Here is a 72,089-nt window from a genome sequence, read left to right as displayed (position 1 = left end):
GCCAAATGTTACTATCGGACAAATAATTAAGATGGAAATTCCACAAAAAATTATGGGCGTAATTAAATAAGTTGGCACCAAGTCTTAATTTTTATTCAACAAAAATTCTAATTTGAAAATGCTTCAACATTTTGTATTACCGTAGAATAAATTCGATGGTAATACCAATGATAATGACTTTATTTAAATCGAATTTGTCATCCTCTCTCCTTCAATTCTGAAAATAACCCTTCTCCCAAACTGTAACACCCTAACTACCAAAGTTCACGCTTCCGGCTGCGCTACTCTGATAGCTCGGACATTACGACGACACTTATACTATTTAATATTAAAATATGAGCCTGTTTAAAACTTTAAACTGTGAAACTGCTCCCAAAATACTTTCATCCGATAACATACATCCATAGATACCATACAACTTACAAAACTCATAAAGAGTACATCCATATATATACATATATAATATTACAATCATTATCCAATGCAATTCCTATCCCTCTTACAGCAGTATAAAGACAAAGGCGAGGGAACAAAAATATACTAAAGCAATACAGAGCATCTCAACAACAACTAAATAAACTCTTCGTAACTTCTGCGTCCATATCCTGAAAGGGGAAAAATGTAGGGGGGTGAGAACATCATCCTCGAAAGGGTTCTCAGTAGAGGGTTTTTGGGAATTACTGTAATAGGATACGTGAAGATAACCGCACCAGTGATTAATAACCGTCTTATGCCTCTTTTCAAAAACAATGGTTTACAATAAAAGTAAAGTAGGAAATCTTTTCTGAAAGAGGAACCATTCAATTCTCAAAAACTCAAAAGCCTTTCAAAACGATTTATCTATGCTGAGACAAAACAGCCTTTTATATTTTATTCCAAACCAAAAACACAAAACCGAAATCAACCATCGGTTCATCTCATTCCATCCACGGCCCTAGGCCCAAACAATCCAACCATCAACCAATCACCACAGTCCAACAGAGTCCCAGTAGCAAACACAAATAGGAAGATACAAGCACAAACAAACAGTTATTGCAAGTAGAACAATTAGCAATTAATCACATAGGCAAACCAAGTATAATATGCACACCCAAACAATGTCACATAGATGTGTATGATGCATGCCTATCCCTAATGGCTGATGATATCATCTGTCGGTTATATAGCCAACCCGACACGTCCTGGTAGCTAACCATGGATAGAAACACTCATCGCGGAGCAAATAGGTTTGAGCTACAACCCCATTGCTACTACCCGCTCAACCCAGAGCCAGTGGAATAACCACTACTGCGGCTACTACCCAGGCGGGTGTTTAAAAGCTCAACCTGGAGCGAGTGGAATCACCACTACTACCGCTACTACCCAGGCGTCACAGTCTCTAACCTGGAGCAAGTGGGACGAACCACAACCCTTGCTACTACCCAGGTATCAAGAATATATTCATTCAGTCCCAGCCATGGATCAACATCTATTTCAGCCATCCGGCTTAAATTCATAATTCATAGTCAGCTATACAGCCCATAACTCATTCGGCAATCAGCCATAAATCAATATCATACACAGCCATTCCGGCTCACGGTTCAATCTAGAACCAACCAATATTCATAATCATACACAACTATTCTGGCCCATAACAAAACAGCACTTCCACCATCCAACATCATCAAATTCATAAAATCGGCATTTAAGCCATAAATCACTTTTTCTCAAATCGCTTCACTTTGAAATCAAGTTTCAACTCTTTTCAGCCTTGGCTTTAGAAATCTCGTTTCTCAAATCATCTCAGGCTCATAAGCCAAATTTACTCAAAGTGAGTTTCCTTTTTAAAACAAAGCCACTCTCGACATTCTCTTTCCAAAACTTCCAAAACCATGGCAAGTTAAGGATTTATTTCAAAGTATTCAAAATCACCCATACAACAATGAGATTTTATAACAAAAGTTTCTCGGTAGAGTCCCAAGTCTTTAGGGAAGGTCAACCTATATCAATTCCTTAAAATTCATTGAAACTCTTAAAATCATGGATTCTCGGTTCAAGTAAATAAAACTGAATTTATTATGAAACCGACCATACAAAATCACAAGTTCCAACCCGGTCCAAAAATCAACTCATTTGAAAAGGAACCGGTTCATTTAAATCAAACCACTTTCAGGTTTCTTTTTAGAACCCATTTTTCTAACTCTTCCAAAATGCCTCAAACTTAATTACTCAATCAAATGTCTAGATTCTTTTGAAATCACTAAAAGCTCCTTTTTATATTGAAATCAATATTAGAGCATCATTCTTTCCTTCAGTGATTCAAACGGTAAAAATAGTTCATTTCTAAATAAGTCAAACTCAAGGCATAAAGTTCACTAAATAAATTAAGCTTGAAAATATAAATATTCTCTTAATAAATCAAATAATACAACTTCTCAAATCCAATCCTTTTTAAATAACTTTTTAAACAAGACTAGGATTTTGTAGAAATTTCGGCAGCACCTCCCCTAAAACTTGGACTTTTGCCACCCGGTTCGGGTCCCAACTAAACCGTTTCTCATTCCTTTTCAACAGCTCAAAACCAGAAATCAATTCAAAGCAAGTTAAATCCAACAGTCACCTCAGTGGCATATCTCAAGAAAAGCATTTCAAAGTCAACTCAATATCAACCGATTTAACTCATTTCCAAAGCTTTAAAGAAACGGTTCAGTAACAAATCATTTGTCCAAGATCAAGTCAATTAAAGTAAACCAGGCTGAATTCAAAAGTGCATTCGACTTTTCACATCATCAAATAATTGACTCAAATCAAATCAATCCTCAATGGATTAAACTCAAATTTCAAATCTTTAAAGGATCACTTCAAAACATTACATTTCACAAAGCCGCGCAACAATTCAGCCAAACAAACATCCATAATCATTCGACTCAATCAAATAATACATAAGGTAGATACAATCACTAAATACACCATATCTCACATTAGTATCCATATGTAATAATTCCAATAATAAACTATAGTTTTCGGAAAGCGCCCCTACCTCAAAACGCAAATTCCATAATCCAAACGTCTCACAGAGTCCTTTCCGCCTCAACCCGAACTGACGGCAACCAAAACCTCAGCTCCCAACCACTTTTGCAATAACCAAAGCAACACTAATCGCAGCATACAATAATCAGGACTCGACCCCACGTTATCAAAACTCATATTCATTAACCGAACACAACAAAATACTAACGCGAGATTATTCGAAACATAAATAATTACTGAACTAGCGAAACGAAGCTGCGATTTCGAACAGGCCCGGCAACAGCTCCGGCGGCGGCCAGAAGCTCCGGTGGATCAACTATAAAAAACCGCGCAGCATCGAAATCTTTTCGAAACCCAAAATGACAGAAACCACAAATTTAACACCCTTACCGCAAACTCGAAACTCGCAGAAATCACTAAACATAGTAGCTCCATCAACGGCAGCTCGTACCGCAGCGACCCAGACAGCGGCATCAGCTAAACAGCAGCTCCGATGATGCTATTCCAGTGAGTTTCCTTACTTTGGCAGTAACACGGCGACTCAGAATCAGCATAGCCGCATGCAATCATCAACGGCGACTTGATTAGCAACCACCATAGCACCCTGGCCTCAGCAGCGGCTTCCAAAGGCAACGGCGGCGGAAGGGGAATTCCGGTGGCATGAACCCCTTTTCTGACGCGGCGGCTCAATGGCAGACCAGTTTCTCCCTCGCATTCTGTTCTTCCCACACTGCTCTCTCCTTGCCGGCGACAGTGACGGAGGCAATCCCCAACAGCGGAGGCAGCAAGGCCGACTCAACTGCAGCAGAGTGCGACACACCTCTCCCCTGATCTCTCGCTCCCTCTTCTAGCCACGGTTCACGGCGGCGATAGCAGCGCCGTTGGAAGACATGGAAGCAACGGCGATAGTAGCGCCGTCCTCCACTCCCGCGCGTGCGCTCTTGGCTCGTGGGTCACCAAGGACAGCGACGACGGTGCAACCTCAGGGAGCGGCGGCGCTCCCTCCGTGGACCCTCTCTCTCTCTCCGTCGCATCTCTCTTCAGCTGGCGTCGATGAAGACAACGACACGGTGACGGGCTCGGCGGCGACGCTCCTCGCGGTTCTGGCGGCGAGGATGACGGCGTCTCTCTCTCTCTCTCCACACGCGGGGAACTCCTTTCCTTCTCCCTCAAATTTGTTTCTTCCTTCCTTCATCTTGCAGCTGCTGCTGCGGTAGTATTGGTTTGAGGAAAGGGGGAAAGCAATTGCGTTGCTGCTGCTAGGTTGGGTGAGGAGGAAACCGGGTCATGGGTTGGGGTTTTTGAGAAAATTAGGGCTAGGGGCATTTTAGTAATTTCCAATAAAATTATGGATAATATAGTAATTGAACCCCAATTTAAATCCAACACTAATTGCATATAGAAAATACTATTTGCTCATCAATCTTACAAATTATTTTCCATAAAATGCCCAAATCAAAATAATTAGAAATAATATAATTAAACCCTTTATTTTCCAAAGTAACAGTATTAATATTTAGAATATTAATTATCTAACCCAAATCATATAAAAATCCTTATTATTTCATAACTACCAACTTTATAATATAATTATAGAAAATAATCCAATAATTGTAAAATTGGATAATAATCTCAATTTATTTCAAATTCAATAAATCAAAACTTGCTTTAATTTTCTTTAATAGAGAAGTTTCTGAAATTAAAGCTACAGAAACACTGAATTTGAAATTAGCTAATGATAGCCCTCTTTCAAAGGTTTTGGGTCTTACACAAACCCCTCTATCCTCCCCACCTAACTACCACCTCCATCAACAACTTTAATCCAGCCACCACCGCAGAGCCCTCGGTACTCATCATTTCAATGTCCTAATCGCATCCTAACATGTCACATTGTGCCTGCTTACACCATATACCGCACCATAATCTCCATTTTTTCGACGCTTTCTCTGTCCTTAAAGTGACTGCCACTGCCGCATTGAAGCTATTGTCATCACTGGCGCTCTCTCTCACTGATAAAGTTTTTACTAAGTCCTTAATTAGTTGTGCTATTTCTATTTCTATATATATTAGTTATAGTTTTTCCTCGCCTTATCATTATGTTCTTATAAGAGGGATAGGAGTCGTGATTGTAATGATATGTATGTATATCATATTTATAAGTTTCTTGTGTTAGAAGTTTTGTTTATGTATGTATGTTTGTAAAAGGTGAAAAAGATCTTACGATTTTTCAAAGAAAACAGCGATACGATTTTGAAAGTTAAAGACTCCTATTTTATTATTAAGTATATAGAAGTCATCATAATATTCTTCGTTATCAAAATGGTGTAGCCAGGAGCGTGATATTCTAATTAATAGTAAGGATGTTACAGAATACTAACAATTCTACTTAGACTAGAATTGTAAAAAATAATGAAAATTGAATAAATAATTTACGATAAGTTGTTCTGAGATTAAATTATAATAGTGTTATATAAATATTCTTATTTATTGTATCAATTTTAGATATATTTTATTTCAATTTTTTTATTATCTATTATAAAATAGAATATGCACGTGTTCTAATAATTCAATCAATAGTTAATAATAAATGAGTTTTATATAAATTATGATGTTCAATTTAAATTGAATACACCTAATACTTAACATAATCCTAATAATATAATATGTTAATAATTTTTCTAAGTCAGGGTGAAAAGATTAAAATGATATATCCTCTATTCAATTTTTATAAGTAAAAATAAAATAAAAAAATTAGTAATATTTTTCAATTCTTATACAATAAATTTAATCAAAGTATATGAAAAATAAAAAAAAATTAAATAATCACTGATAATTATTCTAAAAGACAATAAGATCCAAAAAAAATCTATTAATCCAAGCTGATACTCAATAGATAGATCAGTAGTTTATCATGTCACATGGACATGCTCTGTTAAGTCCAGAGAGAGGTCATTTATGGAAGGACTAAACAGTCTCACGGAATTAAAGATAAAAAATCGAAAATAACTTTTTTTTGTTGAAAGTCTAATTGTCTTTTAGAATAATCGTGAGGCGCTGTTTAGAATTTTCTTTATAATTTATTATAATTATTTTAGATAACATAACCTTCGTAATTTTATAAAAATTATTCTCTAATTACATATTTATTATATCTAAAATTACACAATTATTCTAGTAATAATTAATAAAATATTAAATAAGATAATTTTAGACCGTTTAAACTGATTTTTTATTGTTTTACAAGTAATTTCTATTTCATTGATAATACGTAAAATGAGGTCAATATTTATGGTCAAAGATTTAATGCGCTTCCAAATTAGTAATCTTCTCAATAATTATGAGAATATGTATAATATTAGAAGTCTCTAATTTTATTAATTTAATATGTGAATGCATTAATATTTAAATCTTACCATCAATATACATTCATGCATCTCTACACAATTGTTTTAGATGAAAACACAATATGTTTGATATGAAATGCATATATAAATACAAATCGTTCCAGGGGGATCATCAAGGGTTCATATGAAAAAATATTGATCATCATGTTAGATATTTATTTCGTATTATTTGATTCTTCCATTTTTATATGGCACTTTCATTTTCCATCAAAAAATTTTTCTTCCTATCCTCATTCACATATACCTGTCTAAATATATAGAACCTTCAACTATAATGATATTTAAATCGATCATCATATCAAGTCGATAAAGTACCAAAGGATTATATTATTTTTGCTATTATTGCTGTTGTATGGTTTTAAACATAATCGATTTTGGAAATTTATGGTGGCAATAATGAAAACAAACTTTTGTATTGTTGGTGGTGATACTGCAGAAGATTATTTTTCCTTGCAAGCTTCATCATAGCTTTTAGGATTTTATGTTGTTCTTAAATATTATGGTGAACTCAGGTGAAAATAAACGAGATCTAATTTTGGTACATCTTATTGATTCGACCTGGAGCTCTTTGATTACGAAAACCTTCTAGATTCAATCCGCCAGTTGAACATTGTCAAATAAGATTTAATTGATGTATGTACAATGATATTTCATATTTTTTTTTATTATAATCAGGTGAAAAGTGAGATCTAACGTATGTTATAATGATGTATGAAATTTAAAACTTTTATATTTTTTATTTGTACTTTTTATACGTAATGGATGTCTCTTTTGAATTTAGTGTTGTCATAAAATCACATTTATTTTAAAAGTTTAAATTGATAGAAGAATATATATACTTAATTATATTTTTAACAAATTTTTGTTTCAAAGGTTAGCATTTTTGCATTTTTTTCAATTCTTTTTATTTTCAATATTAGCATATATTTTTTATCATCAAACGAGAAGTGTCCGAGAATATGTGAGAATATTATTTCTTTTCTAACTATTAAAAAAAATAGATGGAAGCACACAGACCAATTTACATTTTATTGCATTTTTTTTTGCATTGATGACTAAATTAAATAAAAGACATAACAAAATTATTTTTTCTTTAAATTGGTTGAACTTAACTTATAATCATATACTATTGGATGGATCTTGCTAAAATTTAGGATAAATTATCAAAAATATTCTTAAAAGATTTTTCTTGTTAAAATTACATCTGAAAGGTCAAACTAACAAAAATTTTCTCAATAATTTAAAGTAAGAACAAATTAAAGATAATCAACAAATATTATTTAACTTTTTATAGAATTATTCTTCACATCCAAACAATTTTAGCATTCAAGTTTATTCAAGTAATTTAGAGGCACGTGCTTTTTCTACTTCTACTTCTCCTTCTCCTTCTCCTTGTTTCAAATTTACGTACACGTGGTGCAACTTCTTCTTCTCACGCTCGTTTACGCACGGAGTGTCTTCTTCTTCTTCTTCGCCTTCTTCTTCGTGTAACAGCCCATACCACCTGTTAGCACGATATTGTCTGCTTTGGCACACAAGGCCTCACGATTTTGCCTTTGATGATAGAGATGATAGCCGAAGCCCCCACACTCACTCGTCAAAATGCGTCATGCTAAGGAAAGGTATCCACACCCTTATAAGGCATGCTTCGTTCCCCTCCCTAACCAATGTGGGACCTTACACTTCGCGTTCCTCCTCCTCCTCCTCATTCTCCTCCATTTTTTGCGTTCCTTCTTCTTCACATGTTTTGTCCTTATCGTCATTCTTTTGTTGTTGTTGCTGCTGTATTTTTTTTTCCTCCTTCTCTCCCTGGTAAAGAAGCAGTAGAAGGTGAGGAGGAAGAGTTTTGAATTGTGCAGAATAGAAATGGACCGAAATTATATTTAGAAATGAACTGAAATCATTAAGTAATTTGAGTTCATTCTAAATATAATTTCAGTTTATTTCTAAATATAATTTCGGTTCATTTTTGAGTGAATTATTTTGTTATGATTCTTCTTGTTTCACTATCTTGAGAGGAAGAAAACCAAGAAAAAGAGAAGAAAAATAAAAAAAGAAATAAAAAGAAAAAATTCCTCAAAACTTCTCATCATGTTCTTCTTTTCTTGTCTTGTTCATCTAATCAAATAAAGAAAAAGAAAAATATAATGCTGTAAAATCACTTGATGGATTTGGGTGTGCTTTTGTTCATGATTCAATTTTGTTGTGTTTGTTTTTGAATTAAGTTTGTGTGTCACAATCATTAAGTAATTTCGATTTATTTTGGATTTAAATAAGGTACATTTAGTCTGTGCTTGTTTTGAAACGAGTTTATATTCTGAATTTAATTTTTAGTTCATTCTAGATATAATTTTAGTTCATTTCTGAACATAATTTCGGTTCATTTCTATTCTGCACAATTCAAAACTTTTCCTCCTCACCTTCGACTGCTTCTTCACCAGGGAAAAAAGAAGAAAAGAAAAGAAATACAGCAACAACAATAACAAAAGAATGACGATAAAGAGAAAACACGTCAAGAAAAAAGAACGCGAAAAAGAAGAAGGAGGAAGAAGGTGAAGAAGAAGAAGTTTCGTGCGTAAACAAGAAGAAACGCGCGTGAGAAAAAGGGAAAGAAGAAGAAGCAGTGATGAGCGGATATTTTATACGCTTTTTGGGGATAATTTCATATAGTTTAGAGTATGTTTTAGTTAGTTTTTAGTCTATTTCTAGTAGTTTTTAGGAAAAATTCATATTTCTGGACTTTACTATGAGTTGTGTGTTTTTCTGTAATTTCAGGTATTTTTCTGGCTGAAATTGAAGGAGCTGAGCAAAAATCTGATTCAGGCTGAAAAAGGACTGCTAATGCTGTTGGATTCTGACCTCCCTGCACTCAAATTGGATTTTCTGGAGCTACAGAACTCGAAATGGCATGCTTCCAATTGCATTAGAAAGTAGACATCCAGGGCTTTCCAGCAATATATAATAGTTCATACTTTGCACAAGGATAGACGACGTAAACTGGCGTTCAACGCCAGTTCTCTGCCCAATTCTGGCGTCCAGCGCCAGAAAAGGATAAAAAACTGGAGTTGAACGCCCAAACTGGCATAAAAACTGGCGTTCAACTCCACAAATGGCCTCTGCACGTGACTCACTTAAATCTCAGCCCCAGCACACACCAAGTGGGCCCCAGAAGTGGACCTCTGCATCATCCATCATAGTCCACTCATATTTTGTAACCCTAGGCTACTAGTTTAGTATTTAAACAACTTTTAGAGACTTATTTTGTATCTCATGACATTTCAGATCTAAACTTTGTATTCTCTGACGGCATGAGTCTCTAAACCCCATTGTTGGGGGTGAGGAGCTCTGCTGTGTCTCGATGAATTAATGCAAGTATTTCTGTTTTCCATTCAAACACGCTTGTTCCTATCTAAGATGTTCATTCGCGCTTAACTGTGATGGAGGTGATGAGCTGTGACACTCATCACCTTCCTCAAATCATGAACGTGTGCCTGACAACCACCTCCGTTCTATATACGATTGAATGAGTATCTCTTAGATTCCTTAATCAGAATCTCCGTGGTATAAGCTAGAACTGATGGCAGCATTCATGAGAATCCGGAAAGTCTAAACCTTGTCTGTGGTATTCCGAGTAGGATTCAAGGATTGAATGACTGTGACGAGCTTCAAACTCTTGAAGGCTGGGTGTTAGTGACAGACGCAAAAGGATAGTAAATCCTATTCCAACCGGATCGAGAACCAACCGGTGATTAGCCGTGCTGTGACAGAGCGCGTGAGCGTAGTTTTCACTGGGAGGACGGAAGGTAGCCATTGACAACGGTGATCCACCAACACACAGCTTGCCATAGGAGGACGTGCGTGCGTGAATCAGAAGACAGAGGAAAGCAGAGATTCAGAAGATAAAGCATCTCCAAAACTTCAACATATTCTCCATTACTGCATAACAAGTAACCTTTAATTTATGCTCTCTCAGTTATTCACAATTCAACTGATAAACATAATTGACTTCCTGACTAAGATTTACAAGATAACCATAGATTGCTTCAAACCAACAATCTCTGTGGGATTCGACCCTTACTCACGTAAGGTATTACTTGAACGACCCAGTGCACTTGCTGGTTAGTGGTACGCGTTGTGAAAAGTGTGATTCACAATTCGTGCACCAAGTTTTTGGCGCCGTTGCCGGGGATTGTTCGTGTTTGAACAACTGACGGATTATTTTGTTGCTTAGATTAGGAAAAATTTTTTCTTTTTGGTTTAGAATCTTTTATTATTTATCCCTTGTTAAAACACTTTAAATTTATAGCTCAGTTAATTAGAACGTGGTGTTTATGTTCATGATAATTGGCTATCATATTTTTAAAACCTTTTTCAAAAATAATTTTTCTATTAAATCCTGTGCCAAATCTTAAGTTTGGTGTTTTCAAAAATAATCTTTCCAAAAATTTTCAAAGGTCCCATAACTCATTTGGCTAGAGCGTTAATCTGTGTTCTTGATAATTGGGTTAGAGTCTTTTATATTCTTTTCAAAACCTTCTTTTTCATAAATAATATTTTCTCTATTAAATTTTGTGCCAAACTTTAAGTTTGGTGTTTTCTTGTTAATTTCCCTTTGGTTTTCGAAAATTTTGGTTTGGTTTTCTAAAAATTCTAAGTTTGGTGTTCTTTCTTCATGTTCTTGTGTTCTTGTGAGTCTTCAAAGTGTTCTTGAGTTTTTCTTGTGTCTTGATCTTAAAATTTTTAAGTTTGGTGTTCCTTGGTGTTTTCCCTCCAAAAAAAATTTTCAAAAACAAGGAGCATTAGATCTAAAAATTTTAAATCTTGTACTATCTTATTGTTTTTCTCTCTCCTCACTAAATTCAAAAATATCTTTTCTAACTTCCTAACTTCTTATCTTTTCAAAATTTGTTTCAACTAACTAACCAACTTTTTGTCTATTTCTTAACTTTTTCAAAACTACCTAACTAACTCTCTCTCTCTAATTTTCGAAAATATCTTCCCTCTTTTTCAAAAATCTCTTTTTTTTTTTATTAACTAATTATTATTATTTTTTTTACGAAAAAAAAAATTTTAAAAATTCAAATTCTTTTTAGCTATTTTATTTTATTTAAGTATTTACTTCTTATAAAATAAAATAAATAAAAAGATAAATCAGTCCAAGTTATATCCATATATCCATCATGGACATAAGTGGAAATGAACAGTCCAGGAGGACTCTGGGGTCATATTCTAACCCCTCTACTGCTTCATATGGGAGTAGCATATGCATACCCTCCATTGGAGTTAGTAGCTTTGAGTTGAATCCTCAGCTCATTATCATGGTGCAGCAAAGTTGCCAGTATTCCGGTCTTCCACAGGAAGAATGTAACACCCTAACTACCAAAGTTCACACTTCCGGCTGCGCGACTCTGATAGCTCGGACATTACGACGACTTTTATACTATTTAATACTAAAATATGAGCCTGTTTAAAGACTTTAAACCGCAAAACCGCTCCCAAAAATACTTTCATCCGATAACATACATCCATAGATACCATACAACTTACAAAACTCATAAAGAGTACATCCATATATACATACATACATATATATATATATATATATATATATATATATATATATATATATATATATATATATATACAAATATATTTACAAGCTTTAACCAATACAATTCCTATCCCTCTTATAGATTATATCAAGATAAAGGCGAGGGTACAATAAACCATAACTAAAACAATATAGAGCATCACAACAACAATTAAATAAGCTCTTCGTAACTTCTGCGCCCATATCCTGAAAGGGGAAAAATGTAGGGGGGTGAGAACATCATCCTCGAAAGGGTTCTCAGTAGAGGGTTTTTGGGAATTACTGTAATAGGATACGTGAAGATAACCGCACCAGTGATTCATAACCGTCTTATGCCTCTTTTCAAAAACAACGGTTTACAATAGAAGTAAAGTCGTAAATCTTTTCTGAAAGAGGAACCATTCAATTCTCAAAAACTCAAAAAGCCTTTCAAAACGGTTTATCTATACTGAAACAAAATAGGCTTTCATATTTTATTCCAAATCAGAAACATAAAACCGAAATCAACCATCGGTTCATCTCATTCCAACCACGGCCCCTAGGCCCAAACAATCCAACAATCAACCAATCACCACAGTCCAACAGAATCCCAGTAGCAAACACAAATAGGAAGTTCAAGCACAAACAAACAATTATTACAAGTAGAACAGTTAGCCATTAATCACATAGGCAAACCAAGTATAATATGCACACCCAACCAATGTCACACAAATGCATATGATGCATGCCTGTCCCTAGTGGCTGATGATATCATCTGTCGGTTATAGAGCCAACCCGACAAGTCCTGGTAGCTAACCATTGGACTGTCCCTCTGTCGTGCATCCCCAACTCGAGTTATACTCATCATAAACTTGATCATAATCATGATCCATATCCATCACCCTCACTGGTGAATATTTATCCATCACCATCACTGGTGAATATTTATGGGGGCGAGCTCATCCGGGCCTTTCACAGTGCCCGGCCACACTTACGACATAGGGTCAACAGAGTATCAAGTCTCGACCTGGAGCACGTGGTGGCTAGCCACTGCTACTACCCAGGGAAACTCATATCTCAGATAGTGGAAGTGCAACATTCACATTTATCAATGATTCAGCATAAACATGCATTCAATCTCATCCATGGATCAACATCCATCTCAGCCATCCGGCTCACGGTTCAGTCCAGAACCAGCCAATATTCATATCATACAAAGCCATTCCGGCTCACGGTTCAATCCAAAACCAACCAATATGTATAATCATACACAGCCATTCCGGCTCACAACAAAACAGCACTTCCACCATTCAACATCATTAAATTCATAAAGTCGGCATTTAAGCCATAAATCATTTCCTCAATTCATTTCACTTTGAAATCGAGTTTCAACTCTTTTCAGCCTTGGCTTTAAAGATCTCATTTCTCAAATCATTTTAGGCTCATAAGCCACTTTTACTCAAGGTAAATTTCCCTTTGAAAACAATGCCACTCTCGGCATCCTCTTTCCAAACTTCCATAACCATGGCAAGTTAAAGATTCTTTTTGGAGACACTCAAAATCATCCATTCAACAATGGGATTTTATAACAAAGTTTCTCGGCAGAGTCCCAAGTCTTTAGGGGAGAATAACATATCTCATTTCGCCAAAATCATTTAAAATCATTAAAACATTGGCTTTCTGATTTGAGTAAGAAAATAGGATCTAAGCCAAACCGAGTCACGTAACCTTTACTTCTTTCAAAACCATTTCCTTTACTTAAACAAAACCGGCTTCAATTCCATAATTAAATCTGAAGCGTTTCAAACTGATAAGAGAATCATTTTTGTTGTGTTAAACTAGAGTTCAAAAGATACTTTGAATCTTATTTAAAACGTCAAAATAATGAGGCTCATCAATCGAAATCCAATTCCTTTTAAAATCACGAAAACTCTCCCAAGGGACAATCTTTGTGTTTAATAGAGAAAAACATAAACCCGTTTTACCTTTTAAAACAGCCTCAAAGTAAAATTCTCTTTCGAATGACTTGTACCCAAAGACATACTGTACTTCTTGGAAAATAAGGAGAAATCATGATTCTCTTTTCAATAATTCTTTCAAAGCATAACTCCATTGCTTTCTTAATTGTTCTAAGTAAAGGTAATAAAAGAAGCCATAATTTCACAATCCTCAAAATAGATAGGAAAGGCATTAAACTCAAAATTCCCTAATTAACATTTCAAATAAGGACTCGGATTCTATAGAAATTTCGGCAGCACCTCCCCTAAAACTTGGACTTTTGCCACCCGGTTCGGGTCCCAACTAAACCGTTTCTCATTCCTTTTCAACAGCTCAAAACCAGAAATCAATTCAAAAGCAAGCTAAATCCAACAGTCTCCTCAGTGGCATATCTCAAGGAAGCCATTTCAAAAATCAACTCAATATCAACCGATTTAACTCATTTCTAAAGCTTTAAAGAATCGGTTCAGCAACAAATCATTTATCAAAACCAAATCAGTGAAAGCAAACCAGGCTGAATTCCAAAGAGTATTCTATCTTTCACATCATCAAAACAATTGACTCAATTCAAACCAATCCTCAATGGAATAAACTCATATTTCAAATCTTTAAAGAATCAACTTTAAAACATTACATTTCACAAAGCTGCACAACAATTCAGCCAAACAAACATTCATAAGCTTTCGAGACAATCAAATAATACATAAGGCCGATACAATCACCAAATACACATTTTCTCACATCAGTATCCATATGTAATAATTCCAATACATAAAGTATAGTTTTGGAAAGCGCCCCTACCTCAAAACGCAAATCCATAATCCACACGCCTCATAAGTTCTTTTCACCTCAACTCGAAATCAAAGGCAGCTTCAAAGCACAGCCCCACACATTTTCGCAGCAGCATAAACAGCTCTAAATTACAACAAGCAACCTCAGTTACTAAACTCTAAGAACATTAATACCGTAAGGGCTTTAATACACGTACGGGACACTAACGTAGGGCTTTCGAAACATAATTTCTTACCGGAATTTCAACACGAAGCAGCTGCGATTTTGAACCGGCCCGACAGCAGCTCCGGCGGTGGCCAGAAACTCTGGTGGATCAACTATAAAAATCACACAGCGTCAAAACCATCTCGAAAATCAAAAAGGCAGAAACCGCAATTAAAACCCTTACCGGCAACCTTTTCCGGCGACGGCAGCAGTAGCCAAAAGCTTTGGCGGTGGTCCCGGAAGTCGCAGAACTGTTCTCAGCGGCCAGAGGTGCAGCGGCCATGGCATCAACGACAGCGGGACTCCAATGGTGGCAGAAAACAACCCTATTCACAGCACCGCTTCCTGCGCTCCTCTCTAACAAGCAGCAGCAACAACTGGCGTCTTCGGTGACAATGGAGGCACGGCGACGGCACTCCCCCTCCGACGCGGCTTAATGGCGACACTGTGGCTCCCTTCAAAGCGGCGACGGCGGCGACCTCGTGGTAGCAGAGCGCGACGGATCTGGCAGCACAAGCGGCGACTGGGCAGTGCGATTCCCTCCTTCGCAGCCCTCTCTCTCTCGCCTCAGCTCTGATTCGCAGTGGAGGTGTCTTCACAGACAGCAGCAACGGTCTCCCTTCGTCCTCGCGACGGCAGTGCGACAGTCCCGAGCAGCGCGACGGCAGCGAGCTAGGCGGTTCCTTCCTTCCCTGCGCGCGCGCTCTCTCCTCTGTCCTGTGGCTATGGTTCGCGGCTTCCTCTCCTTCAACGGCAACACGACGGCGTGGCGGCAGTGATGCCCACCAGCGCCGTCCTTCCTCTTCCCCTCTCCTCTTCTCTGATCTCTTCCTCTCTAGTTCTCGTTTCTTCAACTTTGAAACGCATTCATCTAAGGCGCATTCATATGTTGGTGGGAGTGCTCTAAAGAATGTTCATTGTGAGGTTTGGGTTGCCATTCAAGATTTTACTATTATCGTTTTCTTTTTTGTTGAGAATGTAATCCAAGAAGTGTCTTCCTGAGTTTGTTATGTAATTAGATTATTTTGTTAGAGTGACAATGAAAATCTTTGTCAATAATTAATCAGAAAAAGAATTTATTAGAGGAACAACAAAAATCTATGTCAATAATTAATCGAAAAAAGAATTTATTCATTCAAGAATTTAATATTAGATATTTAAAATCTAACAATCACATATTTAAAATACATGTTAATTGGTGGATTGTTCCCTGCAATTTATCCAAATGTATAATATATAAGTCATAATATAATTTTATTTATCATTTTGCTTTGGTGTGTACAAATGATGTATGTTTTTATTTCTCTTATTGAGAATCAAGCGCTTTATTTAAAGAATAATAATTTAAATGGATCCTTAATAAATTTCATATTAAATAATTTGATCTCCAACAATTTTTATTTAAAAGTTATTGAGAATTATTTTGATTAGATAGATTGGTTTTTCCTTTGCTTTTATTAAAATTTTTAATATGTGTAGAACAATTAGATTCTTGAATAAATTTTATTACAATATAATTAAGTTCTAAAAACTATGTCACGATAAGATAAATTAATCACTTTTCAAAGACCAAATAATTTGTCTTGTAGTCATTCTCAAGACTTTTTAAAGTAATAAAACTAAAGAACCAATTTAATTGCTTACTGAACTAATGGTGAAAAAACTTAATTAAATGTACTTTATAACTCTTTCATTACTAACAACACACCTAGTATTGATGGATTTACTATTGAGAAAAATTCTGACCGAAATTTCTATCGGATTTAGCTTTATCATAGACGACACAAATGACGATTTTTGGTTTTTTGCCAAATTTTACTATCGAACAAGTAATTCAGATGGAAATTCCACAAAAAATTATGGACGTAATTAAATAAGTTGGTACCAAGTCTTAATTTTTATTCGACAAAATCCAAATTTGAAAATGCTTCAACGTTCCGTATTACTATGGAATAATGACCTGATTTAAATCGAATTCGTCTTTCTCTCTCCTTCACTTCTGAAAATAACCCTTCCGCCAAATCCCTCTCCCCACCTAGCTACCATGTAATACCCTAACTTTTAGCACCTTATGATCGTACTAAAAGTTCAGGCGTTACTTACCTCTAACCCTTTTTATTTTATATTAAGTTTATTTAATATTTAGCATTTGCGAATACGAACCAAAATTTTAATTAAAAAAATGAATATTCTTTATTTTAAACCACTTAATCACAAAAATATATATACTCACATAGTAATATATACATAGACTTATTCAAAGATCCTCAAATACAAGTCTTACCCCTCTAAAAACCAAAACAATAAATGACGAGAGAAAAATAAAATCTAAGAACTTAACTCGTAAACATAATCTTCTATGCTCCTGTAGCTCCGCACTAAACCTTCACACCTGTAGCTGACACGGGTGGAAATAGGGGGTAAGAACTGTAACACCCTAATATTCAAATCCTTATGCTCGAGTCATAAGTCAATGATATTACGGTGGTACGACTCTTAGGTGGATTTTTAATAAATAAATATAGGTAATTTCGAAAGGAGTATTAATCGAGAAGCCTGAAAAGAGTAGAAATAAAATCGCGAAGACGTATCTCTCACGTTTCGACAACAAAAGATAAACCGTGAAGCCGAAAACGATATACGGACAAGGCGTAGAGGAGATTAAGAGATAGATAACAGATAGATATATATAACATAAGTAAATAGCTACTAGTCGCGACCCGCGAAGTTTAGGTCGGCTAGAGTACATTATGAAATTAGTTGACAACAGTATATCCTAATCTCTCCCGAAGGAAACATGAGAGCCTCTATAGGCAATTTCAAAGAGTTCAATACATAATATAAACTTTCCAAAACAAAGGTGGAGAGATTCTAATCAAAACACAAAGTAGAGGAAATAAAGATCTTCGCCGTCTCTCAGGCGACCCACAACTCACTTCTGAGCATCTGGACCTGTATCTGAAAAATAAGAGATATATACGGAATGAGAACCCCGGGCCCATGGGTTCCCAGTACGGTAAAAGTGCCAAATAAATTCAATGTACTGCAACAAAAACTCACTAAGCATCCTAAACTTCTTCACCAATTATTCATCCTAGGTTCTCGCTAATCCATAAATAGGCAACTGTCATAAGGGAGTGCTAAATTCAATTCATGTTTCACATGTTTCCCAACTCGGTGACTCTTCCACGAATCAGACTCAGAATCATAAGCAAAACCATCACCAGTTGTTCTGCCTCAGCAGTTCTATATCAATACATCATCATGCAATCACATCATCAATTCATCCCATCAAGAACAGCCCTCACACCCACCGACACCAGCATGAGGGGCCTCTCAGTTGTACAAACACAAGCAATACAGGCAGGTAATACACAAACATGATACAAGTAGAACAAGTAGCATATAGTCAGGTAACATGGCATATATGATGTAGAAATCCAAGACAAATGGCAAACCCAAACAATTCAAACATATGCAAATGATGAATGCCTGCCCTATGGCTAATGATATCATCTGTCGGTTATATAGCCAACCCGACATGTCCTGGTAGCTAACCATTGGACAGAAACACCCCTTGCGGAGCAAGTAGGTTTGAGCTACAACCCCCTTGCTACTGCCCGCTCAACCCAGAGCCAGTGAAATAATCACTACTGCGGCTACTACCCAGGCGGGTGTCTAAAAGCTCAACCTGGAGCGAGTGGATTCACCACTACTGCCGCTACTACCCAGGCGTCGCAATCTCTGACCTGGAGCAAGTGGGACGAACCACAACCCTTGCTACTACCCAGGTATCTCAAGCATTGGCCCGGAGCAAGTGGGACGAACCACAACCCTTGCTACTGCCCAGGCATCTCAAACATATATTCATTCAATCTCAATTCATATTATCAACATTCGTTGTTACCAAATCTCAAACATTAACTTGGAGCAAGTGGGACGAACCACAACCCTTGCTACTACCCAAGTATCACAAATAAACATTTATTCATAATCACCCTTTATTATTATCAATCCTCAGACAATGACCCGGAGCAAGCGGGATGAACCACGACCCTTGCTACTACCCAGGTATCACAAATACACATTTGTTCAAAACCCCACGATTAAACTCGTTTATCATAATCCTCCTTTCCCGTCTCATACCCAGAGCAAGTGGACAACGCCACTGCCTACTACCCGGGGTCGCACATCACATTTCAATATTTTTTCATTATTATCCATTTAACATATTCATTCATTAATCATATATGCATTTATACTCAGCCATAAACAATAATGGCTTTGCCGTAACCCGGCAATAACTCAGCCATCCGGATCATGGTCCAATCAAGAACGGGCCATTTATCAATAAATATAGCCCTCCGGCTCATGGCATACACGGTACTTCCACCGTCATCCTCCATATCTCATATAATCATCTTTGATCATCATTGATCATAACTTTTCCCCTTGCTTCACTCGCAAGTTACCACATCCCCTAGCTCATTGCTAGGCATATCAGAATGATTTAATAAATAAGAGGTGAGATCGGAGGCTTAGAAGTATGAGATTTGGCTTTTAAAACTCAAAAATCAACTTTGGCATGAAAACAGGGCCACGCGTACGCGCACTTCACGCGCATGCGTGGATGGCCACAAAACTCATCAACGCGCAAGCGTCATACGCGCGGACGCGCGGGTTGAAAAATAGCCAAACAACGCGCAAGCGTCAGCCACGCGTACGCGTGGGTGCTCTTGCGCCCCAGGCACAAAACTGGCACAACTCTGGCACAACTCTCAGGAAAATAGCTGGGCATTTGGTGCAGCGCATCGACGCGCCCGTGCACACCACGTGCACGCATGGATAGTGCCTTCTTAAAGAACGACGCGTACGCGCCAAGTGCGCCTACGCGTGGAGGGTCATTCTGCTAAAAATTTTCTAAGTTAAAAGCTGCAGAATTTACAGATTCAACCCCCAATCTTCCGACGGACATAACTTTCTCATTTTAAATCATTTTTCACCCGTTCTTCATACAGCATGGACATCCCGGATCCAATTTCATTTCTAAATAGATTTGGCACAAAACAGAGATCCGTAGTCCAAGTTATGTCCCGTCAAAGTATGCCCAAAAACCATGTTTTCATACAAAACCACTAGGTGCCATTTTCAAAACAAGCCATTTTCAACTCTTTTCAAAATCAACCAAAACATGCCAATTTCAACCCTTTTTGAAATCAATCAAAATGTACCAAAATCCATATCAAGCCATCCTCAACTCACACATTGACACTTTACCAAAAATTCCCAAAACCACATCTAACCATTTTAACACTTCTCAATCAAATGGCTAAAGGACAAACACAATATCATGTCATACATCCTTCCTCATCCCAATTTCCAATAATACCATTTCCAATCAACCATCATTATACGTAATCAATATCATACTCACTATCACGTGATTTCACCCACAAATCAACCTTAATCATTCCCCAAGCATATATCACAACATACATATCTCTAATGCATCATCATACCATCAAGGCATCAATAATCATAATCACATATATGATCACATAATATATCTCAACCGAACCAAACATACCTCGTCTACATAATTTCACCCAAAATTACCAAATTCCACACTTCAACTTCTCAAACCTTATTATTCAATAACCAACCTAATCATTCATATATTCATTATCTGAAATTCATCCAATCACTTGTACCATCATACAATGCACACATCGACTTACCTTTCTTACCTCTTTCCGGCCTCCGGCCCAAAATTCACGGCCTCCGGCCCAATTTTCACAATTTAAATGCATAAACCACAAATCAATACTCATTACCCAGTACATCAAATTCTCAATACACCAAGCATACAAGGTCACACAATTCTCAACCCAATCATTAATTCACATTACATATCAACTATGCATATTAGCACCAACCATTTACACAATCCAAACTTAATCCTAGGGGCATCTAGCCTAGGAATTCTCATCACAACACACGGTATTTAAATGAAACTTAAACCGTACCTCTTGTAGCCAAACCAATTGAGCCTCTTCTTTGGAATTCTTCACCAACCTTAGCTCCAAGCCTTACCAAAGCTCCTCAAGCAATACCAATCTCCCAATTGTGCACCAACATCACCAAATACACTAACATAACCAATGTCACATACATACATCAACCTAGGGCTCATAAAAATGACAAATCACAAGGGTTTGAGCACTTCTTACCTCAGCCCATATGAAGTAGGGATAGAACCCACTTAGAATCCATGTTGGAGTATCCCTAAACACCCAAAATCACAAGATTTCAACACTAACTACCCAAAAACGTGTAACAGTGGAGAATTTCGAAAACTGGGCAGAGATGAATGAAATACTCACCACCAAACTTAGATAGAATTGTAGAGGATGAGAAGAGCAACACGTGGCCGCAAACGGCTCGTCAATCGGAGCTCCGTAGCTCAAGTTATGGTGGTTTGAAGATCAAAGAGAGTTAGGTTTTCTCTCTTCTCTTCTCTCTTCTCAAATCAGCGCCCCAACCCTTCTTTTTAGGGTAAAATGAGCTGAAATGCTCACAACTAATGTTTATATATGTTGGGTCTTGGACCCACTTAGGCCCGGTTCACTTATTTTTGCCCATTGGCCCAATTTTGGGCCAAAACCTTTAAGATTAGCGCTCTAAATCGCACTTTAAATATTTCTACCTTCCCTAATTATAATTCCTCATTTCTTAATCTTATTTACCCATAATCAATTTCCTCAGTTGTAGTACCAGACAGATCTCAGCCGGTACTGCCGGTCGAAATTCCACTGCGCACTTTTACGCAGAAAACTATATTTTCCGACTCGGAAAAATTCACTGAATCCAAATATCATATTTAAATTATCAAATTCCGATTGCCAAATCTTCCAACCATATTCGCTCCTATTTAACTTATTATTTACTAAATTTCGATTAGACCGGGTATTACATTCTACCCCCCTAACAGAAATTTTCGCCCTCGAAAATTCCATCCATCACTATCCTCTCCCTCTGCCAAGCCAATTACCACTAATCACAGCTCAACTCCAAGCATAACCTCCAAACTTACTTTCTTATTCTCAAACCTTCGAATTTCTACATGACTTGCTGTTATAAAGTCTCTGACTCATCAATCAAAAACCCCTTTCATTTCTAGAAAGCAAATGAGTTTGAAATAACAATTTTACAAAAATCATAAGAATCCGCTTTCCTTTAATAATCTATAAAAGCATTCGAGACACATCTCTTTCGTTAAAGTTTCTCATATAAAAAAATTATCCTCAAAACCATAACCAGCACTCTTTCAAATTTTTTGGAGAAAAATTTTCAACAGTACCTCCCCAAAAATTGGAGTTTACCACCCGTCACGGGCTCCCTCAAACCAATCTCAGTACTGCATCTGTATTTCAATTTAGTGGCTTTCACATTCGTCTTTCAAAACCAATCATTATAAATCTCAATCTAATTCCAAGGTCACTATGACCAAACATCATGGTACTCATCTCTCAAACATGACAACTCGCACTCTCTCATCATCTAAATCCAATTATGCATCAATGATAATTTCCTCATCCGTTTCAGAACCATCAAGGCTCACAGCCGCAATTAATTCCAATTACCTAGAATCATTATCTGCATAAGCTCACTAAACTTTTAAGTACTCAAAGCATAAAACATTTCCAATCATGCTCTACTTTTCCTTATTATTACCATACTATGCTAACGCTTTAGCAAGCTTCCGCTATGCCACCTTGATTTCTCGTCAAATATTAGTTCCATCACTTATTTCCTCAAGTACTAAACCACCACTTAACTTGACCGACAATTCGAATTAACGTTTCCAAATCCATCATTTAGGACCATCCCTTATCTATTTAAATCAAAGGAACTAAAAGTCACGAGTTCAATCCATTTCACCAAAAATCCAGAAATCAACCAACTACATAACAAACACAACACATCATTCTCAATAGAAAGTCATTTACATCACAGGCATTTATCCATTTGTATTAAGGCAATTACCTCAATCTTACTGTCGCAATCGGCCCGCATCCTGACTCTCTCTTTGTTGGCAATTTCTTGATACATGCCCTGCTAACCCGCACTTGTAACATACACCTAACCCCAATCGGCACGGCCTATTTGGGTGATGAGTTCCAGATCTCTGACAGCTTGAAACATCAGAAGCAGCCGCTGCCCGTTTTCCCTTACCATTCCTTTGGGACTCCTTACTCGTCGCAAAGTTATTCTGTCCTAGGGGAAAGTGTTGTACGTATCCTCTCTCCTTAAACTCTCGACCCCTTGGTGTGAATCCTTGGTTGTGCTCTCTATGACTTCCCTTCTCTGCAACCCTCCTTTTCACACACTTTTCAGCAATTCTGCTCTTATTCACTAACTCTGAAAAAGTTCGGATCTCCATTGGTCCCACTGAACTTAAGATGTCACTCCGGAGCCCTCCTTCATACTTAATGCATTTCCATTCCTCGAAGTCTCCCGGAGCTCCTTGACACATGCGGGAAAACCTGAATAGCTCCTCAAATTTGTCTGTATACTCAGATATGGACATAGCACCTTGCTTTAGCTGCAGTAACTCCAATTCCTTGGCTGTCCTGGCGGAATTCGGAAAGTACTTCTTATAGAATTCCACCTGGAAAGCAACCCAAGTGATATGATCATTCCCCTGTTGTAGGAGACGTCGAGCCCCTTGCCACCAATGCGATGCTTCCCCCGTGAGTAGATAGGTAGCGAATTCAACACGCTGCTCTTCAGGCACCAACTGCGCTTGCAGTGCTCGCTCCATGGCCTGAAACCAAGTATCAGCTTCAGTCGGATTGGTGGTTCCCTTGAACTTAGGTGGATTAACCTTTAAGAAGGTTGCCAGTGTCATCGGGCCCTGAGCTTCCCTTCCGCCATTGCCATTATTGTTCATCTGTTGCCCAAGAGCCTCCGTAGTGGCCTGCATAGCAGCAGCCATATTCTCCAACGCCGCCATAAGGTTTACCGGGTTATTCGGGTTGATTTCCGGTTCCTGCGTATTAGTACGATCTCTTTCACGTCCCCGACCGGGTCCACGAGGTGCCATCTGGTTCCTATACACACCAAACAATCGATATCAAGTTGATCAGTCTCAATATCGGAAGTATAGTGCTTCAAAGTACCAAAGGTACACTCATGGACTTCATGCTAGATGTATCGATTAGATACCCTACCTAGCACAGGCACAGACTCAGAGTATGCATTGAAGCATAAGCAGTTCCATCCCTCAGGCTCACGAGGACGAACTGCTCTGATACCATAATGTAACACCCTAATATTCAAATCCTTATGCTCGAGTCATAAGTCAATGATATTACGGTGGTACGACTCTCAGGTGGATTTTTAATAAATAAATATAGGTAATTTCGAAAGGAGTATTAATCGAGAAGCCTGAAAAGAGTAGAAATAAAATCGCGAAGACGTATCTCTCACGTTTCGACAACAAAAGATAAACCGTGAAGCCGAAAACGATATACGGACAAGGCGTAGAGGAGATTAATAGATAGATAACAGATAGATATATATAACATAAGTAAATAGCTACTAGTCGCGACCCGCGAAGTTTAGGTCGGCTAGAGTACATTATGAAATTAGTTGACAACAGTATATCCTAATCTCTCCCGAAGGAAACATGAGAGCCTCTATAGGCAAATTCAAAGAGTTCAATACATAATATAAACTTTCCAAAACAAAGGTGGAGAGATTCTAATCAAAACACAAAGTAGAGGAAATAAAGATCTTCGCCGTCTCTCAGGCGACCCACAACTCACTTCTGAGCATCTGGACCTGTATCTGAAAAATAAGAGATATATACGGAATGAGAACCCCGGGCCCATGGGTTCCCAGTACGGTAAAAGTGCCAAATAAATTCAATGTACTGCAACAAAAACTCACTAAGCATCCTAAACTTCTTCACCAATTATTCATCCTAGGTTCTCGCTAATCCATAAATAGGCAACTGTCATAAGGGAGTACTAAATTCAATTCATGTTTCACATGTTTCCCAACTCGGTGACTCTTCCACGAATCAGACTCAGAATCATAAGCAAAACCATCACCAGTTGTTCTGCCTCAGCAGTTCTATATCAATACATCATCATGCAATCACATCATCAATTCATCCCATCAAGAACAGCCCTCACACCCACCGACACCAGCATGAGGGGCCTCTCAGTTGTACAAACACAAGCAATACAGGCAGGTAATACACAAACATGATACAAGTAGAACAAGTAGCATATAGTCAGGTAACATGGCATATATGATGTAGAAATCCAAGACAAATGGCAAACCCAAACAATTCAAACATATGCAAATGATGAATGCTGCCCTATGGCTGATGATATCATCTGTCGGTTATATAGCCAACCCGACATGTCCTGGTAGCTAACCATTGGACAGAAACACCCCTTGCGGAGCAAGTAGGTTTGAGCTACAACCCCCTTGCTACTGCTCGCTCAACCCAGAGCCAGTGAAATAATCACTACTGCGGCTACTACCCAGGCGGGTGTCTAAAAGCTCAACCTGGAGCGAGTGGATTCACCACTACTGCCGCTACTACCCAGGCGTCGCAATCTCTGACCTGGAGCAAGTGGGACGAACCACAACCCTTGCTACTACCCAGGTATCTCAAGCATTGGCCCGGAGCAAGTGGGACGAACCACAACCCTTGCTACTGCCCAGGCATCTCAAACATATATTCATTCAATCTCAATTCATATTATCAACATTCGTTGTTACCAAATCTCAAACATTAACTTGGAGCAAGTGGGACGAACCACAACCCTTGCTACTACCCAAGTATCACAAATAAACATTTATTCATAATCACCCTTCATTATTATCAATCCTCAGACAATGACCCGGAGCAAGCGGGACGAACCACGACCCTTGCTACTACCCAAGTATGACAAATACACATTTGTTCAAAACCCCACGATTAAACTCGTTTATCATAATCCTCCTTTCCCGTCTCATACCCGGAGCAAGTGGACAACGCCACTGCCTACTACCCGGGGTCGCACATCACATTTCAATATTTTTTCATTATTATCCATTTAACATATTCATTCATTAATCATATATGCATTTATACTCAGCCATAAACAATAATGGCTTTGCCGTAACCCGGCAATAACTCAGCCATCCGGATCATGGTCCAATCAAGAACGGGCCATTTATCAATAAATATAGCCCTCCGGCTCATGGCATACACGGTACTTCCACCGTCATCCTCCATATCTCATATAATCATCTTTGATCATCATTGATCATAACTTTTCCCCTTGCTTCACTCGCAAGTTACCACATCCCCTAGCTCATTGCTAGGCATATCAGAATGATTTAATACATAAGAGGTGAGATCGGAGGCTTAGAAGTATGAGATTTGGCTTTTAAAACTCAAAAATCAACTTTGGCATGAAAACAGGGCCACGCGTACGCGCACTTCACGCGCATGCGTGGATGGCCACAAAACTCATCAACGCGCAAGCGTCATACGCGCGGACGCGCGGGTTGAAAAATAGCCAAACAACGCGCAAGCGTCAGCCACGCGTACGCGTGGGTGCTCTTGCGCCCCAGGCACAAAACTGGCACAACTCTCAGGAAAATAGCTGGGCATTTGGTGCAGCGCATCGACGCGCCCGTGCACACCACGTGCACGCGTGGATAGTGCCTTCTTGAAGAACGACGCGTACGCGCCAAGTGCGCCTACGCGTGGAGGGTCATTCTGCTAAAAATTTTCTAAGTTAAAAGCTGCAGAATTTACAGATTCAACCCCCAATCTTCCGACGGACATAACTTTCTCATTTTAAATCATTTTTCACCCGTTCTTCAAACGGCATGGACATCCCGGATCCAATTTCATTTCTAAATAGATTTGGCACAAAATAGAGATCCGTAGTCCAAGTTATGTCCCATCAAAGTATGCCCAAAAACCATGTTTTCATACAAAACCACTAGGTGCCATTTTCAAAACAAGCCATTTTTAACTCTTTTCAAAATCAACCAAAACATGCCAATTTCAACCCTTTTTGAAATCAATCAAAATGTACCAAAATCCACATCAAGCCATCCTCAACTCACACATTGACACTTTACCAAAAATTCCCAAAACCACATCTAACCATTTTAACACTTCTCAATCAAATGGCTAAAGGACAAACACAATATCATGTCATACATCCTTCCTCATCCCAATTTCCAATAATACCATTTCCAATCAACCATCATTATACGTAATCAATATCATACTCACTATCACGTGATTTCACCCACAAATCAACCTTAATCATTCCCCAAGCATATATCACAACATACATATCTCTAATGCATCATCATACCATCAAGGCATCAATAATCATAATCACATATATGATCACATAATATATCTCAACCGAACCAAACATACCTCATCTACATAATTTCACCCAAAATTACCAAATTCCACACTTCAACTTCTCAAACCTTATTATTCAATAACCAACCTAATCATTCATATATTCATTATCTGAAATTCATCCAATCACTTGTGCCATCATACAATGCACACATCGACTTACCTTTCTTACCTCTTTCCGGCCTCCGGCCCAAAATTCACGGCCTTCGGCCCAAAATTCACGGCCTCCGGCCCAATTTTCACAATTTAAATGCATAAACCACAAATCAATACTCATTACCCAGTACATCAAATTCTCAATACACCAAGCATACAAGGTCACACAATTCTCAACCCAATCATTAATTCACATTACATATCAACTATGCATATTAGCACCAACCATTTACACAATCCAAACTTAATCCTAGGGGCATCTAGCCTAGGAATTCTCATCACAACACACGGTATTTAAATGAAACTTAAACCGTACCTCTTGTAGCCAAACCAATTGAGCCTCTTCTTTGGAATTCTTCACCAACCTTAGCTCCAAGCCTTACCAAAGCTCCTCAAGCAATACCAATCTCCCAATTGTGCACCAACATCACCAAATACACTAACATAACCAATGTCACATACATACATCAACCTAGGGCTCATAAAAATGACAAATCACACGGGTTTGAGCACTTCTTACCTCAGCCCATATGAAGTAGGGATAGAACCCACTTAGAATCCATGTTGGAGTATCCCTAAACACCCAAAATCATAAGATTTCAACACTAACTACCCAAAAACGTGTAACAGTGGGGAATTTCGAAAACTGGGCAGAGATGAATGAAATACTCACCACCAAACTTAGATAGAATTGTAGAGGATGAGAAGAGCAACGCGTGGCCGCAAACGGCTCGTCAATCGGAGCTCCGTAGCTCAAGTTATGGTGGTTTGAAGATCAAAGAGAGTTAGGTTTTCTCTCTTCTCTTCTCTCTTCTCAAATCAGCGCCCCAACCCTTCTTTTTAGGGTAAAATGAGCTGAAATGCTCACAACTAATGTTTATATATGTTGGGTCTTGGGCCCACTTAGGCCCGGTTCACTTATTTTTGCCCATTGGCCCAATTTTGGGCCAAAACCTTTAAGATTAGCACTCTAAATCGCACTTTAAATATTTCTACCTTCCCTAATTATAATTCCTCATTTCTTAATCTTATTTACCCATAATCAATTTCCTCAGTTGTAGTACCAGACAGATCTCAGCCGGTACTGCCGGTCAAAATTCCACTGCGCACTTTTACGCAGAAAACTATATTTTCCGACTCGGAAAAATTCATTGAATCCAAATATCATATTTAAATTATCAAATTCCGATTGCCAAATCTTCCAACCATATTCGCTCCTATTTAACTTATTATTTACTAAATTTCGATTAGACCGGGTATTACAAGAACTGGAGAGTTCTTAGTAGGGTCGGGGTAGTTAGTTAAGTTCGTTTTATTATTTGTTACCCAGGATCTCCACAACAAAATACTTACAATCTTCAATAGATGGCCAATAACAACAAACCTCATAATACAAACAACTTTAACAAACCAGAGATATAGAGAAAATTACAAGTCAAGAAGTACACACACACAATCACAGAAAACACATATCACAAACAAGTTTGCACAAACAAGCAAGACAAACAATGCATATGATGCATGCCTTTCCTAATGGCCGTGAGCTCACGTGTTGGTTAAACTGCCAAAACTCCACACATCTGGTAGCTAATCCAGATATAGTGCCCTATCACACTCTTGAGATATAGTGCCCGCCACACTCATGGGATATAGTACCTGCCGCATTTCTTGGGATAAAATGTTCCCACACTCTTGGGATATAGCGCCCGCCACACTCATGGGATATAGTGCCCGACACATTTTCCAGGATAAAGTGCTCCCACATTCTTGGGATATAGCACCCACCATGCTCTTGGGATATAGTGCCTGACACACTCATGGGATATAGTGCCCGACATACTTTACAATAGAGAGAAAACTTACACATACTCATCACTAATCATACCTCGTTTATCATATTCATTCATTAACTCATATATGCATATCTGGTATACCCGCAACATTTCTGCATTTCCTCAATTAATCATAATCATTTAATCATCAATCATATTTCAATAGCAATTCATTATTTCAATTAATCGGCATCATTTCAGCCTCGTACATCTCATACTCAGCCTTCTACACTTCCTTAGCTCATTTAATATCAACTTAACTCCAAAATCAAGAAAAATCACGTTTCAAATCGCTTCCAATAAATTAACCAATTCCAACAGCAAAAATTATTTCTTTAATAATTTAAAATCAGCTAATATAACTCTTAAAGCTTTTAAAAATTTATTTTGACTCCCAATATTTTTAGAAATTACACTTTAATCACTAAACTTCTAAAAACTCCGTTTTAACCTCCAAACTTTCTTTTAATTAACTTTCCCCCCCCCCCAAATACATAATTCTCAAGCAAACAATAATAATTCATCAATAATTCAACATAAACTTAATCAAACTTAAACAATACTTAATCAAACCAACATTCACTTATCAGATTCACATTTAATTATTATAAAATTATTAAATCCTACCTCCATGCAGAAATCAAAACAACGGAAACTCTGGAGAAACTTTTTGACCGAGCTACTGAAGAAGAAAACGTCAAAAATTGTCTATGTCTCCTAGAACTCCAATTGGCCGAATTCAAGGAGAAGGGATGCTACGTCACCGTCAATTTCTACCGAACAAAAGTGATGTCATCGTGTAGAGAAAGAAGATACGAACACTTTTATCGAATTAGATTTTTCATTGGAATTACGGATCTCAATAAATCAAAGCCGGAATTTTGGTGGAGGTTACGGTTCTCTCTATACAAGTTCGGTCTCTCTCTCGCTTATCATATGAAAGAAAAAAAATGAAGCCAACTGAAGATAATTAATTGATTATATGACACTTAATAAATGAAACTAATAAGGGGTAAGTACGATTTTGGTCCCTAAAGTTTAGCCCCAGAATCGAATTTGTCCCTCTTCTAATTTTCGATTTATAATCGTCCTTAACGTTTTTTTTGTATTAAAATCGTCCTTTTTATTTTTTTTGGACAAAAATGCCCTCCCCTTTCCCCTCTCCCTCCACCCCCACCCCCACCCCCACCCCGTCTCCCCTTCCCCCCACCCCCACCACCATCCTGCGTCCCCTTCCCCCCACCCCCACCACCACACTGCGTCCTCCCCTTCCCCCCACCACCACTCCCACCTCGCCTCCCCTTCCCCCCCACCCCCAGTCACCCTTTCCCCCCACCTCCAACCACACCGCGTCCTCCCCTTCCACCCACCTCCACCCTCACCGCGTCCTCCCCTTCCCCCCACCTCCACCCTCACCCCGCCTCCCCTTCCCCCCCACCCCCACCCCCAGTCACCCCTTCCCCCCACCTCCAACCACACCGCGTCCTCCCCTTCCCCCCACCTCCACCCCCAGTCACCCTTTCCCCCCACCTCCAACTACACCGCGTCCTCCCCTTCCTCCCACCTCCACCCTCACCCCGCCTCCCCTTCCCCCCCACCCCTACCACCAGCCCGCGTCTCCACCCCTTCCCCCCAACACAACCACCACCACCACTACTACCAACACAACAACAAATAACAAACAGAGATCAATGAAAACCAACAACTCAAAACTAACAATGATTCAACAAATGAAAGATTCAACAGAGGAGGAGGAGCATAGGAGGAGGAGGTCACGGCAGTAAGGGCGAGGAGGGGCAGAGGAGGAGAGGAGGGCGAGGTGCAAGGGCACGGCGGCGGTTCACGGACGCGGCGAAGATGAGAGGAGGAGGAGGAGGCAGAGGCGGCGAGGCTCGCGAGGCGGCGAGGTGGCGACGTGCGCAAGGCGCGAAGGCGGCGAGGTGATGCGTTCGCATATTTGCTATATTAACTAGTTAGTTTAGTTGGTTTTAGCTTAATTTCATTTATTATTACTAGAATAAATAAGCAATTTTGTGAGTTTTCTCTACATGCATTCATAAACCAAGAACTAGGTGAAATTTGGCATATTTCATGCAAATGAATTAAGAAGTTTATAAACAAGTTGATGTGAATGATTCCCTTGAAATTTATTGCATAAGATGGCAAGACTTTGAGGAAGTTTCTTTGGTTTATGTTAGGTGATAAAGCTAGAAAGCAATGGAGCAAGAATTAGAGCAAGAAGGCTTGAAGATATATCAAGCTTGGCAAGGAAGCAGAGGATCGCATGTTGCCAACTTGGGCTACCACTGGCGTGTTTGATGATAACGCCAGCAGCCCTGGAGAGTGATCCTAGAGGAGTTTGCACGTTGCCAACTTGCACTTTTACTTGAGTGCTTGGCAATAACGTCAAGAGGCAAGACTTGGCAAGAGGGGAGAGGACTCGAGCACGTTGCTCACCTTTGAAGTGCAGGGGCGTGTCCAATGACAACGCCAATAAGCAAGGCTTGGTCCAGGGAAGGAGGCTAGCACGTTGCCAACGCTGGATTCTAAAGGCGTGTGCAATGGCAACGTAGCAAGCAAAGCTTGGAGCAAGAAGGCAACCACAAGCACGTTGCCAACTTGAAGGTTCATTGGCGTGTGTAGTGGCAACGCCAGGAAGCAAGCATGGAGCAAGGGGGCAGGGGCTGGCACGTTGCCAACGTGCTGAGAAGAAGGAGTGTTTGCCAAAAACGCTGGCAACCCTGGCAGCCGGACCTTACTCTCTTCCATGGAGTATATCTTGAGTTGTAGAGCTTCAAATGATGCACTCTCAACGGCATTGGAAAGTAGACATCCGGAGCTTTCCAACGATATATCATAGTATGGGTTTGACATTAGTTTGAAGCTTCAAAAGCTGGCTTCATTTAGAGCTTCAGAATCTAATGGCGTTGGCAACTTGGAAGAACAAAGGCGTGTTCACCAAAAACGTGTGCGATTTTGGCAGCCTGACCCTGTCTTCTTCAATGGAGCATAACTTGAGTTATAGAGATCCAAATTGAGTGCTTTCAGTTGCGTTGGAAAGCTGACATTCAGAGTTTTCCAACCATATATAATAGTCTATAGTGGAGCATGAAATGGAAGCTCGAATCAGAGTCATCTTTAGGCCCCAAAAACAAGAAAATGAGGTTGAAATTCAAGGAAGCATGAATGGGCCAAGGAATGGGAGTCGAACACGTTGCCAAGGCTAAAATGGCCTGGCGTGTTCCTTGGCAACTTGGGAAACAACGCCCAGGCCAAGAAATCTGGGCTAGAGGCATTGTCATGGGCGTTATTGGTGGAGTGTTTGGCAAAAACGCCCAACCAGGGCAGCCTGACCTTGCCCTCTTCAATGGAGCATAACTTGAGCTAGGAAGGTCCAAATGAGGTGATTATAGTGGCATTGAAAAGTAGACATCAAGAGCTTTCCAATGATATATCATAGTTCATATTTAGGCAAAGGATTAAAGCCCAAAGTTCAGGCAACATTAAGCATAAAAAGTGAAGAACAAGCAAGTGTTTGGCAACAACTTGGGCAACAACTTGGGCAACAACGCCCAAGCACCAAGTCCCACTCCCAGGAAAATGCATTGGCCCGTTGCCAACGTGCTCTGAACTGGCGTGTTTGCCAGTAACGCCCACTGGGCCAGAATTGAGGTGAATGAGCCCTGCTTTTCTCTGCTCTCTTCAAAGGCCAACAATTCCTCTAATGAGCCAGCCAAATCAACAAGGACAAAGCCCATAAATCTCAACCAATCAAGGCCACAAGAATCATCTAGAATAGTTAATTTTCATTTTGTTTGTAATTTGCTTTTAATTTCATTTCAATTTGTAATTTAGGAAAGCCTATATAAAGGTCATAGTTTCATAGAATTAGGGGCGAAAAACCGTGGAGACCAGAGCTCTCTCTTAGATTTTTTTTAGACTTTTTATTTTTTATTTTTTTAGGACTCTTAGACACTTTTACATTTACATCATAGTAGTTACTTTTGCTAGCTTTTACTCTGCTTTGTACTACACTCCCAATTGGGAAGCATAGAAGGGAGGAAGTTAGTTTTATTTTGCAATTTTTGAAATTCAGTTTTCAAGAACTTCTTCTCCATTCTTCATCACTCTTCTCTACTCAATTTTAATGTTTACTTTTGCATTTGTTATTGAATTTAGAGCTATGATTCACTAAACCACATTTTCATTAGGGGGAGGAGCTCTGCTCATTTGAATGAGTTGATAACTTTTCTTTTCCTTCTCAATTCAAGTGGTTCATCTAAAAGGAAACTCTTGTTCTTCACAGATTCAATCACCATCGAGAGAGGGATTAATCTATATGAATTATGTGGTGAATTTAAGAAAGGAGCTACATAATTCAGTTTAGAGTTCTTCCTTTCATGATTTCCTTGATCAATACACTTTGGTTGGTATGTGAGATGTAACCTCCCTTAGTTGAGATTCTGGAAGTTGTGTGGCTTGGATTAGGAATTGAACTTCATCTCTTCTCATGAACAATTAGATCACGAGAGTGGAAATTGGTTGTGTTGAGAGAAATTGAGTTACCAAGAGATTGGGACTCAATTACCCACAAATTGCCATGGATCTATACCCATGATTGAGAAGGAATTGATCAACATCAATTCAGGAGAATTTGCATCTCTGATCTCTAATGATCTCTCCATCATTAATTCTCATCTCTTTTGTTCTTTAGTTATTTTGAATATCCACTACCCAATTCCCTTCTACATTCTTGCAATTTATCATTCTTGCCATTTACATTCTGTTTCTCTATTTCTTGCAATTTACTCTTCTGCTCTTTAAAATTCTACAACCTTTACTTTCTTGCAACTTATTTTTCATGTCATTTAAGTTTCTTGCACTTTAAGTTTCAGTTATTCACTTTTATTTTCTTTCTCTATTTTAGTTCTTTAAATTTCTTGTCATTTAATTTTCTGCACTTGCATTCAAAAATCAAATCTCATGAAAAACCCATGTTTGCTTGACTAAATATACCATTTAACTAAAATTGATTAATCTACCAATCTCCGTGGGATCGACCTCACTCTTAGTGAGTTTTATTACTTGATACAATCCGATATACTTGCCTGTTATACGTGAATTCTTAATTTTTTACGTATCACGAGGCGGGCGAGGCTCGCGAGGCGGCGGCGGTCACCCTCCCCCCTTTCCCCTTCCCCCTCCCCCTCCCCCTCCCCCTCTCCCCTTCCCCCCACCCCCGCGTCCTTTCTCCCTCCCCCACCCCCACGCGTGTTTTATTTTATTATTTTAAAATTTTATTTTTTTATTAAAATAGGGGTAGTTTAGGAATTAAATTAAAAATTTTATTAAAAAGGACGAATTTAATACAAAAAAAAAAAAAAACGTTAAGGACAATTTTAAATCCAAAATTAGAAGAGGGACGAAATCGATTCTGACGCTAAACTTTAGGGACCAAAATCGTACTTATCCCAACTAATAACGAGGTTTCATGGTTATAGTTTGATCCACGTTTCTTTTCTTTTCTTTTCTTTAATGATTCGGGCACAATAAAATGAAATGAAGAATGATAAGATTAACTAATGAAATGAAATGGTTGATTTGTTAGAAAAGGAGTTATGTGTCACGTTTATGTTTATATATATATATATATTAAGCCAACGTTGCGCTTTCTTTCTTTTGCTTCTATATTGGCTTCAACCAAATGAATGAATCCCTTTCCCTTATTTCCTTATCAAACTTAATAATAATAATAATAATTTTTATCTTTTTCAAAATATTTTATTATAATAAAATTTATTTAAAAATTTTAATAAATTTGAAACTCAAAGTATCATAAAATTTAATTTAATTATTTTTAAAAAAATATTTTTTTTAATAAAATAATAAATTATGAATAACTCATTATTTAATTTTCAAAAACTCGAATTATTATATACCACCTCCATCAACAACTTTCATCCGGCCGCCACCGCAGAGCCCTCGGTATTTCAATGTCCTAACCACATCATAACAAGTCACATTATGCCTGCCTCCACTACATACCGACCCTAATCTCCATTCTTTCGGCACTCTTTCTTTCCTTAGAGTGGCTGTCACTACCACATTGAAGCTGTCGTCACCACCATTTCACTGTCCTCTTCCATTTTCTAGATTTGTCGTCTTCCTCCTTCTCCTTCTTCTCTTTCCTTTTTTGAAAATTCTAAATCCTTTCTATAGTTACAACTATCTCCATTGTTGTCCCCACTAGCCTCTAGGTTAGGCTAAATTTTAATTTTAATTTTACTTTTTATTTTTAATTACATTTTAAGTTAACATGTAATTTTATAGTTATTTTATGTTTAGAATAATTATACATAAATTAGGGTTATGATTTTTTAATTTGATAAAGTTCTGTTTACTTTAGATCATGTAATTTTTAGGATTTTAAAAAATTTAGGGTAATTAATATAATTTAAGTTTAATAAGTTAATTTATCTTAATTGGTTAGTTACAGTTTAATTAATTTAGAGATTCGGTTACTTTAGTTTTGAAATTAGGTTAACTAGGAGAATTAGGTGACTTTATTTTTTAAATGAATTAAATTTAGGTTAATTATATTAATTTACGTTAGTTAGGGCAATTTAGGTTATTACCTTTGAATTTAGAGAGGAAACAATATGAGATAATAAATGGTGTGAAATAATTAGTTGGTGTAAAAATTACCTGTGATAAAATTCGATGGTAATTGTTTGTCAATTTTGTTGAACTTTTCCATTATTACTATCAGATTATTTTAACAGTAAGAGTGTTGATGAATTTTATATATATTTTGATCGTACGGTAAATTTGCCAGAAGTAAAAAACTGTTGATGGAGAGATGCATTCTAACAAAGTCAATAAGACATTTGAAGTCACCTGTAACAAATATAGCCAAAAAGACTGTTACTACAAAACTTGCTCCAAATCCCATAAAGATCCTAATTAAAAGTCTATGACCAAAAAGAAAGAAGAGCTAGCAAAGAAAATGTTACATATCAATGGGCTCTACCAACACCATACAGATATAATAAGCACTTTTGGGTTCCATTTGTCCTATATATCAAAAGGTTGGGAGTTTAAGTGTCACTTTATATTTTGATGAGGGATTTAATTCTCTGTAAATAAAATATTCAAGTGTTTAATTGATAATTATTTATACAGGTTCAGAGAATAGAGAAAAATAGTCAGAACACCAATTCTATAATAATTACCATGGATCCGGTGGTATAAGCAAGTTCATGGTTATATCTCTTAAAGTTGTGTTCATAATCTTGTCATTGTTTATATATGAATTGTATGTTATTTATAATTGTAGGCAAATAAAAAAACTACCTAAATCAATTCTAAATGAAGGGACTCTAGTAGCATAAGAGGATGAAATGTCATTTTTATGGTCTGCTCCCCAATTAGAAGTGGTAATCTGAATCATAATTAAATTATACTATTTTATCGTTCATCCCATCTCTTATGCTCCCATGCTCTCTGCTACTACTCAAGGAGGTTTATGGTTTCAAACATGAAACAAGAGGAGAGAGACTACTAGAATCATCTAATAACATCTTCTGGGAGCAACAAAATGACATTGTTCGTGCTCACGTGGAATAGGACAAATAGGTCTCTGTCCTTTCTAATAAGCCATGCACGTGGATATCTAACATGTACCTCATTACCTTAACATTCTACCTCAGTAGCTTAACGAGACACATTAGCAAGTTTCGTTAATCCTTGATAGCAAAAAAACAAAAAGACCTCATTGACAAACAGAGGACAAGGTCAATGGTCAAAATGGATTATTTTTTAGTCAAATATTGTGTTGTCATTCGAACAAATGGACAGGGACCATATTGATCATTACAAAAAAATATTAGAATAACGAGACCGATTTTAACAACCAACAACATCAGTTGCTAATAGTGATCAATCGATCTTTTTTATACCAAAAAAGATTAGTCACTAAATCGATCGCTAATTTTTAATTTTTAGTAATGGGTACCTTACTCTAGAAATTTTAAATGTACGAATCAAGCGTTTCATTAAACTTTTTAACAATTCAAAACAACAACAATAGTACAATTTTAAGAAAGAATTTTGCTAAAGAAGAACACTGGTTAAGAATAAGAATTTTAAAAATTATTTTTTACTTTATATTTTAAAAAATGATATTCTTAATTAGTATTTCAAGACATTTATTAGTAAGACCATTTTAAAAAATTTGAAGCATCAAGCTACACAATAATTTTTTTTTAAGAAATCAATTTCATGCAAGAGTATAGTTAGGAGGGTTATTGACTTGAGTAGACCCAAAAACTCAGGGTTTAAAATTTCTTTTTAGAAAAAATCATATTCATATTTTGGTTCGGTGCCTTTTTTGGAACTTGGCTCAACTTGGCTTGAAAATATATCATTTTTGAAAGAATAAATCACAAAAAATAAAAAAAAATAAAAACTTAGAGAAACTATCCAAAAAGAGCTGATAAAAATAACTATAAAAGATGAAAACGACAAAAAAATTTTCAAAAGATAGATTAAAAAATTAAATTGATAAAAATAATCAAACAGCAAACCTCTTTAAATCTTCATTATATATAATAAAAGTAGAAATATATAGGTAACAAAAACGTCAAGTTTGTTAGAAGTTTCAACTAATGATTGTTAAAAACATTAAAGGTTTTAATAAAAGGATGGGAAAAATTGAAAATGTTTGAAAATGTCGAAGACAAAAGTAATTAAAACGGTTTAAAGTTTTGAGAGCAAAATTAAAAATTTCTTTAAAATGTTGGAGGCATTTTTTCATACTTTTTCCTTGTTTAATACTATGTTAATTTCAATTTTTTTTTCAATTGTTTAGACTATACAGCATTTTGTCTATATTTTCTTTGGTGATTTAATTTTCTTTAAATCTATCAAGCTAGCAACTAATAAAAAGATTAGTAATTTAACATATTACGTAAGTATGCTCCATTAATTCTAAAAAGAAATCATTGACAAAAAGACTAACCAAATTCATAAAATTAAAAATCAAGGAACGATATTTTTTTTATTAAAACTCTAGTAATTCTTCGAAAAAATTGTCGGAATCATAATGAATATTCACTCTAAATTATTTCTCTATCATATATTATTGCACAATAGATCTGTATGGTACATTTTTAACAAATGAAATAATTATACATTTTACCAATCTTACACATAGTTAAAATTTAAATAAAAATAAGCTTTTACAACACACATAAAATATATTCTAGAATCACATAAGTATTTATGACGTTTTATACTTTTATGAAAATGGAAATTATATGATAAATTAATTATTTATATTCTTATTTATTATATCAATTTTAGATAAACTTTATGTCAATTTTTTTATTATTTATTATAAAATATGTAAGACCTAAAACTTTTGAAAAGCCTTATTCTAAATTGATTTCAATTTAATTATTCATTAAAGACTTTAATTTTAGAAATTATTTAATTAAAGCTAATTAAATTAAGTTTAGATAATTAAATTAGAATTTTTCTCTAATTTTATAATTGTTGAATAATTTTCTATATTTGAACTATAAAATTTAGTAATTGCAAAATAATAAGAATTTTGTATAAATTGATTTAGAGAATTGAGATTTTGGAATTCAATCTATTTTAATTTTTATGAATAAAGAAAATTAATTATATTATCTCTAATTATTGAATTAAAGTCTTTATTTAAAAATAATTTATAAATTGATAAATAATTAAATAGTATTTTTACAAATATTATTAATGGATTAAAAGTTGATTTTTGATTTTCAATTACTCCTAATTTTAGTGAAATGACTGAACCACCCCTAACCCTAATTCCCAAATTGGGACCCTAATTCTAAAATCCCTAATGAAACCTAAACCGCTTCCCCCCCCCCAGTAAACAAAAGAAAAAGAAACCACCCTCTCTAACACATGAACTTCAGCCAAACAGAAAGGGAAGAGAGGAGAGGGATCTGCGAGAGAAGGGGATGGGAGAGTGAGGGCGGCGCCGGCAAGCGTCACTGCCGCCGCGCCGTCAGGTCCTACAGAGAAGAGAGAGGGAGAGCTGAGGAAGGAGAAGAGAGAGAAGACCACACTGCTACCTCGCCGCCGCTCACCGCGCCGTGTCACGTCGCCGTCCAGCCGTGTCGAAGAAGAGGCGTCGTCGTTTTGAACCCGCGTCGCCGTTACTATCGATTGGGCCAACCGAGGGAGAGTGAGAAAGAAACGAGAGAGCCCACGGTGGAGAAAGGGGAGATGCCGCCACTGTACCAGTCGCCGTCGAGCCCGCCGAGCAGAAGCTTCCATGGCCGTCGCCGTTGAGCTCACAAGTGAGAGAGAAAGAGTTCGCAGGTGAGAGAGGAAGGTGTTGCGCCGCCGTTCGTTGCTGTTCAGCCACCGCCACGCCTTGTCGTCGCCGGAGTTACCACCGCCACGTGCCACCGCCGCTTCTCACCGCCGAGGGGAAGCCTTGTCTACGTTGCTGCCTTGGTCGTCGGTGAGTTGTGCACCGCCACCAGAGTCAAAGATAGCGCCAGCCTTGTTCTGATTTCAATTCTCCTATTCTTGAAACTGTAACGCTTTAAACCTTGCTCTGTTTTTATCTTGTTCCTCTGTTCCTTCCTGGCTTAATTATAGGACTATGGATTACTGTTTTAGTCGTTGCTGGTTTACCGTTCGAAAAAGGCATAATTGATGCTGAGATCGTTGTTGTTCTTGCTCCGAGAGAACTGATGTCATTGTCATTGCTGTTGGTTCTGAATCCTATTACATTGATTCTGGTTTGCTCTTCTCCTTGGTTCTGACCTATTTGGCACGTTCTATTTTGTCACTTTTAATTGCCATGTTCTTGTTTTAATTCAATTCTGGTCTTTGAATTGTTGTGAATCTTCCAGAGCTATGTTTGTTTTTTATTCTTATCCAATTCGAATCCTTGTCTCGCTGAAACCATCGTCACTGCCATAAGAGATTGACAATGCTGCTGCTTCAGTTGCGTGCTTGCTGCTGCCATAAAAATTAAAAGAGAAGGGAGTTACCACGTTTAATCTATGTTAATTCAACTAATCGAGGTAGGGGTTTTTCTTAAAATTTAATTTACATTACAGAGTTGTGATAAATAGATATTGATGCAAAAAGATATATTTGTGTGATTATATTTGTCTTGTGGATGTGATGGTTTGTTGGACTGGATTATTGGGTGCTTGATTGCTTGAGTGCAGTACGGTGGTTGATAAGAAATAGATTTGGAAAGCTATTTACTTGATTATTATGAAAAGTGGTTTTTCTTGGTTTGAAGTTAAAGCGGTTTGATTTTGAGTCGGTCTGGTTTTATAAACAATTTAATACTTGAGCTGGTTTGATTTGAAAATACTTTGATACTGAAATTGGTTGAATTTTGGAAAGTGATTGAGAAAGGTTTGAGAAATGTTTGGATGGAACCCGAAAAGGGTGGCAGAATCCGAGTTTTAGAGGAGATGCTGCCGAAATTTTATAAGATTGGAAGTTTTGTTTGAAGTAACTGTTTAAAAAGACTTGGTTCTTAAACGTTAAATGTTTAAGATTGATTTTTTTAGAAAATAAAGAATTAAGTTTTGGTTTGAGATTATTGATTAACGGAAAGAAGGATGATGATGATTGATTTGAAATATGATTTTTGAATGAATTTGGAAATGGGATATGGATTGACGAATGATGATGATATTGAGAATGGCTTAGAAATTGATGAATGATGAATGAATTACTTATGTGGCTTATGAATTTGAAATATCTGAGAAACGAGGTTCCCTGGATTAAGTGCCGTGGCTTGCCACCACGTGTACCAGGTTGAAAACTCGATACTCTGTTGACCCTACGACGTAAGTGTGACCGGGCACTATATAAATTCCCGGGAATGTTACCCCCATTGAACAATATTGATTATTTGAGAAAAAACTATGCATAGACTCTTGGGGATGCACGTCGGGGGACAGTCTAAGGACAATTCAGACTTGTCGGGTTGGCTGGATAACCGACAGATGAGCCTCATCAGCCATAGGACAGGCATGCATCATATGCATTTGTATGCTTTGCTTGGGTTTGGACTTGTTTTGGTTTGCCTAATTGCTAAACTGTTCTTAACTGCTACTTGAACTATTTGCTGTAACTGCTTCCTACTTGTGCTTTCCTTGTCTGTCTTGCCTGTGTTTGTTCTGGCGTGTTACATTTGAGAATGGACCTTGGGTGCTGAATTAATGATTGTGTTGTTTGATTGCGTGGTTGGTTTTTGATTGAGATTTACTTATGAGAAAAGAAAGACTTTGGATTTCTGAAAATAGTAAACATTGTTTCTTTGAAAAGGTTTTGAACGATTAGCTATTGGATTTTAAAAGGATTCATAAGGCAACGATAATCACTGAATTTAAAAATAGTTTTCTTATTGAATATCTTCTTATGACAACTTTGAAACTCCGTGGTGAGACCGTGTGGTTAAGTTCTCACCCCCCTACAGCTTTACCTTTTCAGGAACCGGATGAAGCATTATGAAGAGTTATAATGCGTTTGGTTTATATGTTGTTGTATTAATTAGATTATTTTCTTCCCTCGCCTTTGTTATTATAAGTTTGTAAGAGGGATAGGGGTTGTATATTTTATATGTATATTATATTATGAGATATTATGTAAGGAGTATTGTATATGAATCTATGCCTGCTTGTATTTCCTTAAATTTAGTATTTATTTCCGGTTTTCAAAGAAATCAGCGACACGGTGTCGAGTCAGAGGCTCCTATTTTAATATTTAGTATATAGAGTAGTCATAATACTTCTTGCTATCAGAGTGGCGCAGCCGGAAGCGTGACATTCTGGTAGTGAGGGTGTTACATTATGGTATCAGAGCAGTCTTTCCTGTAGAGCCTGAGGAATGGACCGATTATGCTTCAATTGCATACTCTGTGTGTCTGTCATGTTATAGGTCTTGTCCGAATGACGAGAATTAGAGCTTTATGCACATGACTGTCTTTTGATTAACACTGTTAGCTTTCCATTGCATATCTGTTGATATTAAGTCTGACCAGCTTAATATTAATGGTTTACGTATACGGTAAAGTTAATGGGTTATCATGGACAAAGTTGAATTAATAAGCAATGTGGTTCACGGGTTCTGGGAGCGTTAGAAATTAATTTTTTGAAGTTAGTTCCGTTTTGATGTGTAATCTTGTTCATGTCGTGTAGCTTAGTACACCGTTCTCTCTTTTATTGGTTATGTTGGAATTCCTTGTTTTAGATTTTTCCTTTTAAGATATGATTCAACTCTGTTCCTAGCGATATTTATTCATTCCTATATATATATTTCTGCTTGATTATAATCCTGATTATTCACTTAAAATTATTTAGAACTTTTACCTTTGATGTTGCTCATATTTCTCTTCACGAATCACGAGTTCTTCTTTCGAGTTGGTTTGAACTTGTTTCGCATGACAATGGTCCTTAATTCTTTGAAAAACGTCAGATGTTATTCCTTGATTAGTTTACACCGAAGGTAGGTACTTTAATCATGCCACATGATGCGTGTGCTGCTTATCCTTCGATTTACCATCTTTTACACTCCTTGTTTCAATTCTTTTTGGAACCTGAGTTGATTATTTATCATTATCATTATTTATGCATTTCTTCATAAATTTTGTATCCTTTTATTTGATCCTAAATCTGTTCTAGCGTAACACATAATTCTGAATACTTGAGTGATTTGGAACCGTGAGAGTTACGATTCGTAGCAAGCTAATTGTGTGATTTGGTTCCTCTACTTTGCCTTCTACAACTTATGCGTATTTTGCCCAGGTTACAATTTTTGATCCTGTTTTTCTCTAAATGAATAAAGTACTTCCCTTGGTAAAAATTTCGAATTTGTCTTGGTATGAGATAACAATTCTAGTAATATTCTTTCAATGTTTTTGTTTCGGAATCTTCGTTGAGAAGAGTTTTGATCTTTTTATTTTATCTGATCTTGTCTGTAACCATTCTTTGAATTCTGGGTATGACTATCTCAGATCTTACATGTACTTTCCTACAAGAGATAAATAAATCCTTTATGTAGTTAAAAACATACTTGTTTTTAAAGGTATTATCTATACTCTAATTAACTATATAAGAACACTTTACATTAGATTTCTTTCCTTGAACATAATTTGATTCTCCTCCAATATTTACTCAAATTTTTATATATGTCTTTACTTGATTATGTACTCTAAGATTCTTGATAAGAAATTTTTGCTTCTATTAGTTAATCTCTAATTGACAAACTTCAATTAATTTATTTTAAATTGGATTGTTTTCACGCAATACCTTATTAAAACTTCTAGTAATTATTTTGGGAAAGTGAATTCATTCCTTCGTAAGGTTACAACTCGATTTTCCCTTTCGGTACATCTTCTTGTTTTTGTACATCCTTGCTTATTTATAATTTCAAACGTTTCTCCAAGTTCTTGTGAAACACCATTTTGGTTACTTGTTCTTATTTATCAAAATTTGTATTCCTTTGAATAAACTCCAAACTTATTTTGATGCAACATACCACTTTTTATAATCTCGTTCTAAGGTTTTTGTTTCAGATTCCATTGAAGAAATTTCAATTCAGTTCTTGTTTTACTGGATTCTATCCGTAGCCCTAACTTAAATTTCAACAAAATCGTTTTGGAACTTAGCATATATTTACTGATACGAAGGTTTAAAACTTTCTTATGCAATCGAAACCTATTTGTTTGTAACGTATCAAGTATTCTTTTAATGACTAATTTATCTCAGACTTTCTCTTCTGAATAGAATTTAGTTCTACCTCTAAGTTTGATATAAATTTTTATGCATATTCTTGTTTGATTATGATCTTTTAAGATTTTTTTAACATTTTTAGCTCAATTAATTTTCATTATTTCAAGTTTTGCACAAATCTAATTTAACTTGAATTTGTTTTAATATAACCTAATATTTACGTTTTTGTTACCTCTCTTGAAGGATATCTATTTCATATCTTTTCTTTTAGAATGAGAAATCATATTTTCTTAGATTTTTCCATGCTTCTGAGTTTTGCAAATGATATCGTTAGTTCAGTTATTCCTCTCTCGTGAACTTAGTGTTCCTCTGTTCTGGCTTGAACTTATTTCAATTTAAATTATCACTACTTTTCTTATCTCTTATGGAGTTCCTAGATTCAAATTTCCTATTTAGATGCAAAATGATTTTCTTTCTAGAACATTTTCTCGTGCCTGTAAATCGTTACTTAGTTGCAATCTTACGCATCCTCCTTAATTTATACGAATTTTATCCTCATCACTTATTCATCTTTTCCTTAGATTTGTAACTACTTGAATATACTGGTGCTTATCTCAATGTCACATGTGGTCCTTAGAAAATAAAAACCGAAGCGTTAGTTTTTCAGGAAATGACTAATAGATGAGGAGATGAACTTTGGCAAGTTTGAAAACACTGTAGGTTATGACGTTTAAATTTCGGGAAAGGAGTATTGTCGGGAAGATATTCAAATTTTCGGTAGCTCAATTCGTATAAGATAACGACTCGCAACAAGTTAGTTAAGTGACCAGAGCAACGTGAGATAGATAAGCGTAAGGTGAAACTTGTAACGCGGTAGTTCTTTAGGATACGGTTCATGAACGTTGAACGTGAAGCTTGTAAGTATGTGACATCAAAGGGAGTTGTGATAGTGAGCTATGTTAAAACTCATAAGGTTGACACCATGTAACCCATTTTCTTTTCAGCCGATTTCGTAACTTCTGCTTTACGCCATGTTTTTCCTTTATTTCTAAGTCTTATGGTTTATTTGCTATTTGAAAATTTATATATACCACAACTTTTTGTTTTTCTAAAGTATTCAAAAGAAAAGTATTGAAACCGTGTAATATTTCCTGTAATATGCTAAATTTTCTTATCTAAAAAGCATTTGAACAGTAGAGTACTTATTCTTAGTATTACCTTGTATATTCTTTTAATTTTCGAGGACGAAAATTTTTATAAGGTGGGTAGGATGTAAGACCCAAAACTTTTGAAAAGCCTTATTCTAAATTGATTTCAATTTAATTATTCATTAAAGACTTTAATTTTAGAAATTATTTAATTAAAGCTAATTAAATTAAGTTTAGATAATTAAATTAGAATTTTTCTCTAATTTTATAATTGTTGAATAATTTTCTATATTTGAACTATAAAATTTAGTAATTGTAAAATAATAAGAATTTTGTATAAATTGATTTAGAGAATTGAGATTTTGGAATTCAATCTATTTTAATTTTTATGAATAAAGAAAATTAATTATATTATCTCTAATTATTGAATTAAAGTCTTTATTTAAAAATAATTTATAAATTGATAAATAATTAAATAGTATTTTTACAAATATTATTAATGGATTAAAAGTTGATTTTTGATTTTCAATTACTCCTAATTTTAGTGAAATGACTGAACCACCCCTAACCCTAATTCCCAAATTGGGAACCCTAATTCTAAAATCCCTAATGAAACCTAAACCGCTTCCCCCCCACCCCCCAGTAAACAAAAGAAAAAGAAACCACCCTCTCTAACACATGAACTTCAGCCAAACAGAAAGGGAAGAGAGGAGAGGGATCTGCGGGAGAAGGGGATGGGAGAGTGAGGGTGGCGCCGGCAAGCGTCACTGCCGCCGCGCCGTCAGGTCCTACAGAGAAGAGAGAGGGAGAGCTGAGGAAGGAGAAGAGAGAGAAGACCACACTACTACCTCGCCGCCGCTCACCGCGCCGTGTCGCGTCGCCGTCCAGCCGTGTCGAAGAAGAGGCGTCGTCGTTTTGAACCCGCGTCGCCGTTACTATCGATTGGGCCAACCGAGGGAGAGTGAGAGAGGAACGGGAGAGCCCACGGTGGAGAAAGGGGAGATGCCGCCACTGTACCAGTCGCCGTCGAGCCCGCCGAGCAGAAGCTTCCATGGCCGTCGCCGTTGAGCTCACAAGTGAGAGAGAAAGAGTTCGCAGGTGAGAGAGGAAGGTGTTGCGCCGCCGTTCGTTGCTGTTCAGCCACCGCCACGCCTTGTCGTCGCCGGAGTTACCACCGCCACATGCCACCGCCGCTTCTCACCGCCGAGGGGAAGCCTTGTCTACGTTGCTGCCTTGGTCGCCGGTGAGTTGTGCACCGCCACCAGAGTCAAAGACAGCGCCAGCCTTGTTCTGATTTCAATTCTCCTATTCTTGAAACTGTAACGCTTTAAACCTTGCTCTGTTTTTATCTTGTTCCTCTGTTCCTTCCTGGCTTAATTATAGGACTATGGATTACTGTTTTAGTCGTTGCTGGTTTACCGTTCGAAAAAGGCATAATTGATGCTGAGATCGTTGTTGTTCTTGCTCCGAGAGAACTGATGTCATTGTCATTGCTGTTGGTTCTGAATCCTATTACATTGATTCTGGTTTGCTCTTCTCCTTGGTTCTGACCTATTTGGCACGTTCTATTTTGTCACTTTTAATTGCCATGTTCTTGTTTTAATTCAATTCTGGTCTTTGAATTGTTGTGAATCTTCCAGAGCTATGTTTGTTTTTTATTCTTATCCAATTCGAATCCTTGTCTCGCTGAAACCATCGTCACTGCCATAAGAGATTGACAATGCTGCTGCTTCAGTTGCGTGCTTGCTGCTGCCATAAAAATTAAAAGAGAAGGGAGTTACCACGTTTAATCTATGTTAATTCAACTAATCGAGGTAGGGGTTTTTCTTAAAATTTAATTTACATTACAGAGTTGTGATAAATAGATATTGATGCAAAAAGATATATTTGTGTGATTATATTTGTCTTGTGGATGTGATGGTTTGTTGGACTGGATTATTGGGTGCTTGATTGCTTGAGTGCAGTACGGTGGTTGATAAGAAATAGATTTGGAAAGCTATTTACTTGATTATTATGAAAAGTGGTTTTTCTTGGTTTGAAGTTAAAGCGGTTTGATTTTGAGTCGGTCTGGTTTTATAAACAATTTAATACTTGAGCTGGTTTGATTTGAAAATACTTTGATACTGGAATTGGTTGAATTTTGGAAAGTGATTGAGAAAGGTTTGAGAAATGTTTGGATGGAACCCGAAAAGGGTGGCAGAATCCGAGTTTTAGAGGAGATGCTGCCGAAATTTTATAAGATTGGAAGTTTTGTTTGAAGTAACTGTTTAAAAAGACTTGGTTCTTAAACGTTAAATGTTTAAGATTGATTTTTTTAGAAAATAAAGAATTAAGTTTTGGTTTGAGATTATTGATTAACTCCGCCTATGTTACACTTGCGGTACATAGCCGGTCCCAAGCCCGGATAAAGGAGGAGGGTTGTGTTAGGTCTTCGGCAACCAACATAAAAATATAGCCGAACCCCCATGACATGAATCAAAGACATTATTGCGCTAAAGCTAGGTCGTTGCCCGGAAGCAACGCGCCGTATGGCTCGAGTACGGTGTCGAAGCAAGAGCCGCTGCATCGGTGCCCGGATGTAGTGTTAAATGAGCAAGGGTTCTCGCGTTTTCGTGAACGGACGAGGGTAAATAAGCTAGTTCACAAAGGAAAAGGTAAAGGTCGAAGCGACAGAAGGTTGAGATTTGGGACATGGAACATAGGCACTCTAACAGGAAAGTCCATGGAGGTGGTGGACACCATGACAAGGAGGAAGATTAACATTATGTGCCTACAAGAAACGAAATGGGTTGGTGCAAAGGCTAGGGAGTTGGATACTTCTGGTTTCAAACTTTGGTATACAGGAAAGGTGAAGAATAGGAATGGGGTTGGAATAATTGTGGATAAGCAGTGGAAGAAAGACGTAGTGGATGTCAAGAGGGTGGGAGATCGGATCATCTCTATCAAACTTGTGGTAGAGGGAGGTGCTTTCCATGTGATTAGCGCCTATGCACCGCAAGTGGGTTCGGACGAACAACACAAGATAAGGTTTTGGGAGGATCTAGAGAGTTTGGTTCAAGGCATACCTTTGGGAGATAAGATTTTCTTAGGAGGAGATTTAAATGGCCATGTTGGGAGAGAAGTGACTGGATATGGGAGTATTCACGGAGGCCATGGTTTCGGGGTGATCAATGCCGAGGGTAAAACTATTTTGGATTTTTCCTCAACTTTTGATCTTCTCATCGCAAATACATGTTTTAAAAAGAGAGACGAACATCTTATAACCTATAAGAGTGGCATGACAAGCTCTCAAATCGACTTCTTCTTGTTGAGGAGAGTCGACCGGAAATTTTGCATTAACTGTAAAATTATCCCGGGAGAGAGTTTGACAACACAACATAGGGTGCTCGTCCTGGATTTTCGCGTTGAGCAAAAGTTGAGGAAAAGACATCATACGAAGAACCCAAGGACGAGGTGGTGGCGGATGAAAGGGGAGGAACAAAGAAGCTTCCTAAGACGGGTAGGAGAAGAGGCAAAGTGGGATGGGAATGGAAGCGCGGAAGAGATGTGGAGGGAGATGGCAGAAGTTATTAGAAGAACAGCAAAAGAAAGTTTTGGTGAATCTAAAGGAATAGGACCAAGAGACAAGGAGTCCTGGTGGTGGAATGCGAGTATACAAGAAAAGATAAAGATAAAAAGGGAATGCTTTAAAGAGTGGTCTTTATGCCGCAATGCAGATAACTGGGAAAAATATAAGGCGGCTAAGAAAGAGACAAAAGTGGCTGTAAGTGAAGCAAGAACAAGAGCATATGAGGGTCTCTACCAGTCTTTGGACACGAAAGAAGGAGAAAAATGTATATATAGAATCGCAAAGAGTCGGGAAAGAAGAACGAGAGATTTGGATCAGGTTAAGTGCATAAAGGATAAGGATGGAGAGGTGTTGGCTCAAGAGGAGAAGATTAATGAAAGGTGGAAGAGCTACTTCTACGAGTTATTTAATGAGGGACAGAAGACTCTTCCGAGCCTTGGTCGATTATGCACAAGGGAAGAAGATCAAAACTTTAACTACTATCGAAGGATTCGAGACTTCGAGGTAAAAGAGGCTCTAAAGCAGATGAAAAATGGCAGGGCAGTAGGACCTGATAATATCCCGATTGAGGTTTGGAAGGGTCTTGGAGGAAAAGGCATCAACTGGTTAACCAAGCTTTTTAATGAGATTTTAAGGTCAAAGAAGATGCCTGATGAGTGGAGAAAGAGCACCTTGGTACCTATCTACAAGAATAAGGGGGATATACAAAGTTGCGGAAACTATAGAGGGATTAAGCTTATGAGTCATACTATGAAGTTATGGGAAAGGGTGATAGAACGGAGGTTGAGAAAAGAGACACAAGTAACAGAGAACCAATTTGGATTTATGCCAGGCAGATCTACCACTGAAGCGATATACCTATTAAGAAGGATGATGGAGAGGTATCGTAGTAATAAAAGGGATCTACACATGGTGTTTATTGATTTGGAAAAAGCGTATGATAGGGTACCAAGGGAGGTTTTATGGAAGGTTTTAGAAAAGAGGAGAGTAAGGATCGCATATATTCGGGCAATTAAAGACATGTATGAGGGGGCCACAACTAGTGTGAAGACTCAAGGTGGTGTGACAGAGGAATTCCCTATTGGTATAGGATTACACCAGGGATCATCCTTAAGTCCATACCTTTTCACATTAGTCTTGGAAGTACTCACAGAGCACATCCAAGAGCCCGTGCCATGGTGCATGCTTTTTGCCGATGATATCGTCCTTATGGGAGAGTCAAGGGAAGACCTAAATAAGAAGTTGGAGTTATGGAGAGAAGCTCTAGAAGTGTATGGTCTGCGCATAAGCCGTAGCAAGACGGAATATATGGAATGTAAGTTCAGTCTGAGAAGGGAAAACTCCAATATAGAGGTGAAGATTGGAGAAAACATCCTGCGAAAAGTTAAAAGTTTTAAGTATCTTGGGTGCATCATACAGGATAATGGAGAGATTGAACAGGATGTAAATCATAGGATCCAAGCAGGTTGGTCAAAATGGCGGAGTGCATCTGGTTTTATATGCGACAAAAAAGTGCCTTTAAAACTTAAAGGTAAATTCTATCGCACCGCTATAAGACCGGCTATGCTGTATGGTACGGAGTGTTGGGCGGCTAAAGGGGAGCATGAACATAAGTTGAGTGTGGCAGAGATGAAGATGTTGAGATGGATGAGTGGTCATACGCGATTGGATAAAATAAGGAATGAAAATATAAGGGAGAGAGTTGGAGTAGCACCCATTGTGGAAAAGATGGTTGAATCGCGTCTCAGGTGGTTTGGACATGTGGGAAGAAGACCGATAGAACATCCAGTCAGGAGGGTGGATGAGATGGAAGATGGACAAAAGGCGAAAGGCAGAGGAAGACCTAAGAAGACCATCCATGAGGTGGTCAAACGAGATCTACATGTAAACGGTCTCTCTGTAGACATGATACATGACAGAGCACAATGGCGTCGTTTGATTCATGTAGCCGACCCCACTTAGTGGGACAAGGCTTTGTTATTGTTGTTTGTTTGAGATTATTGATTAACGGAAAGAAGGATGATGATGATTGATTTGAAATATGATTTTTGAATGAATTTGGAAATGGGATATGGATTGACGAATGATGATGATATTGAGAATGGCTTAGAAATTGATGAATGATGAATGAATTACTTATGTGGCTTATGAATTTGAAATATCTGAGAAACGAGGTTCCCTGGATTGAGTGTCGTGGCTTGCCACCACGTGTACCAGGTTGAAAACTCGATACTCTGTTGACCCTACGACGTAAGTGTGACCGGGCACTATATAAATTCCCGGGAATGTTACCCCCATTGAGCAATATTGATTATTTGAGAAAAAACTATGCATAGACTCTTGGGGATGCACGTCGGGGGACAGTCTAAGGACAATTCAGACTTGTCGGGTTGGCTGGATAACCGACAGATGAGCCTCATCAGCCATAGGACAGGCATGCATCATATGCATTTGTATGCTTTGCTTGGGTTTGGACTTGTTTTGGTTTGCCTAATTGCTAAACTGTTCTTAACTGCTACTTGAACTATTTGCTGTAACTGCTTCCTACTTGTGCTTTCCTTGTCTGTCTTGCCTGTGTTTGTTCTGGCGTGTTACATTTGAGAATGGACCTTGGGTGCTGAATTAATGATTGTGTTGTTTGATTGCGTGGTTGGTTTTTGATTGAGATTTACTTATGAGAAAAGAAAGACTTTGGATTTCTGAAAATAGTAAACATTGTTTCTTTGAAAAGGTTTTGAACGATTAGCTATTGGATTTTAAAAGGATTCATAAGGCAACGATAATCACTGAATTTAAAAATAGTTTTCTTATTGAATATCTTCTTATGACAACTTTGAAACTCCGTGGTGAGACCGTGTGGTTAAGTTCTCACCCCCCTACAGCTTTACCTTTTCAGGAACCGGATGAAGCATTATGAAGAGTTATAATGCGTTTGGTTTATATGTTGTTGTATTAATTAGATTATTTTCTTCCCTCGCCTTTGTTATTATAAGTTTGTAAGAGGGATAGGGGTTGTATATTTTATATGTATATTATATTATGAGATATTATGTAAGGAGTATTGTATATGAATCTATGCCTGCTTGTATTTCCTTAAATTTAGTATTTATTTCCGGTTTTCAAAGAAATCAGCGACACGGTGTCGAGTCAGAGGCTCCTATTTTAATATTTAGTATATAGAGTAGTCATAATACTTCTTGCTATCAGAGTGGCGCAGCCGGAAGCGTGACATTCTGGTAGTGAGGGTGTTACATTATGGTATCAGAGCAGTCTTTCCTGTAGAGCCTGAGGAATGGACCGATTATGCTTCAATTGCATACTCTGTGTGTCTGTCATGTTATAGGTCTTGTCCGAATGACGAGAATTAGAGCTTTATGCACATGACTGTCTTTTGATTAACACTGTTAGCTTTCCATTGCATATCTGTTGATATTAAGTCTGACCAGCTTAATATTAATGGTTTACGTATACGGTAAAGTTAATGGGTTATCATGGACAAAGTTGAATTAATAAGCAATGTGGTTCACGGGTTCTGGGAGCGTTAGAAATTAATTTTTTGAAGTTAGTTCCGTTTTGATGTGTAATCTTGTTCATGTCGTGTAGCTTAGTACACCGTTCTCTCTTTTATTGGTTATGTTGGAATTCCTTGTTTTAGATTTTTCCTTTTAAGATATGATTCAACTCTGTTCCTAGCGATATTTATTCATTCCTATATATATATTTCTGCTTGATTATAATCCTGATTATTCACTTAAAATTATTTAGAACTTTTACCTTTGATGTTGCTCATATTTCTCTTCACGAATCACGAGTTCTTCTTTCGAGTTGGTTTGAACTTGTTTCGCATGACAATGGTCCTTAATTCTTTGAAAAACGTCAGATGTTATTCCTTGATTAGTTTACACCGAAGGTAGGTACTTTAATCATGCCACATGATGCGTGTGCTGCTTATCCTTCGATTTACCATCTTTTACACTCCTTGTTTCAATTCTTTTTGGAACCTGAGTTGATTATTTATCATTATCATTATTTATACATTTCTTCATAAATTTTGTATCCTTTTATTTGATCCTAAATCTGTTCTAGCGTAACACATAATTCTGAATACTTGAGTGATTTGGAACCGTGAGAGTTACGATTCGTAGCAAGCTAATTGTGTGATTTGGTTCCTCTACTTTGCCTTCTACAACTTATGCGTATTTTGCCCAGGTTACAATTTTTGATCCTGTTTTTCTCTAAATGAATAAAGTACTTCCCTTGGTAAAAATTTCGAATTTGTCTTGGTATGAGATAACAATTCTAGTAATATTCTTTCAATGTTTTTGTTTCGGAATCTTCGTTGAGAAGAGTTTTGATCTTTTTATTTTATCTGATCTTGTCTGTAACCATTCTTTGAATTCTGGGTATGACTATCTCAGATCTTACATGTACTTTCCTACAAGAGATAAATAAATCCTTTATGTAGTTAAAAACATACTTGTTTTTAAAGGTATTATCTATACTCTAATTAACTATATAAGAACACTTTACATTAGATTTCTTTCCTTGAACATAATTTGATTCTCCTCCAATATTTACTCAAATTTTTATATATGTCTTTACTTGATTATGTACTCTAAGATTCTTGATAAGAAATTTTTGCTTCTATTAGTTAATCTCTAATTGACAAACTTCAATTAATTTATTTTAAATTGGATTGTTTTCACGCAATACCTTATTAAAACTTCTAGTAATTATTTTGGGAAAGTGAATTCATTCCTTCGTAAGGTTACAACTCGATTTTCCCTTTCGGTACATCTTCTTGTTTTTGTACATCCTTGCTTATTTATAATTTCAAACGTTTCTCCAAGTTCTTGTGAAACACCATTTTGGTTACTTGTTCTTATTTATCAAAATTTGTATTTCTTTGAATAAACTCCAAACTTATTTTGATGCAACATACCACTTTTTATAATCTCGTTCTAAGGTTTTTGTTTCAGATTCCATTGAAGAAATTTCAATTCAGTTCTTGTTTTACTGGATTCTATCCGTAGCCCTAACTTAAATTTCAACAAAATCGTTTTGGAACTTAGCATATATTTACTGATACGAAGGTTTAAAACTTTCTTATGCAATCGAAACCTATTTGTTTGTAACGTATCAAGTATTCTTTTAATGACTAATTTATCTCAGACTTTCTCTTCTGAATAGAATTTAGTTCTACCTCTAAGTTTGATATAAATTTTTATGCATATTCTTGTTTGATTATGATCTTTTAAGATTTTTTTAACATTTTTAGCTCAATTAATTTTCATTATTTCAAGTTTTGCACAAATCTAATTTAACTTGAATTTGTTTTAATATAACCTAATATTTACGTTTTTGTTACCTCTCTTGAAGGATATCTATTTCATATCTTTTCTTTTAGAATGAGAAATCATATTTTCTTAGATTTTTCCATGCTTCTGAGTTTTGCAAATGATATCGTTAGTTCAGTTATTCCTCTCTCGTGAACTTAGTGTTCCTCTGTTCTGGCTTGAACTTATTTCAATTTAAATTATCACTACTTTTCTTATCTCTTATGGAGTTCCTAGATTCAAATTTCCTATTTAGATGCAAAATGATTTTCTTTCTAGAACATTTTCTCGTGCCTGTAAATCGTTACTTAGTTGCAATCTTACGCATCCTCCTTAATTTATACGAATTTTATCCTCATCACTTATTCATCTTTTCCTTAGATTTGTAACTACTTGAATATACTGGTGCTTATCTCAATGTCACATGTGGTCCTTAGAAAATAAAAACCGAAGCGTTAGTTTTTCAGGAAATGACTAATAGATGAGGAGATGAACTTTGGCAAGTTTGAAAACACTGTAGGTTATGACGTTTAAATTTCGGGAAAGGAGTATTGTCGGGAAGATATTCAAATTTTCGGTAGCTCAATTCGTATAAGATAACGACTCGCAACAAGTTAGTTAAGTGACCAGAGCAACGTGAGATAGATAAGCGTAAGGTGAAACTTGTAACGCGGTAGTTCTTTAGGATACGGTTCATGAACGTTGAACGTGAAGCTTGTAAGTATGTGACATCAAAGGGAGTTGTGATAGTGAGCTATGTTAAAACTCATAAGGTTGACACCATGTAACCCATTTTCTTTTCAGCCGATTTCGTAACTTCTGCTTTACGCCATGTTTTTCCTTTATTTCTAAGTCTTATGGTTTATTTGCTATTTGAAAATTTATATATACCACAACTTTTTGTTTTTCTAAAGTATTCAAAAGAAAAGTATTGAAACCGTGTAATATTTCCTGTAATATGCTAAATTTTCTTATCTAAAAAGCATTTGAACAGTAGAGTACTTATTCTTAGTATTACCTTGTATATTCTTTTAATTTTCGAGGACGAAAATTTTTATAAGGTGGGTAGGATGTAAGACCCAAAACTTTTGAAAAGCCTTATTCTAAATTGATTTCAATTTAATTATTCATTAAAGACTTTAATTTTAGAAATTATTTAATTAAAGCTAATTAAATTAAGTTTAGATAATTAAATTAGAATTTTTCTCTAATTTTATAATTGTTGAATAATTTTCTATATTTGAACTATAAAATTTAGTAATTGTAAAATAATAAGAATTTTGTATAAATTGATTTAGAGAATTGAGATTTTGGAATTCAATCTATTTTAATTTTTATGAATAAAGAAAATTAATTATATTATCTCTAATTATTGAATTAAAGTCTTTATTTAAAAATAATTTATAAATTGATAAATAATTAAATAGTATTTTTACAAATATTATTAATGGATTAAAAGTTGATTTTTGATTTTCAATTACTCCTAATTTTAGTGAAATGACTGAACCACCCCTAACCCTAATTCCCAAATTGGGAACCCTAATTCTAAAATCCCTAATGAAACCTAAACCGCTTCCCCCCCACCCCCCAGTAAACAAAAGAAAAAGAAACCACCCTCTCTAACACATGAACTTCAGCCAAACAGAAAGGGAAGAGAGGAGAGGGATCTGCGGGAGAAGGGGATGGGAGAGTGAGGGCGGCGCCGGCAAGCGTCACTGCCGCCGCGCCGTCAGGTCCTACAGAGAAGAGAGAGGGAGAGCTGAGGAAGGAGAAGAGAGAGAAGACCACACTACTACCTCGCCGCCGCTCACCGCGCCGTGTCGCGTCGCCGTCCAGCCGTGTCGAAGAAGAGGCGTCGTCGTTTTGAACCCGCGTCGCCGTTACTATCGATTGGGCCAACCGAGGGAGAGTGAGAGAGGAACGGGAGAGCCCACGGTGGAGAAAGGGGAGATGCCGCCACTGTACCAGTCGCCGTCGAGCCCGCCGAGCAGAAGCTTCCATGGCCGTCGCCGTTGAGCTCACAAGTGAGAGAGAAAGAGTTCGCAGGTGAGAGAGGAAGGTGTTGCGCCGCCGTTCGTTGCTGTTCAGCCACCGCCACGCCTTGTCGTCGCCGGAGTTACCACCGCCACATGCCACCGCCGCTTCTCACCGCCGAGGGGAAGCCTTGTCTACGTTGCTGCCTTGGTCGCCGGTGAGTTGTGCACCGCCACCAGAGTCAAAGACAGCGCCAGCCTTGTTCTGATTTCAATTCTCCTATTCTTGAAACTGTAACGCTTTAAACCTTGCTCTGTTTTTATCTTGTTCCTCTGTTCCTTCCTGGCTTAATTATAGGACTATGGATTACTGTTTTAGTCGTTGCTGGTTTACCGTTCGAAAAAGGCATAATTGATGCTGAGATCGTTGTTGTTCTTGCTCCGAGAGAACTGATGTCATTGTCATTGCTGTTGGTTCTGAATCCTATTACATTGATTCTGGTTTGCTCTTCTCCTTGGTTCTGACCTATTTGGCACGTTCTATTTTGTCACTTTTAATTGCCATGTTCTTGTTTTAATTCAATTCTGGTCTTTGAATTGTTGTGAATCTTCCAGAGCTATGTTTGTTTTTTATTCTTATCCAATTCGAATCCTTGTCTCGCTGAAACCATCGTCACTGCCATAAGAGATTGACAATGCTGCTGCTTCAGTTGCGTGCTTGCTGCTGCCATAAAAATTAAAAGAGAAGGGAGTTACCACGTTTAATCTATGTTAATTCAACTAATCGAGGTAGGGGTTTTTCTTAAAATTTAATTTACATTACAGAGTTGTGATAAATAGATATTGATGCAAAAAGATATATTTGTGTGATTATATTTGTCTTGTGGATGTGATGGTTTGTTGGACTGGATTATTGGGTGCTTGATTGCTTGAGTGCAGTACGGTGGTTGATAAGAAATAGATTTGGAAAGCTATTTACTTGATTATTATGAAAAGTGGTTTTTCTTGGTTTGAAGTTAAAGCGGTTTGATTTTGAGTCGGTCTGGTTTTATAAACAATTTAATACTTGAGCTGGTTTGATTTGAAAATACTTTGATACTGGAATTGGTTGAATTTTGGAAAGTGATTGAGAAAGGTTTGAGAAATGTTTGGATGGAACCCGAAAAGGGTGGCAGAATCCGAGTTTTAGAGGAGATGCTGCCGAAATTTTATAAGATTGGAAGTTTTGTTTGAAGTAACTGTTTAAAAAGACTTGGTTCTTAAACGTTAAATGTTTAAGATTGATTTTTTTAGAAAATAAAGAATTAAGTTTTGGTTTGAGATTATTGATTAACGGAAAGAAGGATGATGATGATTGATTTGAAATATGATTTTTGAATGAATTTGGAAATGGGATATGGATTGACGAATGATGATGATATTGAGAATGGCTTAGAAATTGATGAATGATGAATGAATTACTTATGTGGCTTATGAATTTGAAATATCTGAGAAACGAGGTTCCCTGGATTGAGTGCCGTGGCTTGCCACCACGTGTACCAGGTTGAAAACTCGATACTCTGTTGACCCTACGACGTAAGTGTGACCGGGCACTATATAAATTCCCGGGAATGTTACCCCCATTGAGCAATATTGATTATTTGAGAAAAAACTATGCATAGACTCTTGGGGATGCACGTCGGGGGACAGTCTAAGGACAATTCAGACTTGTCGGGTTGGCTGGATAACCGACAGATGAGCCTCATCAGCCATAGGACAGGCATGCATCATATGCATTTGTATGCTTTGCTTGGGTTTGGACTTGTTTTGGTTTGCCTAATTGCTAAACTGTTCTTAACTTCTACTTGAACTATTTGCTGTAACTGCTTCCTACTTGTGCTTTCCTTGTCTGTCTTGCCTGTGTTTGTTCTGGCGTGTTACATTTGAGAATGGACCTTGGGTGCTGAATTAATGATTGTGTTGTTTGATTGCGTGGTTGGTTTTTGATTGAGATTTACTTATGAGAAAAGAAAGACTTTGGATTTCTGAAAATAGTAAACATTGTTTCTTTGAAAAGGTTTTGAACGATTAGCTATTGGATTTTAAAAGGATTCATAAGGCAACGATAATCACTGAATTTAAAAATAGTTTTCTTATTGAATATCTTCTTATGACAACTTTGAAACTCCGTGGTGAGACCGTGTGGTTAAGTTCTCACCCCCCTACAGCTTTACCTTTTCAGGAACCGGATGAAGCATTATGAAGAGTTATAATGCGTTTGGTTTATATGTTGTTGTATTAATTAGATTATTTTCTTCCCTCGCCTTTGTTATTATAAGTTTGTAAGAGGGATAGGGGTTGTATATTTTATATGTATATTATATTATGAGATATTATGTAAGGAGTATTGTATATGAATCTATGCCTGCTTGTATTTCCTTAAATTTAGTATTTATTTCCGGTTTTCAAAGAAATCAGCGACACGGTGTCGAGTCAGAGGCTCCTATTTTAATATTTAGTATATAGAGTAGTCATAATACTTCTTGCTATCAGAGTGGCGCAGCCGGAAGCGTGACATTCTGGTAGTGAGGGTGTTACAAAATAGAATATACACTTATTTTAATAATTCAATCAATATAATAGTTAATAATAAATGAGTTTTATGTGAATTATGATATTATTGAATATACTTAAGACTTAACATAATTCTAATAATATAATATGCTAATAATTTTTTAAAATTAGAGTGAAAAGATTAAAATGATATATCTTCTATTTAATTTTTATAAATAAAAAATTAAAAAATTAGTAATATTTTTCAATTCTTACACAATAAATTTAATCAATATATATATATATATATATATATATATATATGAAAATATAAAAATATAAAAAATTCTAAATATCACTGATATAATTATCTCAAAAGACAATAAAATTTTAAAAAAATCTATTAATCTAAACTGGTACTTAACAGACATATCAGTAGTTTATTATGCCACATAGGTATGTTCTGTTAAGCCTAAAAAAAGATCATTTATAGAAAGACTAAACAATCTCACAGAGTTAAAGATCGAAAAAAAAAAAAGAATTTATTATTATTAGGAGTCTCATTGTCTTTCAAAATAATTATAAGGTATTGTTTAGAGTTTTTTTTTAATAATTTATTATAATTATTTTATATAACATAACCTTAATAATTTTATAAAAATAATTTTATAATTACATATTTATTATATCACAAATTATACAATCATTCTAATAATAATTAATAAAATATTAAATAAAATAATTTTAGACTTTAAATTGATTTTTTATTGTCTTTTAAATAATATTCTATTTCATTGATAATAATATGTAAAATGAAGTCAATATTCATGGTCAAATATTTGATGCGTTTCCAAATTAGTAATCTTCTCAATAATTATGAGAATATATATAATATCAGAAGCATCTAATTTTATTAATTTAATATGTGAATGCATTAATATTTAAATCTTACCATCAATATACGTTCATGTATCTCTACACAATTGTTTTAGATGAAAACACAATATGTTTGATATGAAATACATATATAAATACAAACCGTTCCAGGAGATTATTGTAAACCCCGGTTAAATTAGTAGATAATTAGTTAATAAATTATTTTTTAATAAGGAGGATTAGAAATGCGAATATTATATCCAAACAGGGTAGAGCTCATCGAAACGAGAATTTTGACACTAATTTTGAAGAAAACGGTCCAAGAATGGACCGAAAGGACCGAACCGGTTGAACCGGACCCGAATCGGGCTGTCGGTTCAACCGGACCAGCCCTATTAAATGAACCCAGCTTTGTCTTCTCCCTCATTACTGCAGCAACGAAGCTTTCAGCTTCCAGGGAGAAGAGAAACAAGAAATATCCCGTAACCCTAACGTAAATTTCCGATCCCCGTAACTTCTCCGTCCGAGCTCCAATCGCCGCACCGTTTGCGGCCACGCGTTCACCGCGTCGAGCTCTACATTTCTACCGGAACAATTTCATAGGTAACTTGCTATTTCACTCTCAGCTTCATCTTCCCCCAATTTTCGAATTTTAAGTGGGAATATTGAATTTCTTTGATTTCTGATGTTTTAGGATCCAATTAGCTTGAGAGAAACGTTCACTCTTGCTTATGTGAAGCTTGGGTAAGGTGAGGATATGATAATTCTATTTTATTTTCATTAAATTTGAGCTTTGAGTATTAAATTGGGTATATATGTATTATGAATGTGTATTAGGTTGAAATAAATAATTGGAGCTTGAAATTGTGAATACTGGAACTTGGAGGAAGCGGATTAGTTGAGTTTGAGGGGTTGTCTTGGTTTTGAATAAATAGCTTTGGTCGTTACGTGGGAATCGGCTGAGGTATGGTTTAGGTTTCTTGCATTTAATATATAATGTTCTGTGAAAACTTAGGCTAGATGACCATAGGATAAGTTGGAATGCAGGTGTATGCTTAATGTTTAGTAATTTGTCGATGAATATATATATTTGGTTGAAGTTTATTGGATAATTAGTTATTAACTAACGATTTGGTGAATTATGGATTTGAGGTATTTGTGTTAAAAGCCTAGGATTTGTGAACTATGATTCTTAGTTGAATTTTGGTTGTTGGATTTGAATATTGTATGAGTTTAATTGTTGATTTGAAGTAGATTTATTGTGGTGATTGTTATGATGATGAGGAAGGGTATGTTGAATTGAAAAGAAAGCAGGTTTGAACCCGAAAAGGGTGGCAAAGTCCGAGTTTTAGAGGAGATGCTGCCGAAATTTTATAAAAAATTAGAGATTTTATTTAGATGATTATTTAAAAGAGATTTAGATTTAAAGGTTATATGGTTTGATTTTGAGTTATTAAGATAGTGAGTATGTTTTAAGTTTGAAGTTTGATTCTTAGAAAAGAATGAATTATGTTTTGAATTGAAACTATTGATGGATGGAATGGGAGGTGATATAATGAAGGATAAGGATTGAATATGTTTAATGTATGATGATGAATGAGATGCAATTGAGAATGATGTGGATGTTGATGAATTATAATTGAATTATTTATATGGCTTATGAATTTGAATAATCTGAGATACGAGATTCCCTGGATTAAGTGCCGTGGCTTGCCACCACGTGTACCAGGTTGAAAACTCGATACTCTGTTGACCCTACGACGCAAGTGTGACCGGGCACTATATAAATTCCCGGGAATGTTACCCCCATTGAGCAATATTGATTATTTGAGAAAAATCTATGCATAGACTCTTGGGGATGCACGTCGGGGGACAGTCTAAGGACAATTCAGACTTGTCGGGTTGGCTGGATAACCGACAGATGAGCCTCATCAGCCATAGGACAGGCATGCATCATATGCATATTACTTGAATTACTTGCTTGTGCTCTAATTGGGTGTGCCTATCTGTATTTGCCATGCTAAATGTGTATTTGTTACCTGCAGTAGTTGTAACCTTCTTGTGTTTGCCTTTATCTGTTTATTTGTCTGTGAAAATGCATGATGGAGTTGGAGGTATGGAGGAATGGCAGCATAGGACTTAGATTTAAGGTTAAGTTAAGTTATAATTAAATATTTTTAGGAAACCACCTTTTATGGCTTCTGTTTAATACTTTAAGCTCTACAATCTGAGTGTCGGCGTTCTAGGATTGCCTTTGGCATTCCCAGGACCTTATATATTATGTGTGTGGCACCTTTACCATACTGAGAACCTCCGGTTCTCATTCCATACTATGTTGTTGTTTTTCAGATGCAGGTCGGGAGCCATCTCGTTAGGCGTATGGACTCTTAAAGCGGAGGGGTTACTGGATAGTGTTGTTGTATAGTTTTGTTGTACAGTGATGTATATATATGTACTTAGCTTTCTCTCCGCATAACTTGTCCTTTTTGATTCTCTTAGAGGTTTATGGAAAGGCAGGATTGTGTGTATGTACTTTTGGGTTTTGGATATGTATGTATATATGTGTAAATATTCTCCGGCCAGTCTTGACTTCGCAGGCTGAGTTAGGAGCTTGTTATTTTGTATCTTTGGCACTCTATTCCTACTTCTGTTATCTTATGTTTGACAGTTACAGTTTTCTTAGCATGCAAGTTAACTCGTTCCTTGAGCGTTGCGCTTTTATCTCGCGATTTTTATTTTCCCTATCCTTCAAGGCTCCTAGCATATTATAACTCTTCTGCTATTATATGTACTTATTTTATTTTAGAGGTCGTAATACCACATCACCTCTGTTTTACGACTTAAGCGTAAAGCTTTGTGTGGTAGGGTGTTACATTATGGTATCAGAGAAGTTCGTTCCTATAGAGCCTGAAAGACGGACTGATTGTGCTTCTGTGCATTCTCTGTATATGTGTTTATGTGCTATTAGGATATCTGATTGATATATATGGCATAAACGTTTGTGAGCATGCATTTGGAACTTAAAGCATTAGACCTGCGATATTGAGACTGATCAACTTAATATCACTTGTTTGGTGTGTATAGGGACCAGATGTCGACTCGCGGACGCGGTCGCGGGCGAGGTAGAGGTAGGACAGGCACCGTTACTCCTGTACCCACAGGGACTGATCCAGTAGACTTTATGGCTGCCTTGGGAAATATGGCTGCAGCTATGCAGGCAACAGCTGATGCACTGGGTAATCAGATAAATCAGGGTAATCATGGGAACAATAATGATGAGGACGGTCCTATGACACTTGCTACATTTCTGAAAGTTCGCCCTCCAACTTTTAGGGGAACCTCAAATCCTACTGACGCAGATAATTGGATTCAGGCTATGGAAAGGGCGTTACAGGCACAACAGGTTCCTGAAGAGCAATGGGTTGAATTTGGGACTTATCAGTTGCAAGGTGAAGCTCAGTATTGGTGGCAGGGAACACGACGTATCCTGCAGCCTGATGGTGCTGCGATTCCTTGGGAGGTTTTCCGGACAGAGTTCTATAAGAAATACTTTCCTAATTCAGCTAGAAATGCCAAGGAACTTGAATTAATGCAGTTAAAGCAGGGACAAATGACTATTGCTGAGTATACTAGCAAATTTGAGGAGTTATGTCACTTTTCTCGTATCTGTCAAGGTGCGCCTGAAGATTTTGCTGAATGGAAGTGTATTAAATATGAGGGAGGTCTTCGGAGCGATATTCTGAGCTTCGTTGCCCCAATAGAGATTAGGGTGTTTTCTGAATTGGTGAATAAGAGTAGGGTGGCTGAGGATTGTGTGAGGAAGGCGGCAGCAGAGAAAGGGAGTTTGAGGATGCCTTTTCAGAGGCCTTTAGGGAGGAACTTTGCTCCGAGAGGTAGGAATTTCAAGCGTGGAGGCTTTGTTCCGCAGCAGACTCAGGGTCAGGGTAATTATAGAAGGCCGAATATTACTGCTAATCAAGGAAAAAGGTTTGGGAAGCAGCCACAGCAGGATCTAAATTGTCAGAAGTGTGGAAAATATCATCCTGGAGTTCCGTGTAGATTAGGACTTGGAGTGTGCTATTCCTGTGGACAGCCCGGGCATATAGCCAGTAATTGCCCTGAGAAGAAGAAGTATGAGACTGGTAGGGTGCAACAGCCGGGGAGAGTATACACTACTTCTACCATTGGTGCTGAGGGATCTAAGACACTTATTAGAGGTAATTGTGAAATGGCTGGTAAAATCTTAAATGCTTTATTTGATTCAGGAGCAAGTCATTCATTTATTGCATTTGAAAAGGCCCATGAATTAAGATTGAGAATGGTGGTCTTAGGTTATGATTTGAAAGTATATAATGCTACTCATGAAGCTATGGTGACTAGGATAGAATGTCCACAAGTTCCCTTTCGAATACAACAGCGTGAATTTGTGCATGATTTGATTTGTTTGCCTATGACTGGTCTTGATCTCATTTTGGGATTGGATTGGTTATCCAAGAATCATGTTTTGCTTGATTGTTCTGAGAAGTCAGTACAGTTTATGCCAGAAGGGTCAGAAGCACCGGTTGTGGTGAATAGTTACTATTTGAACTCCATGATAGTAAACTGTTCTGGAACCGAATGTCAGGGTATTATGTTATTAACTGCGGGAGTATCAGGTGATGATCAGAGTTTAGAGCAAATTCCGGTTGTATGTGAATTTCCAAATGTGTTTCCGGATGATATTAATGAATTCCCACCTAACCGAGAGGTTGAATTTGCAATTGAGTTGGTACCTGGATCCGGTCCAATTTCAATTACTCCTTATAGGATGTCGCCTTTAGAAATGGCTGAACTGAAAGCTCAGCTGGAAGATCTGTTGGGTAAGCATTTTATCCGACCAAGTGTTTCTCCGTGGGGAGCGCCAGTGTTACTGGTAAAGAAGAAGGATGGGAGTATGCGGCTGTGTGTCGATTATCGGCAATTGAATAAGATCACTGTGAAGAATAAATATCCGTTGCCTAGAATCGATGATCTAATGGATCAGCTACAGGGTGCCAGTGTGTTTTCTAAGATTGACCTGCGATCCGGATATCATCAGATAAGGGTTAGAGACGAGGATATTCCGAAAACTGCTTTCAGAACCCGTTATGGTCATTAGGAGTATACAGTGATGTCTTTCGGGTTAACTAATGCCCCGGCAGTATTTATGGATTATATGAACAGGATTTTTCGACCGTATCTGGACAAGTTTGTTATTGTCTTCATTGATGACATTCTTGTTTATTCTAAGACTGAAGAGGAACATGCTGATCATTTGCGAACTGTGCTGCAAATTCTGAGAGACAGGAAGTTATATGCTAAGCTATCTAAATGTGAGTTCTGGAAGAGTGAAGTGAAGTTTCTCGGCCACGTGGTGAATAAGCAGGGGATAGCTGTGGATCCTGCTAAGGTGGAAGCAGTGATGAATTGGGAGCGACCAACTTCAGTGACAGAGATCAGGAGTTTCTTAGGTTTGGCGGGGTATTATCGCAGATTCATTAAGGGATTTTCACAGCTCGCCTTACCTTTAACTAAGTTGACTAGGAAGGATACACCTTTTATCTAGACTCCAGAATGTGAAGAGAGTTTCCAGGCATTGAAGCACAGGTTGACTACTGCACCTGTATTGGTATTACCTGAACCAAGTGAATCGTTTGAAGTGTATTGTGATGCATCTCTGAAAGGGTTGGGGTGTGTTTTGATGCAGCACCAGAATGTTGTAGCATACGCCTCACGGCAGTTAAGGCCGCATGAGATGAACTACCCGACACATGATTTAGAACTTGCTGCTGTTGTGTTTGCTTTAAAGATTTGGAGGCACTACCTCTATGGTGTTAAGTTTCTTGTTTTCTCAGACCATAAGAGTTTGAAGTATCTTTTTGAGCAGAAAGAATTGAATATGCGTCAGAGGAGATGGATGGAGCTTCTGAAAGATTATGATTTTGAATTGAATTATCATCCAGGAAAAGCGAACGTTGTGGCGGACGCTTTGAATCGGAAGTCTTTATATGCAGCTTGGATGATGCTACGGGAGGAAGAGTTACTGAAGGCATTTCAAGGTTTGAATTTGGGAGTTAGAGAAGAATCTGGAATTTTGTGTTTGAGTCAGTTACAGATTTCAAGTGATTTTAAATCAGAACTTCTGAAGGCTCATCAAGATAGTGAAGCGTTACGTAAGGTATTACCAGCAGTTGAACAGGGAAAACAGTGGAGAATGTCAGAAGGTCATGATGGTTTATGGAGGTTCAAGAACCGGATTATTGTGCCTGATGTTGGAGACCTACGACAAAGTATCTTGAAGGAAGCTCACAAGAACGGGTTTTAAATTCACCCAGGGAGCACTAAAATGTATCAGGATCTGAAAGCGATGTTCTGGTGGCCAGGTATGAAGAATGATGTGGCATTGCATGTATCTAAATGTTTAACGTGTCAGAAGGTTAAGATTGAGCATCAGAGACCATCAGGGACCCTTCAGCCTTTGGAGATTCCACAATGGAAATGGGAGAGTATCGCAATGGATTTTGTAATAGGTTTGCCTAGAACCCGATCTGGTTGTGACGCTATTTGGGTGGTTGTGGATCGACTAACAAAATCAGCTCACTTTCTTCCTATCCGAATAAGTTGCACAATGGAGGAATTGGCTCGAATGTATATTAAAGATATTGTCAGGTTGCATGGCGTGCCTTCTACCATTATATCTGATAGGGATCCTCGTTTCACATCAAGGTTCTGGGGAGCTTTTCAGCGTGCATTTGGGACTCAGTTAAGCTTGAGTACTGCGTATCACCCTCAGACAGATGGTCAGTCAGAAAGAACTATTCAGACCTTGGAGGATATGCTAAGGGCTTGTGTTTTGGACCAGCCGGTAAGCTGGGACCGGTATATGCCATTAATAGAGTTTGCTTATAATAATAGCTATCATGCGAGCATCGGAATGGCTCCATATGAGGCTCTGTATGGCAGGAAATGTCAGTCTCCGTTGTGTTGGTATGAAACTGGAGAAAAGAGTTTATTAGGGCCTGAGATGATAGCTGAAACGACTGAGCAGATAAAGAAGATTCGTAATCGAATGCTTATAGCCCAGAGCCGCCAGAAAAGTTATGCTGATCAGAGGCGAAAGCCTTTGGAATTTGAGGAAGGAGAACATGTCTTTCTGAAAGTTACACCAACCACTGGCGTGGGAAGAGCTATTAAGACCAAGAAACTGAATCCCCGTTATATTGGACCGTTTGAGATTCTGAAGAGAATTGGACCAGTGGCTTATAGAATTGCCTTACCGCCATACCTTTCGAATTTGCACGATGTATTTCATGTATCACAGCTTCGGAAGTATACTCCTGATGCAAGTCATGTTCTAGAACCAGAACCAATCCAAGTAAGAGAAGATCTAACACTCCCAGTAATTCCGGTGAGGATTGATGACACCAGTGTTAAACGATTACGAGGAAGGAAAGTATCATTGGTAAAAGTAGCTTGGAGACGAGCTGGTATCGAGGAACATACCTGGGAACTCGAATCAGATATGCGAAAGGACTATCCACATCTCTTTTCAGGTAACTATATTTGAATTTTGAGGGCAAAATTCTTTATTAGGTGGGTAGGATGTAAACCCCGGTTAAATTAGTAGATAATTAGTTAATAAATTATTTTTTAATAAGGAGGATTAGAAATGCGAATATTATATCAAAACAGGGTAGAGCTCATCGAAACGAGAATTTTGACACTAATTTTGAAGAAAACGGTCCAAGAATGGACCGAAAGGACCGAACCGGTTGAACAGGACCCGAACCGGGCTGTCGGTTCAACCGGACCAGCCCTATTAAATGAACCCAGCTTTGTCTTCTCCCTCATTACTGCAGCAACGAAGCTTTCAGCTTCCAGGGAGAAGAGAAACGAGAAATATCCCGTAACCCTAACGTAAATTTCCGATCCCCGTAACTTCTCCGTCCGAGCTCCAATCGCCGCACCGTTTGCGGCCACGCGTTCACCGCGTCGAGCTCTACATTTCTACCGGAATAATTTTATAGGTAACTTGCTATTTCACTCTCAGCTTCATCTTCCCCCGATTTTCGAATTTTAAGTGGGAATATTGAATTTCTTTGATTTCTGATGTTTTAGGATCCAATTAGCTTGAGAGAAACATTCACTCTTGCTTATGTGAAGCTTGGGTAAGGTGAGGATATGATAATTCTATTTTATTTTCATTAAATTTGAGCTTTGAGTATTAAATTGGGTATATATGTATTATGAATGTGTATTAGGTTGAAAATAAATAATTGGAGCTTGAAATTGTGAATACTGGAACTTGGAGGAAGCGGATTAGTTGAGTTTGAGGGGTTGTCTTGGTTTTGAATAAATAGCTTTGGTCGTTACGTGGGAATCGGCTGAGGTATGGTTTAGGTTTCTTGCATTTAATATATAATGTTCTGTGAAAACTTAGGCTAGATGACCATAGGATAAGTTGGAATGCAGGTGTATGCTTAATGTTTAGTAATTTGTCGATGAATATATATATTTGGTTGAAGTTTATTGGATAATTAGTTATTAACTAACGATTTGGTGAATTATTGATTTGAGGTATTTGTGTTAAAAGCCTAGGATTTGTGAACTATGATTCTTAGTTGAATTTTGGTTGTTGGATTTGAATATTGTATGAGTTTAATTGTTGATTTGAAGTAGATTTATTGTGGTGATTGTTATGATGATGAGGAAGGGTATGTTGAATTGAAAAGAAAGCAGGTTTGGACCCGAAAAGGGTGGCAAAGTCCGAGTTTTAGAGGAGATGCTGCCGAAATTTTATAAAAAATTAGAGATTTTATTTAGATGATTATTTAAAAGAGATTTAGATTTAAAGGTTATATGGTTTGATTTTGAGTTATTAAGATAGTGAGTATGTTTTAAGTTTGAAGTTTGATTCTTAGAAAATAATGAATTATGTTTTGAATTGAAACTATTGATGGATGGAATGGGAGGTGATATAATGAAGGATAAGGATTGAATATGTTTAATGTATGATGATGAATGAGATGCAATTGAGAATGATGTGGATGTTGATGAATTATAATTGAATTATTTATATGGCTTATGAATTTGAATAATCTGAGATACGAGATTCCCTGGATTAAGTGCCGTGGCTTGCCACCACGTGTACCAGGTTGAAAACTCGATACTCTGTTGACCCTACGACGCAAGTGTGACCGGGCACTATATAAATTCCCGGAAATGTTACCCCCATTGAGCAATATTGATTATTTGAGAAAAATCTATGCATAGACTCTTGGGGATGCACGTCGGGGGACAGTCTAAGGACAATTCAGACTTGTCGGGTTGGCTGGATAACCGACAGATGAGCCTCATCAGCCATAGGACAGGCATGCATCATATGCATATTACTTGAATTACTTGCTTGTGCTCTAATTGGGTGTGCCTATCTGTATTTGCCATGCTAAATGTGTATTTGTTACCTGCAGTAGTTGTAACCTTCTTGTGTTTGCCTTTATCTGTTTATTTGTCTGTGAAAATGCATGATGGAGTTGGAGGTATGGAGGAATGGCAGCATAGGACTTAGATTTAAGGTTAAGTTAAGTTATAATTAAATATTTTTAGGAAACCACCTTTTATGGCTTCTGTTTAATACTTTAAGCTCTACAATCTGAGTGTCGGCGTTCTAGGATTGCCTTTGGCATTCCCAGGACCTTATATATTATGTGTGTGGCACCTTTACCATACTGAGAACCTCCGGTTCTCATTCCATACTATGTTGTTGTTTTTCAGATGCAGGTCGGGAGCCATCTCGTTAGGCGTATGGACTCTTAAAGCGGAGGGGTTACTGGATAGTGTTGTTGTATAGTTTTGTTGTACAGTGATGTATATATATGTACTTAGCTTTCTCTCCGCATAACTTGTCCTTTTTTATTCTCTTAGAGGTTTATGGAAAGGCAGGATTGTGTGTATGTACTTTTGGGTTTTGGATATGTATGTATATATGTGTAAATATTCTCCGGCCAGTCTTGACTTCGCAGGCTGAGTTGGGAGCTTGTTATTTTGTATCTTTGGCACTCTATTCCTACTTCTGTTATCTTATGTTTGACAGTTACAGTTTTCTTAGCATGCAAGTTAACTCGTTCCTTGAGCGTTGCGCTTTTATCTCGCGATTTTTATTTTCCCTATCCTTCAAGGCTCCTAGCATATTATAACTCTTCTGCTATTATATGTACTTATTTTATTTTAGAGGTCGTAATACCACATCACCTCTGTTTTACGACTTAAGCGTAAAGCTTTGTGTGGTAGGGTGTTACAATTATCATCAAGGGTTCATATGAAAAAATATTGATCACCATGTTAGATGTTTGTTCCTATCGTCATTCACTGCCTTACCTACATATACAACTTTCAACTATAATGATCTTTAAATTGATCATCATATCAAGTCAATAAAGTACCAAAGGATTAGATTATTTTTGTTTTTATTGTTGCTATATATTTTTAATAATAACTGATTCTGGGAATTCATAACTGCAGTGATGAAAACAAATCTCTGCATTGTTGGGTGATGATATTGCAGGAGATTATTTTAATATTTTTTTCTGACAAGCTCCACCATAGTTTTTAGGATTTTATGTTGTCCTTAAATGTTATAGTGAGCTCAAGTAAAAATAAATGAGATCTAATTTTGATACATCTTATTGATTCGAAGTGAAGTTCTTCGGTTATATAAATTTTCTAGAACTAATGTGCTATTTGAACATTAGCAAATGAGATCCAATTGATGTATATACAATGATATAGTGTATTAAATTGAAAAAAATGTCATTTTATATTTTTTAGTTAAAGACAAGTAAAAAGTGAGATCTAATGTATGTTATAATAGTGTATTAAATTTGAAACTTTTCCTATTTTCTACTTGTATTTTTTATATGTAATGAATGCCTCTTTTAAATTTGGTGTTATCATAAAATCACATTTATTCTAAAAATTTAAATTAACAAGAGAAGATACATAATTATTTATATTTTTAATAGATTTTTGTATCAAAATTTATCATTTTTGTATTTTTTACAATTTTTTTTATTTTCGATATTAACATATACTTTTTTATCATCAAATTAAACAGAGAAGTGTCCAAGAATATGTGAGAATATTATTTCTATTCTAACTATTAATAAAAGAAATAGATAGAGTGTCGGGGGTTCGAATCGCGCCTTATACACATTGGCCAGCGACAAACTCTTAAATAGAGTTCAGTACCGCGACAGATTAGTCCTTGCCCTGTCGGGTTGTGGGATACCGTGGAAAATCAAAAAGAAATAGATAGAAGCACAAAGACCATTTTACATTTTATTGCATACATAATTAAATCAAATAAAAGACATAACAAAATTAATTTTTTTAAATTGGTTGAACTTAATTAAATTATAATCATATACTATGGAGTATAGATTTAATCGATTAGACATCTATTATTTCGTTAGAATTCTAAAATTTACACTAAAATAATATTTAATCTCAATGACATATTTTTTATGTATATACTTGTATAATATTTAAATTTTGTAAATAATGGGAATTAAAGAGTATTTATAAATTTATAATAATATTATTATTAATATTATTTTTAATAATAATAAAGTAATTAACAGTTATTAACCGTTTAGCATGGTATCAATAATAACGGTAATACTTTATGTGTTGAACCATTGTATTGTTTGACAAAAAAAATATCCTTTGAGTGTATTTCATAAATGAAACAACATGTACATTGATAAGCCATGCTTGTTAAATTTGAAATTCGTTGAAAAAGTAATAACCATTAAATAATTATGTGACTTTTGATTATGGATTTGGATCCTTTAAAGTTTGAATTTTACTTTAGAGAGTAAAGTGTGATCTTTTACTCTTGAATAGTTTCTCTTTCATATTTATTATTGGTCCCACCTATGAAATCAATGGTGAGAGATCACACTTACTCTCTAAAGTGAAATTCAAACTTTAGAGGATCCAAATCCTTTGATTACTACCCATAATATATGAATACTAATCAATTGTTTTGAAGTGTGCAACAAAAGAAAATAAAAAGTGTGCTTTTAATTTTCTTGTTCAAGAAATTTAAATTTTTTTTATTATTCTTAATTAAGAAATTTATTTGTTTCATTGTATTTTGAGAAAATATTATTGTCATTAACTCTATACAACCAAATATAGAGACAAATATATATCTTTCTAAAGAAAATAATCTAATCGTTTTTTGAAACTATCTTCATATACCCAATATGTACTAATTACTCTTATAAATTTCAAAATACTGATCACTTTAAAATTTGAATGGATCTAAAATTTAAAGGTAAATTATCAAATATTATCAAAGACTCTTTTGTTAAAATTACATCCTGAAAGATCAAACTAATAAAAATTTTCTAAAAAAATTTAAAATTGGAACATATTCCAAATATTATTTT

At 36.8% G+C, this 72,089-nt stretch overlaps 1 protein-coding gene across 1 annotated transcript; it reads left to right on the top strand.

Moving 5' to 3' along the window:
* Window positions 1-62,707: 62,707 nt before the first annotated feature.
* On the top strand, window positions 62,708-69,434 carry LOC148569380 (uncharacterized). Its single transcript, XM_088485958.1, has 2 exons — window positions 62,708-63,833; window positions 69,409-69,434. Exons 1-2 carry the CDS (start codon window positions 62,708-62,710, stop codon window positions 69,432-69,434), a joined length of 1,152 nt encoding a protein of 383 aa, XP_088342084.1.
* Window positions 69,435-72,089: the final 2,655 nt, after the last annotated feature.

This window comes from Arachis ipaensis, chromosome B4, assembly GCF_059453495.1.
Source record: "Arachis ipaensis isolate K30076 ecotype BB chromosome B4, ASM5945349v1, whole genome shotgun sequence".
Taxonomy (NCBI): Eukaryota; Viridiplantae; Streptophyta; class Magnoliopsida; order Fabales; family Fabaceae; genus Arachis; species Arachis ipaensis.
This window is presented reverse-complemented; position numbering and strand designations above follow the sequence as displayed.

What these genes read in the sequence shown, in the direction of transcription:
- LOC148569380 (XM_088485958.1), top strand. Translation starts at nt 62,708, where the DNA reads ATGTCGACTCGCGGACGCGGTCGCGGGCGAGGTAGAGGTAGGACAGGC. An exon ending in ATCTAAGACACTTATTAGAG is followed by an intron (nt 63,834 to 69,408) that starts GTAATTGTGAAA and finishes GTTGTTTTTCAG; the next exon opens with ATGCAGGTCGGGAGCCATCT.